Below are 60,793 nucleotides of genomic sequence, written 5' to 3'. Positions count from 1 at the left end.
AATATAGTGCCCCGTTACCTCTGACCTGGCTGGTCTCCATGCCAAGAGAAGAAGAAGAAGAGTTTGGATTGATATCCTGCTATATCACTACCCTAAGGAGTCTCAAAGCGGCTAACAATCTCCTTTCCCTCCCTCCCCCACAACAAACACTCTGTGAGGTGAGTGGGGCTGAGAGACTTCAAAGAAGTGTGACTAGCCCAAGGTTACCCAGCAGCTGCATGTGGAGGAGCGGAGACGCGGACCCGGTTCCCCAGATTATGAGTCTACCGCTCTTAACCATTACACCACACTGGCTCTCAAGAAGGTCAAGAAGGCAGCAATGGCTCTGAGGAGGTGAATGGGCTTAGGGAGCCTGGGTTATGGCAACCTCTGGCACTAGCCATGTTTCTACTGAGAGACCAGGCTGGGCTACTCTATACTGAATGGTTATTCTTTGCTCCCTGTACTGGGCCAGTGCTGGATAAAGCTTCTTGTTCCTCCTCACCAAATGAGATCTCTGGCCTTCTGTCAAAGGTGGGGGAACTACAACTCCCATCATCCCTGTTGTGACACTAGACCTGGATGGAGTGATGGGAGTCAGAGTCTAACAACAGGCTCCTCACTGCTGTTTTATATGCATCGTTCAGACATTACTTACCGTATTTTTCACCCTATAGGACGCACTTTTCCCCCTCCAAAAATGAAGGGGAAATGTGTGTGCGTCCTATGGCGCAAATGCAGGCTTTTGCTGAAGCCTGGAGAGCTAGAGGGGTCGGTGCGCACCCACCCCTCTCGCTCTCCAGGCTTCAGGAAGCTATCTGCAAGCCTTGGGAGCCCGGCGCGACTTCCCGCCGGGCTCCCAAGGCTTGCGGACAGCAGCCTGCAGCCCGAAACCCGGGGAGCGGAGTGGAGTGCACCCTGGGCTTCAGGCAGCTATCCGCAAGCCTGGAGAGCCCGGCGCGACTTCCCGCTGGGCTCCCAAGGCTTGCGGATAGCAGCCTGTTCTGGGGGCTGGGGTCGGGGGAAGCTTGGGCTTCCCCCGCCCCAGCCCCGCGCCTGGGGGGGAAATAATTTTTTTTCTTTATTCCCCCCCCAAAAAAACCTACCGGTAGGTGCGCCCTATGGGCCAGTGCGCCCTATAGGGCGAAAAATATGGGTACGTTGATTCTGTTTCCTAGGGCAGCTAAGACCATATTTTGTCTCCCTCTGGAATTTTAGGTGGGACAGAAATATTTCAACAAACAAACAAATGTGCAGATAAAACATCAGTTCTGAGAGCTGAATAGCACATTCAGCTCTTCTTCTCTGATTTAGGACAGATTTAGGACAGTGATGATTGTTGTCTCCGTTGTTTTTGGACAAAGCTGTGGCAAGAAATTGGATTTCCTAGGTGTTTTCCATCCATTGTACTAATCCCATCCAATTATCACCTTCATCTTCTTTTTCTCTGCCAAGGAATTCATATGGAATACTCCCTCCTTTCGTCACTCTAGTTCAGGGGACTGTAGCTCATTAGGAGATTCTAAGTTTCAATTTTTAATTTAAAAATAAAATAAAAATTAGATCCGTTTTATCCTTCACAGAGCAAACCTCTCAACAAGCTTGGTTTTTACAATGAATCTATGCTACTTTCAGCTACCTCTGTGGTGCAAAAAAAAGGTGCAGCATAATCATAATAAAGTCTTCCTGTGGTCTACTCGGATTTTGTTTGGGGAGGGGTTGTTTTTTATAGTATAACCCCAACACTCTCTAACAGGGATCCTACTGCCCTGCGTAAAAGTGCAAGCCTGAAGTCCACTGGGGTCTCCCCATCAGGTGAGCTAAATAGCCATAAATTGGACAAGTTCAAAATGATTTTGAAATGGTATTAATCTACAAACACAGACAAAGAAAAGAAAAATCAACACTTGCAAAGCTACTTGTTTTTATGTGAAATGGTCTCTTAGCTTGCAAGCAAGAGTGATGTCTGATTGCCTCAAGAATTCCACTCGGGGTGGAATTCAACACTGCACTATTACAAACATTCTGTCGGAGAAAGCATTTCAGCTTCCCAGAAACAATTCATCCTGTGCACTTGTTTTAAGAATTCTCCCCCCACCCTCGAGACAATTTGAGAGGGCCCATGAATGGGAAGAGATTAGGAAAAGCACCTTTGTGCAACGCTTCCACTGACATGGTTCTTTGGGGGAATCCCACCGTCTGGGTCTGGTTTCTCTTCCCGCTTCTATGATCTCTTCCAGCCTTTCTCAACCTTGGGTCTCCAGATGTTGTTGAACTACTGCAGAAATCCCCCCCATGTCACTTCTGCCTTTGAAATCCCGTAATGTCAGGGAAAATCTGGACGTATGGCAGCCCTGCATAATTCTCTAGGGGAAGCCATGTGCTTAAAATGTATGGGGTTGCATTCTGTTAGCACAAGGATTACTGCCAGTGCAAAGGAACTTCACTCCCTCCCCTCTCCTCCCCAGTGCACTACCTAAATCTGTCCTAGGTGTTTCCCCAACCTTCCAGAGAAGATTTGGGGAGGGTACTAGACGGGGGGGGGGGAGAGGGGTAAAGTCTGCCTCGTTTCTTAAATGAATGTGCCTGCAACAAGACTCACTGCATGCAGTATGAGATTTAAGCTGATGTCCAGATCCTTCTTTCTAGTTCTCAGTCTTTAATTTAGCATGGAACAGTATAAATGAGGAACTGACGTTTTCATGCCTTTGTACACCAAAATAAGATCTAAGGCAGAGACAAGCTGAAATACGGTTTTCTATTTTTTCCTTTGTACGGTAGACTAGTTTCTACTTGCGCACACCGCACTCTGACCCCATCTGCGTTATTCGTGTAAAGTAGCGCCATAGCACTTTAAGCAGTCGTGGCTTTCACCCAGAGAATCCTGGGAACTGTAGTCCGTTAAAGATGCTGAGCATTGTTAGGAGACCTCCTCTTCCTATCACAAAGTTACAATCCCCATTCAAACTCTATTCTAGGGGATGCTAGGAATTACAGCTCTCTGGTGGGGAAAGGGGGTCTCCTAACCTCCACCATCACTCTTAATCTACAGTTCCCAGGATTATTATTATTTGGGGGGGGGGGTTCTTTAGTGGCATCCAGCTTTAAACGCATAGCGCTGATGGGGTCTCTGTGCTCCATCCAGAGAAGCAAAGAGGCATTGTCAAAGTTGAAAGAGCGAGCAAAAAACAAATATCTAAAAGGGTATGAAACGGCGCTGGTGAGGAGGGGTGTAGCCTGGGCAGGGTTGTAGGTTGGGGAAAGCTCCGGGCCCGCCTGAGACTCTCTATCCCTGAAGTACGTCTTGCACCTTAGTTCCAAGCGGCCATAAACCTGAAACCCAGCTTGCGAAGTGCGCTGAAGCACGAGAAACCGGCGCCGCTCTCAAGGCAGGAAACCCGGCGGGCGCGACCCTCGTGGCTTCCACGGTCCCGGGTCGGCTCTCCTCCCCTGGGGGCGGAGTGGGAAGGCGGGGCTTGCGGACGCGCAAACACAAGTCGGGGCGAGGCGGGCACCGCGAGTTCCGGGCCGGGAGCGGGGCAGCAGAGCGCGGCGCCTGAGTCATGGAGAGCGGCGACGGCGGCGGCGGCGCCTACGGAGCTGCCAAGGCGGGCGGCACCTTCGACCCGTGGCGCTTCTTGCAGCAGCCGCAGGTCATCGCGCGCATTCTGAGTGCGGTGAGTGGCGTCGGGCCGGGGCTCCCGGAACGCAGCGCGGAAGTTGGGCTCTGAACTTTTGCAGAGGCCGCCCGGCTCCTTCCTGACCCCGGGCAAGTCGGCGCGCGCGCGCCCCCACCAGGGGCGCCGACTTATAAAAAATATTGGGGGGGCCCATACCGGGGTCCTGCCGCTGGTTCGCTCGGGTAGCCGGGAGAACGCAGTTCGAGGTGGCGGTGTTGGGGAGAGACCCTCGCTCAGGGCGCCACTAGACTTGGCGGCCGGCGGCCTATCTGGGGGGTTTTGGAGCGTATTTCGGCGGAGCGATTGGGGAGGAGGGGGCTTGTTGCCGGATTCTTCAGCTGGGCCGGAGATCCGCTGCTGGGGGGTCCCTGGGCCGAGTTGTGAGCACGGCCTGCTGAAGGGAGATCCAGCCGATTGCGTGACGAGGACGGCCGGGGCTCTCCGGCTAGGGCGCGCGGCTGGCTGGCTGGCGAGGGAGCAGGTGGGGAGGAGGCGGGGGTCCTCACTCTCTTAGGAAACGCACCCGCGCGCCCGATTGCCACGAAGTCCGAAGGGTGCGTGTGTGGAATTAAAGAGCAAAAACGAGATACGGGCAGGGCAGGCAAAGAGTTTTCTGCAAGAGGATGGAGGGCAGGTTGAAGAGAAAATCACTCAGGATGAGACAGTCAAATCAGCCATGATAAAATGGGCTCAGGATATTGGGTATAACATCATGTTTGAGGACTGGGAAAGGTTATGGACCACCGGAATGAAATTCACAGCATGTAATGCCTTGAAGGAAAATATTATGAAAATGATTTATAGGTGGTACATGACCCCAGTCAAGCTTGCAAAAATATATCACCTGTCTGATAATAAATGTTGGAAATGTAAGGAGGCTGAAGGGACATTCTTTCACCTCTGGTGGACTTGTCCAAAAGTGAAGGCCTTCTGGGAAATGATCTATAATGAGTTAAAAAAGGTATTTAAGTATACCTTTCCCAAGAAACCAGAGGCCTTCCTCTTGGGCATTGTTGGCCAGAAAGTGTTAAAGAAGGATAGAACTTTCTTTATGTATGCAACTACAGCAGCAAGAATACTTATCGCAAAATATTGGAAGACACAAGATTTGCCCACACTGGAAGAGTGGCAGACGCAATTGATGGACTACATGGAACTGGCTGAAATGACTGGCAGAATCCGAGATTTGGGAGAAGAAACAACGGAAGAGGACTGGAAAAAATTTAAGGACTATTTACAAAAACAATATAAGTTGTATGAATGTTAAAAATTTACACGATTCGGAAACTATAGCTTCAGCAATTAGATTTGGGAAACAGGAAATTATATTTTAAGTAAGAAAAGGTCAAAATCTAAGGTAATACTATGTTTAATTTAAGATATAAGTAACTGATGAAAAGTATGTTAAATTTAGAGGTATAGTATTTGAAAAGTACAAAATAAGGTACGAATCAAGGTAATAATTTGCTGATATCTTTATTATAAAGAATGCAGGGTAAGGGAGATGCGAGGAAGTCCAGTTAGTTATATAAAAAATGTGTTGAATGGTTGGTTTTCTTTTCTTCTTTTTCTTTTCTTCTTTTTCTTGTTCTTTTACTTTTTTCTTCGGTGTATGTTTCTAACTTTGTATTTGAAAACTTAATAAAATATTTATAAAAAAAGAAGAAGAGAAAATCCTTTCGCTTTTCTGGGGCTCAGGGAAGTCTCAGAGCCGGAGGTTGGGGAAGGGACCCCCTTTGCTCTGCCCTCTTCTCCCGTCTTAGATTTGCATGGGGGTCCCCGCCCGAGCTTGCCTGGCCACCGGGCCACACAAGGGCCGCGCTCTACGCGGCACACCTTGCTAGCCGCGCAGCTGTCCTCCGCGGCTGCGGAGCGGCCCTGCGCCGGTGCCCAGCCCCTCTGGGCGCCCGTTGCGCTGCCAATGACAAGCGGGCGACGTCGCGGGCGGGGAAGGCGTCGCTTTCTTTCCCGATCCTGCATCCTCCCAGTCTTCCAGCCCTTTTTTGGGTTGGAAGCTCGTCTCGTTCGCCCTTCTCCTTTCTTCACCCTGCGCGCAATTTTCCTCCCTCGTCTCCCTCCCCATTTCTCCTTCCTTCCTGACTGACGGGCTTGGGCTCGGGCTCGGGCTCGGGCTCCGGGTCGGGCTCGGGCTCCGGGTCGGGCTCAGGCTCAGGCTCGGGCTCGGGCAGCCACAGCGTCGGCGGTGTTGGCGATCGGCGGCGCGGGGGGATGGCCCTCCCGGGGGAGCCGGCGCTGCTCAATGGGGTTGCCAAGGAGACAGGCCGGCCGCCCCCCTCCCCCGGCCCGGCGCCCCCCGCCGCACCGGTGCCCGTTATGGAGCTGGTGCGCGCCGGGCGCCCTATAAAAGCCGCGGACGCGCCCACCGCCGCCCGAGATTATTGGGGGGGCTGAGCCCCCCCAAACGAATTTTTGAGGGGGCTCGGGCCCCCTCAAGCCCCATGGAGTCGGCGCCTATGGCCCCCACGCTGCGCTTGGCCGCGAAAGAGGGCGAGCTAGTGGCCCAGGTGAGGGTGGTGTAGCTGAGGCGTGGCCGTTAGGCACCTGGGCCGTGTCTCCTGCCACCGACAGCAGCGCCCTAGGAGGGGAAGTAGTTGAGGCGGAGCAATGCAGTGTCGTGCAGCGCCGTCGGGAATGGAGACACCTGCTGGAGGCCCCGGGCGTCGGCTAGGAGGAGTCTCTCCTTGTTGTTCCGCTTCTGAAGAAGACGCGTGGCCAAGTCCTCTGGAAATTATCCACTTCGGGCCAGTGGCGGGCCCCTCCGCTCTCGGCCCCCGAGGCCGCATACAGACGGCAGGTGCGCCCTGGCGGCGCGTCTCCCGCGCTGTGCCCCGTCTCTCTCGGCCGGTGGGGAGCCTCGCGCGTGGGAACCGGGCAGGGGCCGCTTCTGGTTGTTGGCTCGCCTTCGGCCGCTGCCTCGCTCCCATTCACTTACTTAGGATTGGGCAACTCCGCCGAATAAAGTCCATCGCTTTGTTATTGCGGGTTGTTTGAGGAGAAGCAGCCTGGTCATATGGCTGTCAGCTGATAGGCCTTGAGCCGAGCTAGGCTGCTGCCTTCCTTGCCTTTTGACGGGCTGGCTCAAGGCTTCTGGGTCTGTAACACAAAGAGGAACGCCCTTCCCTATGGGCAGCGTTTGTAGATGGAGAGAAACTCTTCAGATATATGGAGTATTTGCTTGGCAGTAAGGAATAGCGAAACTGCTTAGGAAGCAGCAGGCTCCCGAGTTTTGCTAGACCCAGTAAGACAGATCCTTTCATGGCTGGTTCCTCCAAAAGAGCCTTTCCCAAGCTTGGGTCTTCAGCTGTTTTGGACTACAGTTCCCATCATTCCTGACCACTAGTCCTGATAACTGGTGATGGGAGTTGTAGTCCAAAACCAGCTGGAGACCCAAGTTTGGGAAGCTCTGCTCCAAACATTCTGAGGGAGAGTTATGCTTCTAGTCTTCTGGTTTTCAGTGAGGGTTCTAGCAGCATCTTCCAGAGGTGATGTGAAATTCTGTCAATAATGGCACTCCTTAAGGACAATCTAAAAGTATTATCAGGTACTTATAATGGGAGGGGGCAGACACGGAGGGTTGGAGTTATGTAGGAAATCATGTCATGTTAGCAGAGGTTAACATGCCTGAGTCCTGCCTTCCTCATTTGAAAGACATTTTCTTGAGAGGTGAGCAAGTGCACTTCAAGTGTGCTTGATTTTTGACCTGTGGCTGAGAGCAGCTTGTTACTGGTGAGGAGAAAATGACAGCTTTAAAATTAGTTGGGGAGGTGGAGAGATCTGTCTGAACCCTGAAGCGGCTTTGTCTGAAAAGTCAAGAGGGAAGGCTCCTCAGCCATTTGTATGGTTCTCTTTCTGGGATGCACTGATCTCCAGTGCCAGGGATCTCAAACAAAACTCCTTACCTTAGCTGGCATGATGTCTAGCACCCAGCTATAATTATTGCTCCTCTTTTCCTTAGGGTGAGGCTTGAACTATTGAGGCCTCTGCTGCTCCATACTTTGTTCAGAATGAATGCAATGCATTTCTCAGCTGTGCACAAAGATGCAGGTTGGGACCTTGCAAGGGTAATGTTTTGCATAGAGGTGGGATTTCGGGATTTAGTGGTCCCAAGGTATGATGTTAAAAGCACATGAGGCCACCATCTTGCTGAAGCTAAGCAGGTCTGGTCAGTAACTGGATGGGTGACCACCTCAGAACATGTACACTTGTGGGTTCCATGATGGCAGAGAGATGGGATATAAATGAAATCATGGTTGATTTGTGCCTTAACGGAAGCACCTCACTACTCTGGAAGATGGTGGGTAGCATTGTACTTTTTTGTTGTTGCAGATTTTTGCACTCATTGTTTTCTCCTGCATCATTGGGGAAGGCTACACCAACCATTCTTCATCCGACAAGCTGTACTGCATCTTCAACCACAGTGAGGATGCTTGTCGTTACGGCATTGGCATCGGAGTGATTGCCTTCCTGGCTTGTGTATTCTTCTTGATGGTGGATATCTACTTCCCACAGATTAGCAATGCCACTGATCGCAAGTACCTCGTTATGGCCGACCTGGGCTTCTCAGGTATTTCTTCTTGGGAGGTGTGACATGAAACAAGTCCTTGTGGGGAGGGAGGGCAAGGCTCCGTACATGTTCTCTTCCTCCTCTCTCTTTTCCCCACCCCCTTTGCAGAGCTGGACAATGCCTTCCCTTGTTTTGCTCTCAGTATGTGAGTCTGGAAGAGCTCAGCTCCCCTGGCATGCTGCCTGCGAGGGCTTGTTTTGTCTGAATGAAAGTGTCTTCCAGGAGAGACTGCCTGTGTTCCTAAAAACACTGGGATGCTGTATTATTGGTAAAGATTAGTGCTGGGCAAGGAGGAGACACCATTGAATGGGTGCCCCTTTGTTCCCTGACATAAACGCCACATGCCTTAAGACCTTGAAAAAAATGTCACACGTTTCTTTAAGGGGGCTTCTAGATAGCATTTGTTCTACTTTGAGAAACAGGAGATTCTGGACTCCCATTCCAAGCCTTGGCCTAGATTAACTAATACTGTAATCAAAACTTGGCCCACACATCCTTCTGAGACGGTTGCAGAATATGCCCATTTTGTTCAGTGTAAGGTCTCCTCCAGACTGTCAATACTTTGTGGGAGGGATTCAAGTGCATACCAGAAATTCAAAGCACTTTAAATCTGCAAATCTAAAGTGCTTCGCTGCCCTAGAACAATAAATCCATTAAACAAATTATGTAGTTTGGAAAGCAATGGGGAAAAGTGTGATGCATTGAAAAGGGTGAGATAAACAAATGACTAACAGGAAGACGTGGAACATGCCACAGGCAAATCAGGATAAATGCTCATAGTTACATAACTGCCCCCCAAAATTATAAATGAATGCTCAGTAACGATCAGACAAAAAGCCGGGAAGCTTTTGTGCAAGCAAGCTGGAAAGAATGCTCATTAAACAAGTTGTCTGGAGGATTCGTAGAATTTCCTGATAACCAGAGCACAAGTGGCAGGTATTTTATCATATAGCTGTAGCCCCAGTTGATAGCAGGAGCAGAATGATAGTGCTCTGTACTTCAGGCTTCCCCAGCCTGGTGCCCTCCAGATATTGCCAACTATCTCCGACCACGGGCCATTCTGGCTGCGGTTAGTGGGTGGTGTCCCAGCACACCTGGAGGACAACAGGCCGGGGTAAATTGTTCTCCTGTAACATCAGCTGAAGGGTGCCTGTGCTTCTGTTAAATTTGAAGAGACTGGCAGAATAACCAGCAGGTAAGCAAAAAGAAATAGAGACCTACAGTTGTATCCAATGCTGTGCAAACAGAATGGGGCATTCCCCTCCTTCTGCAGCATGCCCCAAAATCAGCCCGGGGGTCCCCAAGCCTCAGGAGCTGGGAGTATCGCCTGCCTAGAAGTCTGTTTTGGCACTGAAGCTGTGACATCAGATACAGCCCTTAGAACAGGGCTTATTGTAGGCCTTCATATTCTGTTAATAAGTCACCCAGTCCCTTCCACTCTTGCTAAATATATTTCTTTCTCTTTGTGCAGCTCTCTGGGCCTTTCTGTGGTTTATTGGGTTCTGTGTGCTGACAAACCAGTGGTCATCAACACCACCCAAAGATGTAGTGATTGGCGCCGACTCTGCCCGTGCTTCAATTGCCTTCAGCTTTTTCTCCATCTTCTCATGGGTGAGTGAGGGTTTCTCTCTGGCCCAAGGAAGTCCAAGGCTGAAGTCAGGCAGGCTGCCAGCCCTGAACTGGGGATTGGCTATGAAACTGATAAGTAGTTTGCCAAAGCCTGTTAAACTGAGCTCAAAACAAGTAACCAGCTCAGATCTCTCTGGCATTGCCTCATAAGGTGGCCTTAGAATTTCCCTGGCCTTCCCATCCGAAACAAAGCAATGCTACTAAACTACCGTATTTTTCGCTCTATAAGACGCACTTTTTGCCTCCTAAAAAGTAAGGGGAAATGTGTGTGCGTCTTATAGAGCAAATGCAGGCTGCACAGCTATCCCTGAAGCCAGAAGAGCACCGATCCCTCTTGCTCTCCTGGTTTCAGAAATAGCCACGCAAAGCCTCTTGAGCGCAGCGTGAGCGCTCCTGCCTCTTCGCTCAAGAGGCTTTGCGTTGCTTTCTTGTTTCCCTCCTCTAAAAACTAGGTGCGTCTTATGGTCAGGTGCGTCTTATAGAGCGAAAAATACCTTGGAGGGATGGCTGCATAAATGGCTGTTGCATGTGACCAACTCTTCACAGACCTATCCTCGTCCTTGCCGGCCAGAGCTAATAGCTTGTTTCTGTCCACAGGGGCTCCTGATCACCTTTGCACTTCAGCGCTACCGCATGGGGGTGCAAGATTTTGACCACAGCTACGTTGACCCAGCTCCAGGTCCTGTGCCCCCCTACTCAAGCTACCCCAATGTTGGTCATGAGAGCTACCAGCAGCCACCCTTCACTCCTCGCACTGGAGAGGACTCTGAAGGCTACCAGCCTCCCCCTGTGTACTGATTGCTACTAGCACTGTTTAAAGCAGCTCATGGGGAATAGCCACCTAAGTGCAATTGATTCACTTGCTTGGTTGGGGAAAGGCATCTACTGTGAAGAGTAAGAATGCCACAGCTTAACTTGTGTGTATGTGTGTGTGCATTGGGTTCTGGGGTATCCTTGCTGTTTTTACCCTTGCAGAAAATACTTCGCTCCCCCCTCAGGGGTGTGAGAGGCTTTCTTTCTGGCCTGTGTGACGTGCAAGGCATAATAGTTGCCCCCCCAAAAAATACGCAGAGGATATTCAGCTAACTCTATAACAGGAGCTAGAGATTTCATCCAGCAGTTAAGGCAAGCGCCCTGTTACATTGCTTCCTACTGCAGTTATCGTAGTGGGACCCTTGCTGCTGGCCAAAGTACTTTGTGCCTTTTGTGCAGATGCTGTTACATCCTTGACTCATACCAGCCACTGAGTGGGGTGGGGGGGTTAGTTCCCATGGCTCCTATGGTGCTGCCTTTCTAGATAGGATAGTGCGGATGCAGTGCTTTCCTTACAGCTTTTCACTTGCTGCTGGATGGACATGATGCCAAAGCTTAGGCCTAAAGGCCCCCTCATTTCTTTTCTTTTTTAAAAAAATAACAATTTGTATATAAAGTGCTGGACTGAGCAATGTTGAATTTTTCCTGTGTGCCTTGTCTTGTTTCCCTCCCTCAATTCAATCCTAGTTCAAGATGGGAGGGGACCAGCTCCCTACCTGCACAGATATACTAATAGTGAAGAAACATAGTTGGGTACTACTGTTTGCTTCTTGGGGTAGGAAGCCCGCTTGCACAAAACTTATAAGCTGCCACACTTTCCTGGGTACCCAACAAGCCTTTCTGGGAAAGCTCTACCTTCTTAGGTTGGTTTCCCAACTGTACCTGTTGTGTGGGGCGTAACAGGAGACAACTCACCTACATGGGAAGCTATCTGAGGATTTGGGAAGTGTTCTAAATCTGTATCATGGCAGAAATAAACCTCGTCACTCCCATCACTTGGAATGCGAGATTTTATTATACATCCCATGGCTTCAGGGGAGATGTTTATGTGTGAACCCAGCTATGTGACCGAGGGCTAGCTGTGGGAAAATAATTATGCTGGCTGTAGCAAAGCAGTGGTGTAAGGTCTTGGCACCTACAGAAACAAGTACCATAAGCCTTATCTCAGCTCCTTTTTTTAGGCCGCACTTTTCACCTCCTGCTGTTCTGGGTTTTGGCCAACCAAGCACTCTAAACAGCTGATGCTGTTTCTCCCAGTGCAGCTCTTAACATGAAAGGGTGCCTGTACTATCGGGAGAAGGAGTATGGGCAATTTCAGTGGTGGTCCTACAACAAAAGTTTCCAAGCAAGAAGCAGGTCATCTTCAACACTTCTGCTGGGGAGGGGACTGAGAGCTGGATGTCTCCTACAATCTAAGTGGGTAGCCTTTAAAAACAAAATAGACACCTTGCTCTGAAGCCTAGTGAAATGATGGCGGAAATCAATAAAAAAGGTCAAAGAAGACATTCAGCACTGAGTTATTTATTAAAATAGCCAGATGAATAAAACATTTTTCTCTTAATTGATCACTATGGGAGAAGACGGCAAATATTCATGGGGAACAGAAGTGGCAGCAGAGCAGTCTTAGGGCATGTTTTAAGTGCAAAACTGATGGTTTGCTGAATCAAATGCAGAAATAGCTACTACCATTCATCATGCAGAAGACAGTAAGATCGAACTGCCAGAAGTTATACGACAGGTACATGCCCCAAGTTTCATATATAATGAACATGATTGACGCTCTCGGCCATCCTGAATAAATTAGGAAAGTAAAGGCCTGACACAGGACACAAAATCTTAAAGCCAAGACTACAAAGAACATAAGAATTGCTTATTGTCCACTTCTGGAGACACATATCTATCAAACCCTTCTACAGAAAAGCAGAGGCCTCATAACTTACGCAGGATTAGTAATAATTTTGTTAGTTTGGAAGCCTCACAGAACTATGCTATATACCCAACACGTAGCTAGATGTTAGATCAGAGAGATACACATAGAGTTGAGGAAATGATGTTTTGCTCAGGCAGTTAGTCTAGAGTTGAACATTATGTTCCATATTCCATGTTCAAGAATGGTGAAAGACTGGGAAAGAGACTAGCCCTTCCAAAGTAAACTGTTTAACAAGGACACTGGTGTTTGCTGAAATAAGAGACAATGGCTTTAAGGTATAAATAATATTCTAGTTTGACTAGGAAACAGGTTCTGCTAGTGAACATAGAGGAAACTCCCAGTTCTATGAGACAGTAGGAAGTCTTTCCCCATAAATGTGAAGCCACTAAGAGGTGAGCTTTCGGTTTTTAGCACACCTAAATTATTAGCCTTTTGCAACACGCCCCAGCCTCATTTCCTCCTTCAAAAGCAGTTCACTCTTTCTAGTGCTTTCACTAGTATTGTCCTTTGATCCACACACCTTTTTAACGGTATAGGGTTGGAATGAAGAACAGCACATCAATTAACCCCACAGAAGAAAAGGGCTGTCACTTTCCTAGTTCAGTGTGATGGGCTCCACTGCATGATTTGACGAGCAGCCAAAGCCTTTCGGGAACCAGCGATATCTAGCTGCTTATTTCCTCCCGGCAGATTCTCTTTGTCGTCGGTAGCCTGCTGCCGCTTCTTGAAGTAGCAGACACGGCAGACTGAATGGTACTTGTCTGCTCCTCCTATCACTTCCACCTAAAGAAGGAGAGAAGTGTTAATTACTCAACAGGTAAAAAGCACTTTTCTGCTGTCAGACTGATAGCAGGCACATCTCTGCCTCACAGATGGAAAGGAACCTTTCTGAGAAGGAAAGTACAGTGGACTCTTACCTCCTTCTCTGTTCCCAGCCGCTTTGTGTAAGAGGCTTCACGGTAACACTCCATGCAGACGGCATTTAGTTTCACCACACTCTCTGCTAAAGGGACCAGCTGCAAGATGTTGCCAAAGGCCTGCAGTGAAACAACCAGATGCAACGTTGGGTTGCGACACAGACCAGCCGGAAGAGAAAATTAAGAATTTAGAGAGGTTTACCTTTCTCTGGAAGGTTGCATCAAGGGCTGCCACAATGACAGTCTTCCCCGCATTGGCCATTGCCTCACAGAACTCTACAATGTCTGGAAACTAGACAGGAACAGAGGGGAAAAGTTATGTTCCTCCACAGTGGACAAGTCGTATCTCTTAGAAATTCATAGGACTACATGTGACACAACCAGTTCTTTGGTTGTGAGGAGACGGTGACATTCTTAAGAGTATTTGCATGGTACTCTTACAGTGAAAGCCTATGGGGTGGGGAGAATAGCCATTATGGTGTGGTCTCTTGCGGTTGCTGAACTACAGTTGCCATCAGCTTCAGCCAACATAGCCAATGGTCAGAATGACAGAAGCTGTAGCCCACCCTCATTGGCTAACTCCGGCCCACACATACCCATTCAGAAATAAGCATTCATTAGGACTTGCTCCCAGGGTAATAGTATAGGACTGTACCTTAACCCACTTATGTGTAAAGCGAAATTAAGGGAGCCAACAGGTCTCACGTTCTCTAACTGAATACTTTAAGGTATTCCCTGATGGGAACCCTAACAGCTACTGCTAGAAAGGTCTCAATTATGGGAGGAAAGGATGATGGCTTGGTGATAGATCACATGCTCTCTCTCTCTTTTTTTGCAGAAGGCCCCAAGATCAATACAGTGGCACCTTGGGTTAAGTACTTAATTCGTTCCGGAGGTCCGTACTTAATCTGAAACTGTTCTTAACCTGAAACACCACTTCGGGTTAAGAACTTAATTCGTTCTGGAGGTGTTCTTAAGCTGAGGTACCACTTTAGCTAATGGGGCCTGCTGCTGCTGCCGCGCCGCCGGAGCACGATTTCTGTTCTCATCCTGAAGCAAAGTTCTTAACCCAAGGTAATATTTCTAGGTTAGCGGAGTCTGTAACCTGAAGCGTATGTAACCCGAGGTACCACTATACGTGGCAAGCCTGCTGCTACCACCATCACATCACCTGAATTTCCAAAAAGTCGTTACAGGGGTGGGCCAGCTGTAGTGTGGGCTTCTCATGGTCCAAGACGGGCAATTATTGCCCAATAAGCTTTTAAATGAAAATTGTTCCTTGCTCATCCATCTCTACATACTCAACATGGGTGAGCTGAGATCAGTCTTGTATATATGAGTTTCTTTGTTTTCGTTAAAACTCCCAAGGTCTACTAATGCATTTTACATGTACAAAGCAAGAGTACATCCTCGGGGTCTCTTAACAGCTATTAGACAGCTAATTTGTGTAACAATCTGAAACACAATCTGAGAAGCTGCTGAATTGCAACTCATTACCAAACTTAAAACCATGGAGAGACCTGGTTTGAACAAAGACATTGGATTCTTATCTCATTATACATGACTAAGCCATTCTTCACCTTCTCATCCCTTGCCTTTTCCTGTAAGACCTATTGCAGTCGTCGTCAACAGGCTCATCTCAGCTATCTGCCAATCTCCCATTCCCACCACCCTTCTGAGTAATACCCCTCCCCACCTTCTCACTATATAGAAGGATCTGGCAACTTCTGTTTCAGTGTATCTGAAGAAGTGTGCATGCACACGAAAGCTCATACCAAGAACTAACTCAGTTGGTCTTTAAGGTGCTACTGGAAGGAATTTTTTTATTTTGACTATGGCAGACCAACACGGCTACCTATCTGAATCTGAAACACGTACTTGTTCTTAGGGAGACAAGTAACACTATATCAGATCAATCTCCACCTACTCCTGCATTCTTGACAAGAATACCAGCAGCCACAGTGCAGTCCACACCAAGAACTGACCAGTGGATTGCTCATTTACGTTTTCACCCCTGCTCTACACCCCTTTAAATTAATGTCTCTCCTAACCTTTCAGCAATACATTGTCCAAGTTCAGCTAACACTGCCAACACGGTCAAGAAAATAACTTCCAGAGAACCCACTAGCAGCAACCTGTGTGTGTTCTAGATAAAGATGTACTCCAATTACTGTAGGAATGTTGTTAGAATTGAACTACATTCTATTTAGCAATGATACATAAGAGCCTGCTGGATCTAGTCCAACATCCTATTTTCACAGCGGCCAACCAGATGCTTGCTGGAAACCCACAAAGAGGACATCAGCACAACAGCACTCTAGACACCTGTGATTCCCAGTATTTGGTATTCATAGCAACCCCTTCCACGTTCCTTTATACAGTGGTACCTCAGGTTAAGTACTTAATTCGTTCCGGAGGTCCGTTCTTAACTTGAAACTGTTCTTAACCTGAAGCACCACTTTACCTAATGGGGCCTCCTGCTGCTGCTGCGCCGCTGGAGCACGATTTCTGTTCTCATCCTGAAGCAAAGTTCTTAACCTGAGGTACTATTTCTGGGTTAGCGGAGTCTGTAACCTGAAGCGTATGTAACCCGAGGTGCCACTGTACTGTTCTGTGTAAAAGAGGACTGCAATCCTACATCTACTCAGAAGTCCCAAGGAGCTCAATGGGGCTTATTCTAGGGGCATAAAATGGCAGCCCAAGTCCCCATAGAGCTGTGAAACAGACTTATGCAGTAGTGCTTGACTGCTGACCCAAGACAGATTTATTTTATTTATATATTATTTTATAAACAAGTATGCCAAGATTTCTCATGTCATGTATCACAAAAATAGCATAATGTGGAAAAAATATCTACAACATATGTTTCATTATTCAGAGAAGATAAAAGAACTTACAAACTGGCCTTCATCAATGCCAATCACAGCAGCGTTAAGGGCCTCTTGATGCACATCTTTGAGACAACAAGCTGAATAGGCTTCCATGGTATTCCTACATAGAAACAGAAATATTTGAGATAATTGGATTGCTTTGGTTATAAGCCTACTCCATGGCAAAGAGTTCATTTTCCAGTGGCACTTGCAGAATGCTCTCGAATCTAAATAGCAGCTACGTGAGAGAAGACTTAGACAGGGAAGATGCTTGAATCCCCAGACTGAATCCCCTGAGGTCATATATTATAAAAGCATTACAGTGCCAACAGTTTAAGATAACAGTTTGTGAAAAATGGTGTGCCTGCTTGAAATTTCCCAAGCATATACACTGTATAGATTGGCCCTGACATTTTAGCAATTTACCTGTCATGTGTGGAGACGCCATTGACGCAGTAGCGTGTTTCCTTGGAATACTTGATCAGCAGACATTTGTACTGTGCAATTTGGAACCGGCGGACGCGGCGCATGAGTTCAGTGCTGCAAAACAAGAATGGAGATGTCCAGTGGCAAGCATAACCCAGGAAAGCCTAACGTGTTTCTGGTCAGAGAGAAACAAGCTCTTTTACTAGAAGGGCACATGTGGCTCTATTGTGAGTCAAAAAAGCTGCAGCTGCTACATGAGGAAAATTACAAAAGCACAAGACTGACTGCTTTAGTCACTTCATTACTAAAGATAACACCTACAATCGTGCAAAACACATTTCCCTCCCAGCTCTGGCGGAGACAATGCATTTTAAGAAATTGGTTTTTGTTCTAGAGAAGGCAGCACTATAAGTTTAGAGGTGAAGAGTAAAGAAATGGCAATTGCCTCTATTCAGTCCATAGGATCTACTCCTTGCCCTACAGTCTTGATTGGCTAGGGCATGGCAAGGTTTCATTCGATTTGTCTGCCAAATGGCACGACCCATTATTTGCTCTGGTAAGAGCAAATGATGGCCAGAGCCTATTTTATAGAAAGCAAACATTTTTGGGCAAGCAAGGTGCAAATCCAGCATAGGAGACAGTGCCACTTTTGCACTCATTGAAGGATCTGCAGCCCATTAGCCCATGCCTTGATATATTTTCACCTCTAGTTTACTGACTGAGGGAGGAAGCAGTAGCGTAGTGGCGATCAAGCAGGTAGAACTCCAGCAATTTGTGCCTCTTGTAGTATACATGTCACATACAGATCAGCCACGCCAGTTAACAAAACTGGTGTGCTAGGCCCAACATCTAGATTACCAGTACATATAATAGCAGCACTTATTTCAAATCTGCAGTGTACACACCTTTTCCCGGAGAACATGGGTCCAAAGATGACCTATAGAGGTTGGAGGGGAAAATGGATTTAGGAATGTTTTCTTCTTAAAGCTAAGTACCAAATATACAGGTTGCAAGTTAAATGGCTGCAGTCAGAAACACGTTGTTGAACTAGATTGAGCTCCTTTTAAGCCAGCAATCCCTACAGGAGCCCGTCCGTTATCAGAGGCAGCAGTTCTCTAAATGCCACATCCTAGAAATCCCAAGAGGGGAGATGGCGGTTGTGCCCATGCCCTTCCCATCTGCATCGTGAGAACAGGATGGCGGGCTAGAGAGGCCCTTTGGTCAGATCCAGCTGTGCCCTTCCAGCGGCCTCACGCAGCCTTTACTCCCATTCGGAGCCGGAGAGGCGAATATCGCTTTCGCACCCCCCGTTCCGCAATCGAGGTTGCTACCCCAAACCTCTCCCTCGCTCTCCTCTCCAGTACCCCGCAAAGCCAAGGGCCCCGAAAACATCACTTATAAAGGCGAACCTCCAGCCTCAGAACTATCAGCCGCTCCCCTTAATAAACCCCTCCAGCTCAAAGCCCTGTCGCATACAATGACACCAACTTCTACGTGCCTGGATCTGGCCGCGGGCCTTGAGGGGCGACCCCGGCTGCACTCCCGGCATCATCAGGCAGTTCATGGCTCCGATTCCAAGTCCTTGCCCGGGCAGATCCACCTAACGCCGGCCTTTCTTTCCCTTCGCGCGCCCGGCTCCGGCAGTTTTTATACCCGGGGCAAGCACTGTCCAATCAGAACAGATCGCGCCGTTCCACAGACCAGCAAAAGAAACCCCCTCCGCCCCTTGGCCAATCAGAGTCAAGGCGGGAAAAAACTTTCTTGAAAGTGTTTGGCAAGGGCGGAGTAGGCGCTTAAGCTATTTCCCGGCATGCTCTGCGAAAGTGAGGATTTTTTTTTTTTTAAGGGGCAGGGGAGGCACTTGTGTCCGGTCTCCTGTCATAGTTCCTCTTTCCTGACGTTCCCCCCCCCTGTTTGGCAGTCGGAGAGCAGCGCCTAAAATCAGTTCTCCAGCTTTGCTTGTGCAAAGGTTGCCATGTTTTCCTTTCATCATTTCTCATTAACCGAGGAACCCGCGCGTATTCGCTCAAGGTTGTGTAATTGTGTTTTAAAATGGGTGTGTGTGGGTTTCAGCCACAGCTTCTTTGTCCCAGAACTTGTGGCCTGCAGCAGCACCGAGCAGAGACTCATCCAGTCCATTGCCAGAGTTGCAATAGTCTGGGTTGCAAGCAAAAGCGAAGATTGGCACCATTTATTGTGCTATTGCTATTGAGCTTTAACATGCGGCAAGGCTCTTTTGTTTTGTTTAGCGCTGTTCAGTCTTGAAATGGAGTCTAGATGCAGATATTACAGTACAGCAACATGTCCAGTCCCTTCAACCTTTCCTCATAGGACATTTATTTGTGTTCAGGTGCTCAGAAAGTAATATACAGGTGTGTCCTGTAGGCAAATATTCCAGGTGATGCAAACTGCTGAATGTGAAATATCTGAATCAGCACATTCCTTTCCTGTTAAAATAAAAGTGTGTATTAGTCTAGAGCAGGGTAAGCCCAGCATCTGGCCTGAGGGCCACATGTGGCCCTTAATGCCTTTTTTTGGTAGCCCTTGGTACCATTTGACACATACACACACCCCTCTCTTGCTGCCTTCCCAAAGCCGATGAAGCTTGATGGCTCTGACAGGGTCCCAGAGTCCTCCCTACTTCTTCCCAAAGCCAATAAGTGCTTTCCCAGCTTTGGGGAGGTGGGGACCCTGCCAGAGCCTCATGCCTCCTTCCCAAAGCTTGGTGCCTCTCTTAACCAGTTTTGGGAAGGCAGTGCGAGGACTGGGCAGGGGCATTACATTTTGGCCTCGCTCCCCACCCCACCTCCGCCCCGTGCAACAAGGCAGTGTGCAGCCTGTGGGTTCTGGTATGAAAAGTTGGACCACCCTGGTCTAGAGAGTCATTCTTCCTCAATAACTCAATTTCTTTCTACTTGTTACTCAGACACCTCCACTTACCCATCAGGGACATACAGTGGTACCTTGGGTTAAGAACTTAATTCGTTCCGGAGGTCCGTTCTTAACCTGAAACTGTTTTTAACCTGAAGCACCACTTTAGCTAATGGGCCTCCTGCTGCTGCCGCGCCACTGCTGCGCGATTTCTGTTTTCGTCCCAAAGCAAAGTTCTTAAACCAAGGTACTATTTCTGGGTTAGCGGAGTCTGTAACATGAAGCGTCTGTAACCCGAGGTACACTGTACATACTTGATCTTCATTGATAATTTCACTCCAGGACATCTCTTTTAGCCACATCATACATGTATGATATATCTACTTTTCTTTGGTCTTTCTCTAAAATTTCCTTCACACAGCCTCCCTTATACAAATAGAAAATTGACTTCCAATGATATATTTTTTTAGATACTGGGGGATGTGTTTCTTTTTTGAAAATAATCTATCAATTTACAACTGACACTGAATACTGCAGGAAAGTAGCAAAATTGATCACATCACCATGTTCTAGCTCTTTCTTATTTCTTGTATAGGCTGCAGTAGAGTGTTAAACGTGTTAAGACTAGATCCCCCCCCCAAAAAAAAATTCAACCCACACACTATCTACCGGTTGCTGATTATCCAGCAGCTGCCATAGTACGATAGTACTGCATGCTAACTAATTTTCTTTTTCACATTTCACCCCCTTTTTCCCAGATGTGATTAAACAGCTGTCCCATTTGAATCATAAAATGAGAAAACAGCACCTAACAGGGATTTGCAATGTGAAAGCTATTATAATTACTGATGTGTTCGTTTATTAGGGAAAAAATTGGAGTGTTTCACAGTGAGGCTTGGCATATTTCTTGGTATATTTGCATAATAAGCTCACTAGCACAACATTGTTGTTAATCTTATCAAATATAACCTTCTGGCCTGTTGGGAATCTTCTTGGTAGCAAGGATAATTGCTCCTCTCGTAAGGTTTATTTAAGGGGTGTCCTGCCTGTCGCTTTCTTAAATTTATTCTCAGATGAGATTCCCCACACCCCTGCTCACAGTGAACTAGCTCATTTCACAGCATAACAATCTTGAAAGCTTTGCCGAGTGAAAAATGTTATAATGAGTTGATTATATTGTGACTGGAACACATCAGCAGAGGTGGGAAGGGTCAGATGAGGGATTTTAGCTAAGATCTGAAGAAGGAAGGAATAAGAACAAGAGTGATGAATAGTGGCAGCAAAACAGCCGAGAATTGGGGGGCCCAGGATAGGAGAGGTTTTATGCCATAGTTTCACAGAACCAAAGCCCCATCAAACTGCCTTAGCTATTTGTGGGGAAATTTAATCAGACGCTTTGTTCTTTTAAATACCTGGATTTAGTAGGTTAGGGACAGGGAATCTGTGGCCCTCTGGATGTAACCAGACGACAATCACATAACCCTCATCAGTGCCATGGTAGCTGGGGCTGAAAGAAGTCGCAGACCAGCAACATTGGAAGGGGGGCAGATTTCTCATCCCTGTATCAGGTAGGTAGACATCCAATACTAATAGTTCATTCATTCCTGAGTGCTTGTCTTGATGCAGCCAAAACTGCACCATCCACAACACAAGAGGAAGGTATTGGCAGGCTTGGAGGAAGACACGTTTGCAGAAGTACCGAAAAGGGTGGATGGACACCAAAACCAACCCAGTGAGGATTGAAAATGCTTGGTGGGTATGGAATGCTAACTGATGGGAGGAGAAATGTAGGAAAGCTTGCGGGGATGGAATGGCGTATCCTGGGAGAAGGGGTGGCTGAGTGGAACACCATGCAGTGTTATGTACTGAGTTGAATAGGATCCAAAAGGCAGCCGTCTGATTGGTCCTAGAACAATAGGGTCCAGAATGCAGCAGTTTGATTGGTCCACAGGAGCCACCCAATCCAGCTCCAGGTGGAAGTGAATCCGCAACCAGATTGGCCTACAGGAGAATCCCAGAATTAGCCAATCACGTGGGACCCATTGTGTAAATAATGTATATAAAGCAGACATTCTGGGGGAACTTTCATTCCTCTTCACCACTATGAGCTGAATAAAGAGCATGAAATCCACTCTTGACTCCAAGTATATCATGCAGCAACGTTTTGTTGCAGGCCCCACCTTGTATACTTGTATATGTCTAGGAGTGGTCAGTGTGATGCAGCAGCACTGTAGATCAGCCCTCTTGACACAGGCCGGGTAGGGTGGCAGTGAAGTTGGGGCTGCCGGGACCCCACCATTCAGGCACTTCCGCTGGTATGTCTGCACAAACCTGACCTCACCACCACAACCCCCATTTGCAGGAGCAAAATTCACTCCATTTTCAAAGGAGCCGCATTATGCAAATATGTGTGAGGAAGTACTTTCTGAGACTCACTCTGCATTTTTACAACAGCAGGAGAAAAGTGCATTTGAATCCGAGGAGAAGGGAGGGATTGCGGAGTTGTTTCGCAGCACACCGCCGTTATAACCAAAAAGAGGCAGTGAGAAACTATGGAAACAGGAGCTATTCAGGAGGTATGTTCCTTTCTAAGTGGGTTATGCTGCTTAAATCATATCTGAGGTCGCTTTGATCTTACATACTTTGGCAGCCAGGACACAGATCCAAAAATAGTATCCTCGAACTGAGCTGAGAGTCTGCATCAATGGTTGTTGTTTTTTAAATGCATTGGAAAGTACAAGAATTGCTACATTGGGTAAATCTTTTTCTGAGTATAATAATAATAATAAATTATTATATCCCACCCATCTGGCTGGGTTTCCCTGGTGTGAGCAAGATTTAAAGATCACTTCTCAAAAATAGTTTGTTTGTTTTTGGCCAGGATGGGGGGAATTACCTGGCTACGAAAATAGCTTCCCCTGAATTTGTGCACGGATTTGAGCTTGTGTCTTGTAACTGGATGATATCAGTTGCCTTGGGATAGCTGTTCTGGAGTCAGTGCTGAGAGTGAATATGACTGACCTCCACCTAAATCCCAGCACGGATTTGTTTATTTGCAGAGAGCATAGTTCCCTATGTCAGGGTTTTCTGTCCCCCCACCCCGCCCCAGCTCATGGAGCAACCAGTGGCCAAGGAGGAACACCTGATCTGCTCTACACTTTGTACCCAGAGGCTGAATTTGGTCACATGGCTGGCTCTTCTAACTAGTTGCTCTGCAGCACAGAAAACTTGGATGTAAGAAGATACAGCATAGGCCACATCTGAGCCGGTGACATGGGAAAGTGGCAGGAAATGACCAAGGAGGTAAAGGAGGGGGTGGAAAAAATGGTATTACTTCTGTGTGTGAGAGATTTTGAAAGATCTTGTTTTGTGTGAGTTTGGTGGTTACAGCCAGGAAAAGATTTGAGACGTCCTCTAGAGAAAAAGAACTTCTAGAACAGGCATAGGCAAACTCAGCCCTCCAGATATTTTGGGACTACAACTCCCATCATCCCTGACCACTGGTCCTATTAGCTAGGGATGATGGGAGTTGTAGTCCCAAAACATCTGGAGGGCGAGTTTGCCTATGCCTGTTCTAGAAACTGTGTTACACTGATGCTGACAAAGTCTCCTTTAAGATGAAGGTGGCAAACCCCTGGCCCCTCCAGATGTGGATGGGTACTCATCGTCTCTGACTGTTGGCTATGCTGGCCGGAGCTGATGAGAGTCAAACAACACCCAGAATACTAATCATTAGTCACCCTTGCATAGAGGACTAGCAGATATATTGCTTTTGTGCATCAGATATGTGGAAACGGAAATGATATACACAAGGGAAAATGTGGGAGGAAGAACTGTTGGGCAACGTTCGAAAGATAAACATACATTATCCTGAAAGCAGAGATACAGTATGTCTAAATCGAGCAGCTGCATTTCTCAGGGTGGTCTCAGCAATACCCAAATCTTTGCAGGGTTGTGTTCAATATGCACAACATCAATGGGAACTTTTACCCCTAAGGTTTCTTCCTAGCTGTGCAGGGTGGGGTTGGTTCATTTGGTAAGTTCTCCCCAGGGACGCGGACTTATAAAAAATATTGGGGGGCCCCGGGAAAGCTCATGAATAATAAATAAGCTCATGAATATGCAAATAAAGTGGCGCCGCCTCCTCGTGAGCGAATAGGGGAGAGCGTGCTGCGCCTATTAATCAGCTCCGAAGGAAATTGGGTGGAGCTTTTGCTCGGGAGGGAGGGCAGGAGGCATGCAGCCCGACCCTGTGCATTTTGGGCTGGGGGAGCGGCGGCGATGGCGCTCTGCTGGAGGGGCGCCGGAGATTATTGGGGGGGCGGAGCCCCCCCAAACGAATTTTTGAGGGGGCTCGGGCCCCCTCAAGCCCCATGGAGTCGGCGCCTATGGTTCTCCCCTGTCCCCATCCACTGCCTTCCTGACATGGATCCCTGCTCCATGAGAGCCAGTGTGGTGTAGTGGTTAAGTGATCTGGTGAACTGGGTTCGGTTCTCCGCTCCTCCACATGCAGCTGCTGGGTGACCTTGGGCTGGTCACACTTCTTTGAAGTCTCTCAGCCCCACTCACTTCACAGAGTGTTTGTTGTGGGGGAGGAAGGAAAAGGAGAATGTTAGCTGCTTTGAGACTCCTTTGGGTAGTGATAAAGCGGGATATCAAATCCAAACTCTTCTTCCTTTTTTTTTAAAAAAATATTTTTTTATTGGAAATTTTATTTACAACATAACACAACCCCCCCAACACAGAAATCCACCCCCTTCAGACACAAACATAACAAACAACAAGCATAATTTACAACAATACAAACAACCAAATAAAAGACTTCCTTTATCCTGTTTCTGGCATCCTTATTTACTTCTTATAAGCTGTTTCCTTTATGAATAATCATTAAGATTTTCCTAATTATAACTTAAATATCCACAAAGTCTCCTGCAGACATTGATGGAAACAAGTCCAGGTATGAATTTTAGGGTACTGTTTTGTGAAGCATTCTCTGCATTTTCCCCATGCTTTTTGAAATTCTTGTCTAGTTTGATCTCTAATTGCCTCTGTTAATCTAGCCAGTTCAATATACTCTAACAGTTTGTCTTGCCATTCCATTTTTGTTAGCACAATTTCTTTTTTCCAGTTTTTAGCAATTAGGATCCTTGCCGCTCCTGTAGCACAGAGGAATATTTTCTGATCTTCTCTTGCTATACCTGCGTCCGTTATCCCTAGTTGAGAAGCTTCTGTATTTTTTATAAAGTTATACTTAAACATTTTTTTAAGATTGTCATATACTATGTTCCAGAAGCTTTGGATTTTTTCACAGGTCCATCAAACATGTATAAGTGTCCCCTCTGTTTTACCACACCTCCAACACAGATTTGTTTTTGTCTTATACATTTTAGCTATTTTGGTAGGTGTTAAGTACCATCTATAAAACATCTTGATTAGATTTTCCCTCATTACTTCACAGGCTGTAAATTTCCTGTTCTTTCTCCATAATTCTTCCCATGCTGTTAAGTTAATGGTTTTCCCAATATCTAAAGCCCACTTGATCATTACCTCCTTGACCTGTTCGTCTTTGACCTCCCACTCCAATAATGTATCATACATTTTTGATATTACCTTAGTTTTGTTTTGTAATAACACTTTTTCTAATAATGAAGGTTCGTTTGAGAAACCTTCTTCTTCTTCCATGCCGTGCCTGTTATTAAGTAAGAAATGCATAGCTGCATGCTACTTACTTAGCAATGCTTCGTTTGGCACCCAGTCTGCCTGTGTTTCTACTCAGCGCCCTAGTCACCTTACTCTGAGTGAAAAGAAGGCCACTGTGGCTGTGCAAGGTGCCTTGCTTCCTCTCTCTGCAGGAGCTGGAGAAGCAGTACTCCCCTAGCAGGTGGTCTCCCCGGCTGGATGCAGATGCTGTGATTGAGGCTCACGTACAGGCAATGAGCGAAGGTAAAGGGTCCCTGGGCAGTCCACTACCTGGCAATAAGTGGGATGGGAGCGGGCAGATCACCAAGGGGCCACTAACTTCCAAGAGATCTCCCAGGGCCTGATGGTTGTTGGCATTCTTGCAAAGAGCCCTAGAGTTGGTGGACCTGGTTCTGATCCAGCAAGAAGGGCATGTTTATCCTTAAGCAAGACTGCAGACCCAGGGTCACTGAACATGAATCAGTTATGCTTTAGCAGTTAAGCAACCCTGAGGATGCACTCTGGCCACAGAAGTTCTAGTGGGCCAGCTCACCTCCAGTGCAAGAGAGGGCAAAATCTCACAGGAGGTTCTGAAGAGGGATTGGAAAGAAGGCACTCCTTTGGAACTTGCAAGGAAGGTTTCTTCCCCTTGGGACTGTATTGCTGTTGTTTAGTCGTTTCGTCGTGTCCGACTCTTCGTGACCCCATGGACCAGAGCACGCCAGGCACTCCTGTCTTCCACTGCCTCCCACAGTTTGGTCAAACTCATGCTGGTAGCTTCGAGAACACTGTCCAACCATCTCGTCCTCTGTCATCCCCTTCTCCATCTGCCTTCAATCTTTCCCAACATCAGGGTCTTTTCCAGGGAGTCTTCTCTTCTCATGAGGTGGCCAAAGTATTGGAGTCTCAGCTTCAGGATCTGTCCTTCCAGTGAACACTCAGGGATGATTTCCTTAAGAATGGGACTGTATAGAGGTGGCAAAGCCTACCTCAGTTTTCCAGAAGGTTAGAAGGATGCCATGAAGTTTTGAACGAGGACAGGCACCAACAATCTGAAAACACCTCTGGAGTGTGGTAGGGCAGCCCAGATGTGGCCAGGCAAGCTGTGGACTCCCATCTCTCTGTACCTTCCTCTGCTCTGCAGGTACCCGCCGTGCCCAGATTGGCGCCCAGACTCTGCTGAATGTGCCCTACGGGTTGGGCGAGGGAGAGAAGCTTGATGTGTATCTTCCTAAGGAACACACTGAAAGTAAGAGTACAGGAGCAGCATGGGAATGATCGGGAAGCTGGGATGTTGGTGAAGTGCTGGTTGTGGCGAAGAGCCAACGTCAGAAAGCGAGGGGTGGTACATTAGTGGGAGTTTGTGCTAAGTGATGGTCTTTGCTGCCTGGTTCTTTCTCCCGTTTGCCTTTTCAGCCTTCCCCCTGGTCCTCTATATCCATGGCGGCTACTGGCAATTCCTGAGGTGAGTTGTGCTGGAGGTTGCCTAGGCCCTGGTTCTTTGACTGCAGGGCCCCAGTGGGATGATGTCCCACCTAGCAGAACCATTTGGGACTGCTGTTCTCTTTCTCCTCCTCTAGCAAAGATGCTTCAGGCTTTGCTGCGGGGCCCCTAGCGACCCACGGCGTCGCCTTGGCTGCAGTTGGCTACGATGTGGCTCCCAAAGGTACGCAACTGTGGTGTAAACCGTTTTCCTGTTCTGCTCTCCTTGGCATCTCATGTCTAACCTGGATATTGTGGTTTGTGCTTAGGCCAGCTGGAGGTAATGGTGAGGCAAGTCCGACGCAGCGTGGCCTTCGCAGTTCAGCAGTACACAGGGATCAGGTAGGAGGTGCAGACAGGGTGAAAACACAGAGCACCTTGGGGAAAAGAGACCATGGGGCCTGTCATACCCTGCTAAAGCCCTACAGGGTTGATGGAGGCCCTGGATAGCTTTTGAATTTTGACAACTGGCAATTCTACTCCATCCGACACCATTGGAACCTCTCAACTGCTCATTTCAACTGCGTCTCATTTGCCTTTAGCGGTGTTTATCTGCTTGGACACTCAGCAGGGGCCCACCTGGCAGCCATGGTGCTCTCTACAGATTGGGCAGAATTTGGTGTTGTGCCAAACATCAAAGGTACTGTCTGGGAGACACTGATCCCGTTCCCGCCCCCAGCTCTTTTTACATCCTAGCATCCCCTCTTTCCCTTGCCCGAACTTCACAACCCAACTTGCACCAAGCTGGAACCTCAGTAAGACATGGACTCTTTTTCCTTCCCAGGAGCCTTTTTGGTGAGTGGCCTCTATGACTTGGAACCCATCATGGACACCTATGTCAATGATGTTTTGCACATGAGCCGGTGAGAGATGCATCTTTGAAAAGGAATTCTCAACCCATGTAGGGCAGAAAAACTGCAGCGAATCCCTTGGGAGCCCCCTACCCACCAACATGTGGCCTAATCTTGTTAACAGGCCACGGCAGGTTAGCAGCATCTGTGTCGCCCAGCACAGCAGCCCCTCAGCTTCCAGCACAATGCAGTTCATGAAGGATCATGTGAAACAGTTTAAGGTAAAGGTAAAGGTAACCCTGACCGTTAGGTCCGGTCGTGGACGACTCTGGGGTTGCGCGGTCATCTCGCTCTATAGGCCGAGGGAGCCAGTGTTTGTCCGCAGACAGTTTTTCCGGGTCATGTGGCCAGCATGACTAAGCCTCTTCTGGCAAACCAGAGCAGCGCACAGAAATGCTGTTTACCTTCCCGCAGGAGCAGTACCTATTTATCTACTTGCACTTTGACGTTCTTTCAAACAGCTAGGTGGGCAGAAGCTGGGACCAAACAACGGGAGCTCACCCCGTCGTGGGGATTTGAACTGCCGACCTTCTGATTGGCAAGCCCTAGGCTCTGTGGTTTAGACCACAGCGCCACCTGTGTTGCCCAGCAGAGCAGTCCCTCAGCTTCCAGCACAATGCAGTTCATGAAGGATCATGTGAAACAGTTTAGCAGTCACCTATTAAGTTGAATATCTTTGACTTAGAACTTGACAGCATGCTGGTTGAGCAAACATAGGGATATGGTAATTTCTTTGAGACACACAGTCACACTTGTAGATCACCCTTCCTACTGTAGTCTGACTTTAAAAAAAGTAAAAAGTAAAGGACCCCCCCCAGACAGTTAAGTCCAATCAAAGGTGACTATGGGGTGCAGCGGTCATCTTGCTTTCATGATGAGGGAGCCGCCCTTTGTCCACAGACAGCTTTCTGGGTCATGTAACCAGCATGACTAAACTGCTTCTGGTGCAACGGAACACCATGACAGAAACCAGAGCGCATGGAAATGCCTTCCCGCCACAGGGGTTCCTATTTATCTACTTGCACTGGCATGCTTTCGAACTTCTAGATTGGCAGGAGCTAGGACAGAACAACGGGAGCTCAGCCCCTCGCAGGGATTCAATCTGCCAACCTTCTGATCTGCAAGCCCAGGCGGCTTGGTGGTTTAAACCACAGCACCACCCGCATCCTGGTATAAATGCATAAAAGCAGAGTTATTTATTGTTTGTTATACATTGCGGTTTCCTAAATATCGGACTCTTTATCATTATTCATACAACCCCACACTGCTTAATTTCGCCATACCATATGATCGCATGTATGTTTGTTTTACCCCCCCACGATAGGGAGCCATGGTCATGCTGGCTGGGATGCTGGAATTAAGAGTCCAACGATATTTGGAGGGCTAAATATTCCCCTCATGCACACACACATGCATTGCCTCCTCTGCACTGTGTATCAAATAGATGGCATGGCTAATTATTATGACCATTATTTATTAAATTTGTATAACGCCCTTCATCCAAAGATCACAGGGCTTTTCAATTTGTGTACACAAATACTGTTCCCCAAGCACCCATCATATGCATGCACACCAGGCCTTTCCAAATTGACACTACTTGCTTCCCCATGTATTTGAGGGGTAAAGGTAAAGGGACCCCTGACCATTAGGTCCAGTCGCAGACGACTCTGGAGTTGCGGCGCTTATCTCGCTTTACTGGCCGAGGGAGCCAGCGTACAGCTTCCGGGTCATGTGGCCAGCATGACTAAGCCGCTTCTGGCAAACCAGAGCAGTGCATGGAAATGCCGTTTAACTTCCCGCTGGAGTGGTGCCTATTTATCTACTTGCACTTTGACGTGCTTTCAAAATGCTAGGTTGGCAGGAGCAGGGACCGAGCAATGGGGGCTCACCCCATCGCGGGGATTCGAACCGCCGACCTTCTGATCAGCAAGCCCTAGGGTCAGTGGTTTAACCCACAGTGCCACCCACGTGCTTTCAAAATTCTGCTCTGCCTAGAAATGGCTGCCTTCTTGGCTTATCAGCAAGCCAGCCCACTCTGCCTCTCTTTCATCTCTGTATGGTTTGTGTCTCTTTCCTCAGGGAGGTGGCCTTACAGAATAGCCCTTTGAGGTGTGTGCCTAAGTTGGAGGGCAGGAGAAATTGCCAGGTACTCATCACTGTGGCACAACATGATTCTCCCGAGTTCCACAGACAGTCCCAGGAGTACTTTGAGGTGCGTTGGCTGATGTTCGCCATGTTGAGTTTCTCTTTAATATTTGGTGGAATATAAGTGGTTTTTAAAAATAAACAATAGAGATGCATCCATGGAATCAAATGATGTGCATCCACACTCCTACCCGTGTATTTAAAGAGCCACATGTGCATGTGTGAAAGGTGAACACTACCTAAGACAGGTGAGGGGAATCATCCTCCCATCATCCCTGGCCTTTCATCATGGCTGATGGAAGCTGTAGTTCAGCAACATCTGGAAGGCCAGGGGTTCCCAATACCTGGCCTAAAACATTTACTTAATATTTGCTTCATACTTCTGGTCTCCCATCTCCCGTTGCTCTTCATTATGAATCAATGAGACCACCAACCCCATTCCTCCCAAGTCTCTGCCATCTGTCAGAGTAATGCATCTCTTAGGGTAAAGGCACTTGCAATTACTGTGGTGAGGACAGTTTTGTTAAAATCCCTATTGCTTGCCCATAGGCTTTGCGTGCAGCTGGCTGGAGTGCCTCTTTGCTGGACATTGGAGACACAGATCATTTTGATGTCATTGAGAAGCTCTCCCAGGAAGACTATTTTCTCACCCAGGTAAAGGTAAAGGGGCCCCTGACCATTAGGTCCAGTCGTGGCCGACTCTGGGGTTGCAGTGCTCATCTCGCTTTACTAGCCGAGGGAGCTGGCGTATAGCTTTCGGGTCATGTGGCCAGCATGGCTAAGCCACTTCTGGCGAACCAGAGCAGCGCATGGAAACGCTGTTTACCTTCCTGCCTGAGTGGTATCTATTTATCTACTTGCACTTTGACGTGCTTTTGGACTGCTAGGTTGGAAGGAGCAGGGACCGAGCAACAGGCGCTGGTACAGGGGTGCAAATGAGCTGCAATAAAATGATGGTGGCTGTCAGTATATTTGTCACTTGCCATGTGTTAGGAGTAATGCTTCAGGGAGAGCATGACATGCGCTGCATCTCCAGAATGCTGCATCAAGGAGGACTGCTAATTGTAGCTGAAACAAACAGGACTTCTGCATATATCCTTATAACTGAATGTATAAGCTTTGCCATTGTCATGTAATGTCCAAATCTAGTGTGAAGTCAAAAATGGAATGGATGATAAAGCCTCTGTCATGCAAATATCCAACAGCATGGGAGCCACTTGTAGTGTGATTTCACATTACTATGGAGCTTAGTGTGAAAATATTCCAACAATGTGGCTGAGACTGATCACATGGGTCTTCAACATTAGTTGTGGCACTGATCAGGTGGGGGAAATCCCTGAATTTAGACACACCCATGCATCTGGAATATTCACACACTTACCCCAGCAATGTGGAATATACATGTGTCTCTGAAACACAAAGGAGCTAAATACTATGGAATTTGGGAAGTGTGTGGGATGTAGCTCCTTCTTAGGCCAACTTTATAATCACAACACACTCCCGATGATGAGTGAGAAGCTTCAGTGTTGAACCAATTTGTTATGCAAGGGAAACATATTCTTTCTTGATGTTCCAGGTGATTTTGAAAATGATTTCAAGAGGCTGATAGGTTGACACAAGATGGAACTCTCAGCCTGGAGTCCCCATCCACAGCCATGAGTGGCCATCGCTGACCTTGCAAACCCACCCATCCCAATCCTCCACTCTCTCTGCTGTGCTCTTTTATTTCACCCTGGGAATGGACTTCCTGCCAACTGCAATTTTATCCAGTTAAGAAAGAACTTCAGAAGACATAAATCTATTGAAACCAGAACTTTGAAACATATTATTCCTTGTTGCTTTGGAGGCAATTGACTCTTCAAGAGAGCACACAGTTCCTTTCGCATGGACTGCCTGACACAGAGACAGTTCCTGTCCACTCCTGCGATAAACTCTGTTCCTTCCAGCGTGCTGAGAACATTAAAGTAACACCAACGCATAAATTACATCTACATTGTGGCAGTTTATCACCTTCCCCTTGGAGATAGTCTGAATCAGTGAGCACAGGCATGGCATAATTGCTGCATAAATCACCACGTCTCTTTATTCCGCAAAGGGCCTGAGCTGAAGATGGGCATCTTTCACTAACAGCAGTAACTAAACTTTTATTCAACCTTCTAAATCCATACGAAACTGCCTTATACAGTCAGAGCAGTGGCACTCTGTGCTTGTGCTATGGGGGCCCATGTCTCTACTCCCACGGGCTCAATGCAGTCTTTGAATCAGGGACCCTGCAAGCAGGAAGCTGCTGATTTAGAGCATAGCCAGACTGGAACAGTTCTAAAAGAAAATTGTGGGAATCATGGCAACAACGGCTATAACAACTGTGCTGCGACAGCCGGTTAGTTATGCTCTTGCCTTGGAATGGGCCAAAGTTAAGAAATACATCTCAAGACCTTGCGTAAGTAACGTCAATTGTAATGATTATTGTGCCACGACTTGGGGGATGTCAACAGTTGGAGATCAGATGAGTGTTTAATTACCGTATTTTTCGCTCTATAACACGCACCTGACCATAACACGCACATAGTTTTTAGAGGAGGAAAATCCGTAGGCATGCCACTCATAGGCATTCCCTCCACAACACGCACAGACATTTCCCCTTACTTTCTAGGAGGAAAAAAGTGAGTGTTATGGTGCAAAAAATACGGTACTTTCTCTGCCCCTTTTGCATTCAGGTGTTGAGTGCTGCACAGAGTTATGATAACTAAATCCTAAGAAGAGGCCAAGGGCCAGTCTAGCCCAGCATCCTGGTTCACACACTCACTAGCCAGGTGCCTGTAGGAAACCAACAAGTGAGACCCAAACATGAGCACTCTTCCTCCTTGCAGTTCAAAATGCTTTCCTTTCAGCCTGGGCATGCTCCAAGACTCCTGGATTCCAGGCACTGAACCAAGTCTGACCTAATGAAGTATTTAGCCCAGCTTCTTATAATGGCTTTATGCTAACAGAAGCACTTCTGCAAGGCATTTTCATCAATCCCCCCCCATCAACTGCACCCCTCTGTGCCATATGTGCTGTATTGTTCCAGAAGATCCACCAGCAGTAGAGGTACTGGGTGCAAGGAGGATCAGATGCTACCCTGCTTGTGAAAGCACTTCCACTAGTTACTACCAGCTGGTGCAAAGCCACCATTGGATACAACACTTGGCTTTTTATTTTTAGAGAGTGTTCTTATACTCTGCAAAAAATCTCCCCCAGATCGGCCCCATTTAGCAATACAGAGTAGCAGAACATAATGTTTAATTTGGCGGAATTAAACTGTGGTTTGCATATGTCAGTACGCCTCACTTCAAAGCACATCTGAAAACCGGAAGTTCTGCGTGGGAGGGTAGATGCAAGTTAAAGCTGATTTTCACAATTCCGATAGCCGGAGCAGGGTACGGGGAGAATCTGAAGTTCCAGTCCTATATACACTTGCCTAGGAATAAACCCCATTTAATTTAATGTGGCATACAAGTACACTGTTAAACTGCACACCGTTCTATACATATTTGAGGGGGAGCTCTGTTGAAATCAGGCTTCGTTTGTTCATTTCTTTTAAATGGCTGACCTTTATTCCGAGACATTGAAACACATGATTAAGCATGTGTTTGTTTAATATATTTATATCTTGCTTTTCCTTATAGCAGTGGAAGGTGGTTCATAACAAACTATAGTATACTATCAAAAGCTACTGTGATCCAAGTGGAGCAGCAAGCCAAGAGATAATAAAACCAAGAAAGAGAGCAACTAAGCCAAGTGCCTGTAATAAAAAAAGCACTGCAGCCATAAACTACATGCTCACCAGAGATCAATCTTCGTGGAATATAATGGGGCTTAAACATGCAGATCAGTCCCTTTAATTTTCTGGCGAAGTTCGCCTCTCTTCCTCTAGCAAAACATGTACTATGAATAGAAAGTGAAACGTTGGTTTGCATTCTAGTGGTGGTGGGGCATTCCCTGATGTTAACAAAATACCTTCTCTTTGCAACTGCTGTATATCAAAAAAACTAACCCTAAATGCTCGATTTCAGCTCCTCGGCGGACTTCTTACACCCAGCAGCAGCAGCCCAACTATCTTTTTCTCTTTCAAACACCCAGCCTCGTTCTGTTCCAACAGCCACTGAACAAAATTTTGGGGATTTTTTTTTTTTTGGGGGGGTGCATTACGACGAGAAAAAGCCCACCAACCTCTGTCTGTTTACTCAGGAGCAAGTCCCAAGTGTGTCCTCCTTAATAGGAAGTTAGGATCGCGGCCTATTTTAGTGAAACGATTTTACACGTGCCTTTAGCTTCTTTCTCCATCACGCGAGAAGCGAGGTTTCTAAATCCATATTATTATTATTTTGTTTTGTTTCTTCTGCCTCTAACTTTCGGAAATACAGCCTTATTTGCCTGTTCCAGCAAGAACAACGGAGACCTCATAGAGGCATTTTAAAGAATTCGTCCTGTCTTGTGTTTCTGGTCTTTAAAACGTGCGCAGTTTTGCCTCTTATCTCCTCTAACTGCATTTTATAAAGAGGGAGAACTACAACTCCCGGCATGCTCAGCGAATAGCAGCCGATTTCCCGTCATCCTTTGCTCGGCCGTTGTTCTGACCGCGGTGTTTTGAACGTGGCAGGAATGGAGGGGGAAGCTGCTTCTGCGGGTCCCCAAGTTCGGCCGGGATTCGAGGAGTTTCTGAAGGAGCACCGAGTCGCCACTTTCGACCAGTGGCCCTTTGCCTCCGACTGCTCATGCACTCCAGACCGGGTGAGGGACCCATTTCTCCCAGCCAGCTTGCCTCCTCATCTACTTCCTGCATTCCATGCATAATTTTACACACTTCTATCATGTCTCCTCTTGGTTGCCTTTTCTCTACTAAACTAAAAAAACCCAAAGTGACCTTCCCTATCAGGGAGGTTGCTCCACCCTCTTGATCATTTTGGTTTCCCTTTTCTGGACCGTTTCCAGCTGTTCAATATCATTTTTAAGGTGAGACCATCAGAACTGTAAACAGTATTCCAAGTGTGGTTGCACCTTCAATTTGGAAAGCAGTATTTTGATACAGACATTTTTATTTTTAATTCAATTTGATTTATTTTCCTAATGATCCCTAGCTTGGCATTTGTCTTTCCACAGCTATCACACACTGGGTCAACACCTTCATCAGATTATTCTCTATAGCCCAAGGTCTTGTTCCTGGTCAGTCACTACCACTCTGGACCCCGTGAAATACACATAATTTTTGTCCCTAATGTGCTGCTCTTTACACTTGCTTAAACTGAATTTGCGTTTCCCACTTTGCTGCTTATTCATCCAGTTTGGGGAGACCCTTTTGGAGTACAGTGGTACCTCGGGTTTCAAACACCTCGGGTTATAAACACTTTGACTTACAGACTCCGCTAACCCGTAAGTAGTACCTCGGGTTAAGAACTCTACCTCAGGGTGAGAACAGAAATCGCACAGCGGCAACAGGAAGCCCCATTAGTTAAAGTGGTACCTCGGGTTAAAAACGGTTTTAGGTTAAGAACGGACCTCCAGAATGAATTTAAGTATGTAACCAGAGGTACCACTGGACTTCACAATCCCTTTTAGTTTTAACTACCCTGAGCAATTTAGTATCAGCGCAAACTTGCCTACCTCACTGCTCACCCTAACTCTTTGGATGTGTGATTGTTGAATGTACACTTGTTGAACAACTTTCCTCCCCTCTCTCTTCCCAGATGGCAGAAGCTGGATTTGTTCACTGTCCTAGTGACAATGCACCTGACGTGGCCCAGTGCTTCATATGTTTTAAGGAGCTGGAGGGATGGGAGCCGGATGATGACCCTATGTAAGTATTTTGTTGTTGGATCTGCTGACTTGCAGTGCCTCCAAATAAGTGCTCGGGATAGGCATATCTGCCTTTTTACCAAGACAGAACATAATGTTTCACAGATGCTACAGGGATGAAGGAAGCAAATCTGCAAGCTTAATATAGGGTACAAGTAATTTAGATGGTTTGTCCACATCTTCCATCTTTCATTTCCTTTGTCAAAAGCCCAATATGGCTACTTTAGACCCAGGGAGACCACTTGTCATAGGCAGATTACATTTATCTAGTTTATTTGATCTTTGAACATCTGGCTACATTTAAGCAGGTGGTTAGATTATGCAGTACAGTGGTACCTCGCAAGACGAAAAACGCGCAAGACGAAAAACGCGCAAGACGAAAGAGTTTTCCGTTTTTTGAGTCGTTCCGCAAGATGAATTTCCCTATGGGCTTGCTTCGCAAGACGAAACGTCTTGCGAGTTCTTGCGAGTTTGTTTCCTTTTTCTTAAAGCCGCTAAGCCGTTAATAGCCGCTAATAGCCATGCTTCGCAAGACGAAAAAAACGCAAGACGAAGAGACTCGCGGAACGGATTAATTTCGTCTTGTGAGGCACCACTGTATAGTGTGGACTGCATTTGCAAAGAGTGAATATTAAATCTGCTCCATGTTCCTGATGCCACACTGCACAACACTAATCAGACCAAATTCCCCTGGCTGCTCTGCAAGCCAGTAATGCTAATAAGGGCTCTCTATTGACTAGCCTCAAAGGCAGGTGTGTCTGAAAACTGCCTGCATAGCTGAGTCTGGTGTTTCCTTGGAATGAGATCAGTGGAGTCATGGTTTTATTTACACATTTATTTAAAAACCTAAGCATAGGGTGGAGGGTCTCAAAGCATTAATACCCCAAAAGATCTTGCTTCCCCATTCTGTTACCAGGAAACCCCCAACTTCCAGTACAGCACACAGCTAAATGTGTCTCTCATCGGCTTTGCAGCGTCTCCCAGTTCTTTTGCTGGCTCACATAGCAGTTCTCTCCAGTGCAGCCCCACCTTCCTGGCCATGTAAGTCGTTTCTCACTTAGATGCCACTATTAAAACCCAGCTCCTTCCTCTGAAGTGCATATCAAGGCACTAAAAATAGCTATCTGAGCTTCATCTGCAAATGAATTTGCTTGATCACTTTCCCAACCTCCCCCAAAATTTATAAGATTATCTACTTCCAAATATAAAATGTCTGCCCTGCGCATACAAAAAACAAACAGCAGCATAACACCTTGCCCTTAGGTAAAGGGACAGGGACAGGTTAAAACAGTGAGAAAGTTCTGTGTCCATATTGGCAGCAAGTGGTTTGCTTTGAAGCAGGCCTAACCTAGAGACTTAGAACAAGCATCCTATACTGGACCAGTGGTGGGGTAGTAAATTTCTACTGATTTCCCGCCCCCCCCCCCTTTGGAAAAGGTTCTGTTTCATTAGTAACAATGAATGGATGCCAGTAGCAACTAAATATTAGGGAAGCTTGACACTTTCAATGTTTCTGCCTTTGTTTACAAGTAAAAGAAGCATGCTAGATTAGATTACTCTCTAGGGCACGAGAAAATTTTCCTACACAAATTGCCCTAATTTTCACAGAAAAATTGAACAATTCAAAAATTTGGTGGAAAGTCTAGGGAGCAAGGAGGGATGTCATCTATTCTACTTTAATTCAGGAGATCAGATATGTTATTTCAGAAGTTATTACAAGACCAGCTGGTGCTGTGCAATCCACTGCTGAATGTAAAGCTGGCACATGACATCAAGCGGTCTTAAACTGAGCAGTGTAAACATTTAACGTCTTCAAGAGAAAGGCAGTTTCAGTAGCTGAATTTAGGGGTGAGCAAACTTTTTCAGCAGGGGGCTGGTCCACTGTCCCTGAGATCTTGTGGGGGGCCGGACTATATTTTGAAGAAAAAAAAATGAACGAATTCCTATGCCCCACAAATGACCCAGAGATGCATTTTAAATAAAAGGGCACATTCTACTCATGTCAAAACACGCTGATTCCCGGACCGTCCGCGGACCAGATTTAGAAGGTGATTGGGCCGGATCCAACCCTCGGGCCTTAGTTTGCCTACCCATGAGTTAAAGCCTCTAAATCCGTGTAAATGTTGGGCTCGTATATGCTACCTTTATCCCTGTAAGATTTGTGAAAAGTTTTAAATCTCTTAGTAGCTCTTCACTCTGAACCCTAGAGAGGTCTGCCTTATCCTTTAAGAACCATTGTGCTAATATAGTTTGTCCTTCTTTCTAGGGAAGAGCACCGGAAACACTCTCCCAACTGTGCATTTCTGGCTCTCCAGAAAGATATTAAGGACCTGACACTGCAAGAGTTTATGAGACTTTGCAAAGAGAGAATGAAGGCCTTGGTCGTAAGTATGGTTTGCAGGGAGCTGTGAATGTACTCAAGCTTTTCCTGCTCTCCTGTTCTCCCTACAACAGTGTTTGCCAAAATTGTGTCTCTAGCAGTTTTTGGACTACAACTTCCACCATCCCTAGCTATCAGGACCAGAGGTCAGGGAATATGGGGATTGTAGTCCAAAAACAGCTGGGGACTCAAGTTTGGGAAAGCTTGCCCTAGTTTCAAAATGGTCATTTAGTGCCCCACCCTCCTCCACACCAGATCATACATAGTCTCTTGCCCATAGAACCGCCTTGATTTGAAGATAGTGTTCTTCACTGGTTTGGCTGCAACTGTGAGATCAGTTTGGCTTTCCCTGCTGTTGTATGGTTTTCCTGCTTGCTTCTCAAAGTGAATAGCCACTGCCCACCCCTACCTGCAGCAAAGCCCTCCTCTTGTATTCCACCTTACAGCTCAAACACTTTCCTTTTCATTAGTTATAACAGGACTTCCTTTCTGTTTTTCTCCTAGAGAAAGGAAATTAACCAGAAAATTAACGACTTGGAAAAACGTGCTGAGAAGACACGTAATGCAATTGAATTGTTGCGTATGTAATGTTCCCAGTGTACTATCTCCATTGAATACAATGAGGCTTAAACATGCCAATCAGTCCCTTTTATTTTCTGGCGAAGTAAACATTTGCCTCTCTTCCTCTAGCAAAACATGTAATATGAATAGAAAGTGAAACGCTGGTTTGCAGTCTGCCAGTGGAGGGGAGGGGAGGCATTCCCCGATGTTTACAAAATACCTTCTCTTTGCAACTGCTGTATATGAACAAAACAAACTGACCCTAAATGCTCAATTTCAGCTCCTCGGCGGACTTCTTACACCCAGCAGCAGCAGCCCAACTATCTTTTTCTCTTCAAACACCCACCCTTGTTCTGTTCCAACAGCCACTGAACAAAATTTCTGGGGTGTTTTTCTATGGGGGGGTGCATTACAACGAGAAAAAGCCCATCAACCTCTGTCTGTTTACTCATAAGCAAGTCCCAAGTGTGTCTTCCCTAATATGGTTAGGATCACGGTACTATGCTGTGGTAGCTCCTGAGGCAGGGCTGTTTGGAACTTAGACAAGACCCAAAGGCCTCTTGACTGCGTTCCTGCATTCACACCTGTGGCTCTGGTCAAGTTGCACTTAAGGGCTGAATGAAGATATCTGCAGCTCTCCACTGATTTCTGTGGGTTATCCTGCACATTAGGACAATAATGCCAAATATATAGATTCACTAAGGTAGTCTAATTTAACTGGAATGTCATAGTAATGTTAATGTCATATTAAAAAGCTCAGTGAAAACATCATTACTGTGAATTATTAGGATGAGGCGGGGGCAGGGAGTACCAAATATATGGTATGCAAATCTGGTAGTTCTAACTCAAAATGGTCATGACATAGAAGGTGCCTAAAAAGGATGTGCAGTACAGTCCTACTGGTGGTTTTTTTTTATTCATTTGCACTTATTCCCCCATAGGCACAAGAATGAATTACACAAAAAATGCTGTGATTATAATCTTATGTTATATATATAAAATTACAAAATCCATAACAATTTTAATACAGAAAAATAAAGTCTGTGTTTTCAAGAAATGAAGTGTGATGTGCACTTCTCCTTTGCCATGCACACCTTGTTCTGTTTTTACTTGTAACATGATTTTTATGCACAAACATAACTGAAAAAAGAGAATGATTTGCACTTAAATTGGAATCTTCACACTAATGGATCCAATACATTTGCAGATGTTTTCATTGGGGCCACCAGGACTAATGATTTTCTTTTTTCTTCATTTTTAAAAAACTTACAGTGCTATCATTGCATATTACAAGTATTGCATACATATGAATTTGTCCAGCATTACTATAGTCCTTCAAAAGTCTCCTGAAATCGAAAAAATATATTTTTTTTAAAGAGTAAACAGTTTTGAGGTGTTTTGGTTCGCATCTTACCTTACCTCCTTCCTCTGATGCCCTCACATCTCTGCCTCCCAAAGGCTCGCACAGCTGTTTGTTGCCCTGGCTACAAGCTCCCCAAGTGAATGGTTCCTTGGGAGCTGGCCATGGGGTGCTTCCCAGGCCCCTGTGGGGCAGCGTGAGGGGGCACCTCTCTTTGGGACAGGGAGTGCAGCTCAGAGACCAGAGGCAGCGGCTGCCCAGAAGACTCCCAAGGAAAAGAGAGAAGGCTGAGGGAACACCACAAGGAGGTTGTTCAAAAAGGGGTGAGAGGCTGCTGGCTCTGCAGGCAAGGGTGACATAACTGGGCTTCGGAGCCCCACAGGGGTGCTGCAGAAAGAACGCAGTTGGTCAAGGGAGCTGTGGACCCAAAAAGGTTGAAAACCTGTGGGCTAAGGAGTAAACCCTACACAAATCCGGAGTGTATTCCCTAGGACGGTTGTATGGTGCCTTGCATGTCTCCTTCCAGCAACCCCGGCAGCCAAGCTGGTGCCAAATGTATTGCTCTGTTTTCCTTTGGACTACATCAGAGACGCTGAGGGGGGGAGGTCTTGTCTGGACAGCCCAGGACTTCCATACGCACTGCCCAGGCTTGCGATTGTCTCTAGAGAGAGACAGGTGCCAACAACACTTTAACTGACAGCTCTACAATTAACAATTTAAAATAAAAAAACGTTAGTGAACATAAAGCTTACCACTAGGTCACTTAACGATATCCAACGTCTTCACATTCTGTGTTAACTCCAAAGCTGATGGTATTGTCGCTTACTAATCCCACCCGCTGTACAAAAAAACCCCTTATACTCATCAAAAGCTCTTTCCCCAGCTGTCTCTTATTATTTTGATTTACTATCAGAGCTCTGTCTAGGCGTTGTTTGTTTTCAACGCCCAGCTTAGCTCTTAAATGAGAGTCTGTGTTGGTTGCAGGTTCTCATTTATGTTAGCCATGAAGCTCGCCAGTCACTCTCAGCCTGCCCTCACAGGCTTGTTGTGAGTGCCTAGGAATGGAGGGGGAAGGCCTTCTCTGGTGCCCTGGCAGAAGGGCAGGCAAAAAACCAAAGGAGTAACAAGCAGCACCTCTTTAAGCACGGTGGCTTGCCTCTTTCATTCTGAAATCCACTCCAGTTGGGGGCTCCTGAGGCGGGGGTGGGGGGTGGGGACGACCATAGGAATAGGGCCATTAGCCCATCTAGACCAGTATTGCCTACACTGACTAGCAGCTGCTCTCCCATCCTCTCATAGCCAGTGACTCAACCTGGGGGCCTTTTGCAAGGAAAGCAGCGCTCTCCCATGCAGCTAGGAGATGTAGTAGACCGGCTCTTTTGAGAAGCAAGGCTGAGGGACGTGGCTGGTCTCTGCAGGGGAAGGAAAGGAAGAGACCTCGGGGTCTTCCAGGCATCCGTCCAAGAAGGAGCGCCTGCTTCTGGTTTAAACCTCGCTCACCAGAGGAGCTGCAAGTCCAGCCGGGGCCGCGCGCGCGCTTTCCTGAGCGGGAAAGCAAACGCGGGGGAAAGTCTCCTGAGCGGCGCCCTCCCTCCCTGCTCTCAGAATGGCGGGATGATGAGAGGCGCCCTCTAAGGGACAAGAGGCCCGGGGGATCCACCTCCCACTGAACTAAGCCTGGGGGGGGGGGGCACGACTTAATTGGAAAGAAGATCGCAGCTTCCTCGAAGGCAGCCTTTGACCTTGAAGCTTGCTGCTGGCAGGGTGGCTTTTTGCGGCCGCTCCAATTTGGGGCGCAAGTACCCTTGTGGCTTCGCCCCCAACCCCCGCGAAGATGCGGCTTGGGGGGCGCGCGCGCGTTTCCACCTGACTCTGTCCCTCGCCCCCTCCCCGGAGCGTTGCAGTGAGAAAGGGAGAGTCTCCCGCTCGGCTGCCGCTGTTTCTCTCCACGTGTCCGCCGCCAGAGGCAGCAGCGTCGGCGGCGGGCGGCCGCGCCTGTGCGAGCAAGTCTGGCGGCGGGATGGTGGCGAGGTGCTGCGGCTGCCGCCGGGCCCTGGCGGTGGTGCCTCCCGGCGCGCTGTGCCTGGGCGCGGCGCTCAGCGGGCTCTTCAGCTTCGCCTTCTTGGCCGCGGCCCTGGGCACCGATTACTGGTACCTGGTGAGCGTGGACTCGGCCAACAGCAGCGCTCGGGACGCCGAGCAGCTGAGTTCCCACTCCGGACTCTGGCGCCTCTGCGAAGGTAGGGATGCGCCGCGCGCGCCTTCTTTTCTCGGGTTCGCGACGGGAGCAGCCCGCGCTTCCCTTGCCACTGGGATCCGGAGAGGAGGGTGCTTTTTCTAGGATCCAAAGTGGATCGCGTCGGGGGTCGAGCGCCCCCCACCCCACAAAAATAAAAACCTATACACGAGCTTAGGCTTGGATCTGCCAGTTTCAGTAGTCGTGAAAAAACTTTCTGCTAACGGAGGAATCGCCGTCGGGTTACAAAATGGATCGCTTGGTGGTGAGTAGTTGTGGCAGCCGGCATTCCTCTGCCCTACTCAAGTCTCTGCGTCCTGGAGACGTCTTGATTCTGCTTCACCCGTTTGTTTAGGAAGATAGGACGCTGCATTTCTAGTCCGCCTAGGTCAGTATTGCCAACACTGGCCGGCAGCAGCTCTCGAGGTTTTCTCACGGAGTTCTCTCACCGTCGTCCCTGGAGATGCCGTGGATTGATCCTGGGACCATCTGCATGCAAAGCAGGTGCTCTGGCTGCCCTTTCCCCAAGCCCCTGCTCTCCTACGCACCTGGGCTACCCCGACGCTCACCTGCAACTAGTACTGTACTCCCTGGTTTGTGTATACATTTGGGGGTGGGGAGAAGGGATCCCGGTGCCTTATAATCGCAGTATCCTGGTATAAGGTTAAGGCGAGCTGGAATTGTTCCATCCCCCTTTTGCTGGCAATCGAAGAATTTCAGCCATCCCGGTGGTGCTTTAACGTTCACGGATTTTCACGCATTTATAACTTTCTGTGCTGGGGCCGAGGGGTGAGGGTGGGGGGAAGAGATTAAAGAAAGAAAGAACTGGATTGCAGCCAAGAATCCGCCCTCCTGGAGAGAAAGGAGGGCTGGGGTGTCAGAGAGGAGGAAAGGGGAGGGGGAAGCAGAGGCAGCGCTTTCTTCAGCTCTCTGTTCAGAAGAGAGACCCGATTGAACTTCCATCAAATATATGAAATGTCAGAGGGACGCATCGAATGTTCGCTTTCACGCTCTGGCGCCCATCAGGAGTTCTGACACCCCTGGGTGTTGATGCCCCTCTGGGCTCATGTGGATGTGCCCCCTGCTAAATAAATCACAGCCGGGGGCGGGCGGAGTAGAGCCTGCTGCTGTCATCTGAGCTGTGCTCTCGGAGGTCGCTCCCACGCCACCTGTTTATCGAGCAGCCATCCTGATTTTTTTTGCGGGAGTCCTTGAATCAAGCCGTTGTTATTCCACATTTTCCAGTGCATGGACGTAGCCGGGGGGGGCAGCTGCTCTCCCCCAAATCAAGTAAATAAATAAAAATACTTAACTAACTGACCAACTGCATCGCTGATAACTGGGTTCTTGCCCCCCCATAGAGCCAATCCCCCCAATAAATTCTGGCTACTCCCATGTTCCAGTGTGTCCTACTCCCCCACCCCACACTTTCCTTGCCGCAAAAGGTCAGTTTTGTGGGAACTATAGTTCGTTAATGGGGCTGGGAATTGTAGCTTTGTAGGGGGAAAGTAAAGTTTCTGGGATTCTTGCGAAGGTGTGTGTGTGCCATGTGCTTTAAATGTATGGTGTTGATTTGCCCTTAAATTGCACAGGCTGAATTGGTTGGAATGTGATTTGAATCCGACCCACAAATAGCAACAGTCCAGAAGTACATTTACAACCATACAGCTGAGGCTGGAATTTTCCTCTCTGTCAAGTTCAATTCCTGTCATTCTCAAGCTGTTTGGTTCTGGGATTTTGGAACCTTTTGGGAATCCTCTGCTGTGCGTGAACACCAGTTTGTCCTATTGGGAGGAAAGGAAAGGTTCAAAGTCCTCCAGGCCTATAGAGCGAGGGCTCCCAAACAATGGTCAGTGAGATTCATTCGGGTGGTCCATTCATACTGGTCTTTGACTGCTTCTTTATTGCCTCTTTTTCTTATACTGTAGGCATTTTATTGTATTGCAGCCTGAACTTGTAGACATAGAAGAAGCAATGTTTTTTTAAAAAAAAACAATTAAAATTAAAAACCATACAGCACAACACATTGCAATTACTTAAACAGGCAGAAAAATAATTACCAGTATGTGCTGTGCAAAGACCATCAGAAGTTTTCAAGTTGCTAGTTCCACCCCACACCTGAAGAGTGCACTTCCTAGCCCCAGTTCTTACTCCTCCATTGCAAAAAAAGTGATAATTCAGGTACCTTGGATGGATACAAATCAGAGAGGGGAATGAAGGAGCTGCTGTGGCAATGTCATAGGGAGAAATGAGTGTGAGGCAGGTCGGCCAGCTGCTTTGATTTGCTCACCTAGTGGAGACTGGTCCTTTAGGTCAAATGGGGCCCTGCCCCACCAACTTCCCCCAGACAGCACCACACCTGCCTTGGCTTTTTTACTTACAGGCAGTCCAGGGGATGGTACTGACTTTCAGCTTCCTCCTCCTCCTCCGTCTACATTGTCCTTGGAGAACTCAGCAGGAAAGAGGATGGGGCAAAAACTAGAATTACCGTATTTTTTGCTCCATAGGACGCACCTTTTCCCTCCTAAAAAGTAAGGGGAAATGTGTGTGTGTCTTATGGAGTGAATGCAGGCAGGAGGCTCTGCTCTGCGCTCCCTTTAAAGAGCCGCACGGAGCGTGTGTGCAGCTTTTGGGGGCTTTTCCCTGAGAAGGGAGAAGGGACTGACGGGCTGCCCTCTGTCCCTTCCCACACCTGGAAAAGTCAGCAAGAGCTGCTGCCAGGCTCTGCTCAACGCTCCCTTGTAAGGGCTCCCTTTCATCCCTCATCCTGCTTTGCTGGGAAGCCAGCAGAACAAGAGGTGCTGCGCAGCTATCGCTCTTGCTCTGCTGGCTTCAGCAAGAGCTGCACAGCTTGCTCTGCTGGCTTCTCAGCGAAGCGGGAGGACGAATGGAAGGGTTTAAAGCAAGAAAAGCGAGAGCCGCTTACATGCTCTGCGCAGAATATTTTTTTCCTTGCTTTCCCCCTCTAAAAACTAGGTGCGTCTTATGGTCAGGTGCGTCTTATGGAGCGAAAAATACGGTGGTTGATTTTGTCATTGGCTCAGGCTTCATCTACTGTTGATCTCGCTGCCTACCACCCCACCCGTGTCAATGGGCACCAGCCACCACTGTGCTCTCCCACCACCCCATCTTATTGACAAGAAAGGCTCTGGGCTTAATAAGAGGAGTCCCATGGTAATCAACCTCAACCCAGTTAGCTCCACCTCTCTTGTCTGTTCAAGGTCCCAGATATATTATGTGTTGGAGATGTAAAGATTCCTGTCTAGGTTAGCACTGCTGAAGGTGGGAGGCAGCATTTTGGAATGGCAAACTCTGTGGCTGGATCTCTGATCATCCTTTGATGCTGTTCCTCTCCTTGTCACTTCCCCCCAGGGCAGAACGCCTGCACGCCTCTAATAGACCCGTTCGGCACAGAGAGTTGGCAAGTTCCCGCATCGCTCCAGCATCTTATATGTGAGTAGGCAGCCTAATGTGGGCTCAGCCTTTTGAATGGTGGTGGGAATCTCTGTATAGCAAGATGGAGTTTGGAAGTGTGTTCTCGGGGTGGGGGTGGCGTGATGAAGTTGGGTAATTTTGGACCCTGGACTTTGTGGCTATAGGGGGGATCCTTTTAGATGGCTGTGTGTGTGTGTGTTACCACATTGACTGATGTAGGAATGGCCACCAAATTGGTCAGCTTTAAAGAGGATTAGACAAACCCATGGACGATAAGGCTATTAATGGTCATTAGATATGATGGCAATGCTCTGTCCACTCTGTTGAAAGCCATATGCCTCTGAAAACCCAGCTGCTGGGAATCCCAAGTGGTAAGTGCCCTGCTGCACTTGTGGCCTTCTCATAAGTATCTGCTTATCCTGTGAGAATAGGATACTTGGACTAGAAGACCTTTTTGCCCGATCCAACAGGGTTCAGTCATGAAGCACAAAATCAACCTTTATATTCTCTGTTCCCATCACTATTCCATGCTCTACAACTGCTCCATGTTAGAGCAAAGCAAACAAATTAAAAAGGAATGCAAACATTCTCCAACTCCAATTTAAGAAAATACACTCTGAGCATATACAGCTTCACATTTTAAACTCACTTGGGTCATAGGACCGTCTTGACTACAGGGATGATACAGAGCTTGCATTTGCTGAACACATTTAAGTGGGAATAAATCCCATTTTGTGGTAGAAATGGATTGCATGTTTTTTTAAAGAAAAAAATAATAGAATTAGTATCTGTAACCCTGTACATGCCTGGAGCGCTCACCCCTGGCTATAAAATGTTTTTAATGATGATAAAAAGTAGCAGCAGCAACAAGAAAGGATGGTGTGGTGGCCAGGATGAGCCCCAGGTGCTGGTGCTGGGCCTGTTTGCTGCCATCATCTGCCACACTTAAGAGTGGTCATTTGGGGGCACCTCGAGTTGCACCACTGGTGTTGAGTCTCAGAGTGTGTTGACTGTGCCACCTTAGTGGTCAGTGAAGCTGGTCCCCCCTCCCCTTCGTCTTTACCCTAGGCAAAAGTGTCCACACCTTGGCCATAGACCAATCAGGCCGAGTTTAAGGACTTTAATCTGTGTGAAGCTGGTTTGAGAAACAGCTGCATCCAACAGTGGTATTTTATAACAGGATGAATGCCTGTTTTAGATAATGTGTGAATATGGATTAAATACCCAGCACTGGAAAAGCAGTAGGTGCACAGTAAGCGGGAGTGTGAGCCCAGCCTTTATCGCTGGAGGCCATTCTGTAAATCAGATTATGGTTGAAGACGAGCACTGTTTTGGAGGTGCGAGCAGGGCGATTTGTTTCTTGAAATAAAATGTCACAGGGAGGAAACAGAAAGGTGGGGGGCTCTCCATCAGAGGCTTTTAAAAAGCAGAAGCTGGATGACCACCTATCGGGGATGCTGTAGCAATAGGGTCCCTGGATTGCCCAGCGGTTGGACCCAGTGACCTCTAGGGTCATCTGTAAAGCTGCATTCACCTATTCTCTAATACACCATCCTGCTTTCCCCCTCCATTGGATGTCCCCCTCTTCTGTCTCTCTGCCAGCCATGCATCGAGCCTTTGTGGTCCTGCTGCCTCTCAGCCTCGTCCTGATCGTCTTTGGCTGGATCTGTGGGGTCATCGGTTCCTTGGTCCAGAGCTCCCGTCTTTTGCTCTTCACAGGCTGCTATTTTCTGCTGGGTGGTGAGTGAAGCTAGGTCTTTGGAGCGGGAGAAACCAGGTTTTCTTTCTTTATCAGTCTCTCTCCCCCCCCCCCCCGCAACATGGCAAAATGTCATTAAACACTTGCTCTCAGGGAATACTTAGCAGATTCTGTCTTAGTGCCATCAGGTCAGCTGCCCCTTGGTGAGACCAAGGTGCAAACGAGTGTGCTGTGGTCTTGGTGCCACGGGAACCACATATTGTCTCATCATCGACTCCTGACCTGTCCTCACTGCCTTTCCCCTTCCTTGAAGGCAGAAAAAGCAGGACTCTTGACTGCTCACAACAAGGGGAGGAGCCTACCCAGAATCCTTTGCAGAAGGGATGGGGGGACCTGATGTTAAGAGCTCAGTCTACACTCGAGTAGGACCCTGGCAGAGGCACATGCCCGACTGGCATGTTCTCTCCCTCCTGGTTGATCGTTCGGGAGCTTCAAAAGCTTTCTTCAGCCTGAACATCACAGCGACCGATGCCAATAGACACTTAGGCACACTTAGGGATCCGCAGTCTTCGCAGCTTGAGTAACAGACCTCAGCAACTCAGCATTTTGGCTAATCTACTTTATTTACATATAAACACACACGGAGCACTGCAACATGGCTCCCTCTCTCTCTAGCATCAGACAGCAAAGAGAAAAAGAACAAAGGACAATAGTCCCACTTCACGGAACACAGTAATACAAACATCCTGTCTCCGTCACTTCCTACTCTGTGGAGTCAAAACCTATACCGTCATGTGATGGACAACAATCCCATGACTGCAATCACGGAGCAGGAATTCTAACACCTGTTGGTTTCCAACTCTTGCCAGCCCCCAGCCACTAAGATGGGAACTGAAGTCCAAGCACACCTGGAGGGCCACAGGTCCTTCATCTCTGCTTTGCAAGCGCCGGGGATTAGCACTTGATCCAAGCTGACTTACACTGGGACAAGGAAAGTTCTTTGGCTGGTGGAACCGCTCTCCTTGCAGGCCCCATGTGGGCATGGGAGGTCTGACAGTCAAGTAGATACAAAAGCTAATCTCTACTTGCTATCCTTCATGCCACTTGTCCGAGAACTGACTGCAGACTGGATTCCTGATGATGTTTTATTGTTAACACAGCTCTGTCTTACAAGACATGTGGAGGTTGGGGAACCCTAGCTCAGTGGTAGGACAAATGAGGGTGTCCCAGATGCAGCCACTGGCCTCTCCCATTAAAAGGGTCAGGTGATGTGAAAGCAGCAGAGGTTTAGCATCAAGAGTTATCCTTTTCCTAGAGGGCCCTTCTCTGTAGTGGGGCCCGCCCTGTGGAACACCCTCCCACCAGATGTCAAGGAAATAAACAACTATCTGATTTTTAGAAGACATCTGAAGGCAACCCTGTTTGGGGAAGTTTTTAATGTTTGATGTTTTATTGTGTTTTTAATATTCTGTTGGGAGCCGCCCAGAGTGGCTGGGGAAGCCAGGCCAGGTGGATGGTGTGTAAATAATAAACATTATAATTATTAGGGCTACCTTCCCAGGTTAATGAGCCAAATCTGCATATAGATTCAATTGCACCCCACTAAAAAAAACATGAGAATACTGTATCATTCAATATTATTCGGAGCATCCATCATGTGAATAAATCCAGCTATTTTAATTGTGATGATGATTCGCAACAATAATATTTACCCTACTGCCTCTGACTAATAATAATAATAATAATAATAATAATAATAATAATAATTTATTATTTATACCCCGCCCATCTGGCTGGGTTTCCCCAGCCACTCTGGGCGGCTTCCAACAAAACACTAAAATACAATAACCTATTAAACATTAAAAGCTTCCCTAAACAGGGCTGCCTTCAGATGTCTTCTAAAAGCTTGGTAGTTATTTTTCTCTTTGACATCTGGTGGGAGGGCATTCCACAGGGCGGGTGCCACTACCAAGAAGGCCCTCTGCCTGGTTCCCTGTAACTTGGCTTCTCGCAGGGAGGGAACCGCCAGAAGGCCCTCGGTGCTGGACCTCAGTGTCCGGGCCGAGCGATGGAGGTGGAGACGCTCCTTCAGGTATACTGGACCAAGGCCGTTTAGGGCTTTAAAGGTCAGCACCAACACTTTGAATTGTGCTCAGAAACTTACTGGGATGCTCCTTTGAGTTATCATGGTTAGGAGCAGCATGGCATGAGCCCTGATCGGGGGCAGTGTCTGCTACAGGACTGGCACTGACCCGTCCCCTTTCCCCTTCCCCCCAGCACTGCTGACCCTGTCAGGAACCAGCACCTACATCTGCTACTCCAGCGCAGCCTTCGCCGAGACAGTGCGCATGTTTGACCAGCAGCGCTTCGAGCACGTCCGCATCGCCTTTGGCTGGTCCCTGGCCCTTGCCTGGCTCTCTTTTGGCACCGAGGGGCTGGCCAGCATCCTGCTTCTCCTGGCCGCTCAGGGGCTCCGCCTGAAGCCGGATGCCTGTGCGGTGTTCATCTGATGCATTGTCAGGGCTGTGACATAACCCTACTCTGCTTGATTGGCCTTCTTGGGGTGAAAATTCCACTGCTGCCAATCCCCCTCTTGTCGTGCAGCCACAACACGTAACCTGCATGGACCGCAAGGTGTTCCGAAGATCTGCTTGTGGGTGTGCCAGGCTGAGGGATGCATGTGGAAGGGGCGAGGGACCCCCATCGATAAGGTGCAGCGGTTGCCATCCTTACATGCTGGGTTCATTACTCAACTCTTGGTGTGTAAGCAGAGCTGAGGAAGAGAAACAGCTAGGGCCTTGTTCCTCACCCAAGGGTAGGAGGCCTGTGTGACCCATCCAGATGTTTCTGGACTCCAGTTTCCATCAGCCCCAGCCAGCATGGCAAATGGGCCTGGGGTGATGGGAGCGTAGTCCAGCAACATCTGGACTAGCTCCCCATCCCTGTCCTAACTCAACACCTGAAGGATCCATGGCTCCTTCTCCCTGTTTCTTGGTATGCATAGCTGATGCTCCTTCCCTTCCAAGCATGCCCATCTGCTGGTCCTCCTTGATGCATCTGGGGCCTCCTCCGGTAGGAAGAGGTGCCATTTTTTTAGTCAAAGGATTTCTACCCTTCTCCTACAGCTGGAAAAATGCTCCCAGAGCAGCTTACAGAAATCAGTCGTAAGGCAGCCCTTGCCCTCAGGGTTATAATCAAAAAGATAAAAGGTAAAAGGGAATGGGAGGGAGGAGGAAAAATAAAAAAGCAAGCTCAGGCTCCTTTTCTTAAAGCTACAGGTCGTAGCTGGCAGGTATCCCTTAGCCTGAACAGAACAGGAGCAGAGCATCCCTGGGAAACAAAGCTCCCTCTCCATTCCCTCAGGATGCAGGAAGGCTGTGGGGTGGGTGTGTGGAAGCCATGTTGGGACCGTTTCCTGCAAGGCCATGAAGTGATGCAGCTCCTTTGGTCTGGCAACAGAATCTGTTGGCTGCCAGAGCCGCTCCTGGAAACGGGCAGGCTCTCCCACTGCTGTTCCCCCATAGCAGGTGGCTTGCGAAGCTGAAGCCTGCTTCTCTCCTCTGTAGAGCCATATAGGGCTGGAGCCATGTGGACCATGTCTTTAGCTAGGCCAGGGCTGACCAATCACAGGCTTGACTTCTCGGCACGCCCTGGCTTGTTTCAGACTGACATCCTGCGTGCCAACTTGGCTTCTGGCCCGCCAGACTGGCTTCAGTGTACACCGGCGCTTTGCTGCTCCCACCTGCCCAGGACAAAGCGCCACTTGCCCTCAGCCAGCTGCGTGTCTCGGAGGGAGACGTCGCAGTGCCAGACGGCGCGCAGGCGACGCTCGCCCCACGGGAAAAGCTTCACGCTGACAGCTTGGCCTGTGGCGGCCACCTCCTCCTCACTCACCGCCTCCATCAGCTCACACAGCTTGGCTGGGGTCAGCCCGGGAGCCGAGATAGTTGCCATGACGATGTTGGTCTCCACGGTGGCGGGGTTTACGGAGCAGAGAGGTGAGCCCAGGGCAAAGGCACCTGTAAAGTGAAAACACTTTGAGGTTTAAAATGGCGAGCGGGGATAAGTTATCGAACCACAGGATAAATGGGTGGGTGGATAGGGAATTGAGAGAGATCCTCACCCACTAACAGGGAGGGCTGGCCTGCTGAAATCTGAACTGAAAGCTGACCCCAGCATAGGAGGAGCTGGAGAAATCTACCCTCAGAGCCTTGGCTCAAGGGGGCACCCTGTGTCAGCGAAGGGGTGGTGAGCCTCGATCGCCCAGGTTAAAGGTAAAGGTAAAGGTAAAGGTACTCCTGACCATTAGGCCTGGCGGTGGATGACTCTGGGGTTGCAGCGCTCATCTCGCTCTATAGGCCGAGGGAGCCGGCGTTTGTCCGGAGACATGTGGCCAGCATGACTAAGCTGCTTCTGGCGAACCAGAGCAGCACACGGAAACGCCGTTTACCTTCCCGCCGGAGTGGTACCTATTTATCTACTTGCACCTTGACGTGCTTTCGAATTGCTAGGTTGGCAGGAACAGGGACCGAGCAACGGGAGCTCACCCCGTTGCGGGGATTTGAACCACCGACCTTCTGATCGGCAACTCCTAGGCTCTGTGGTTTAATCCACAGCGCCACCCGCGTCCCCCCAGCAGAGGTTAGGCATTATCAATCCCTCCTTCAGCCTCACAGAACAGGCACCTTGGGCGAAGTGTCTGGCATTGTGATGATCCCTCTTCAGCGTCTCCTCCACACGGCTCAATCCAACCAGGCCAGCGGCTGCCAGGACCCCTGCCTGGCGCATCCCACCCCCAAGGAGCTTCCGCACGCACCAGGCTTCGGCGATCAGCTCTCCGCTTCCAGCCAGAAGTGCCCCGGCTGGTGCTCCCACACCCTGTGTCATTGAAAAGAGAAAAGATGGGGTTAGCCAGTGTGGAGGCTATGGAGAATCCCAAACCTCTCGGCCCCCCATCTGGGGACTCTGCGTGGAGAAGCTCTTGCACAGCCCCTTCCACTAGCCTCTATCTAGCTTTGTTTGAATCCTGCTGATTTCTGCTGCAAATCCAAGGACGGATCGCAGAGGTTTTAAACACGTTGCCAGGGAAGGATTGCAGTTCTGCTTTGCAGGTGGATGGTCTCAGGCTCAGTCCCCAGGTAAGGCTGGGAGGGGCCCCTTTTTGGAATCTTGGGGAGCCGCTGCCAGTCCGTGTAGGCAATACTAAGCTGGATGGAGCAGCGGTCTGGCTCAGCTTCCTAAGTCCCCACGGTTAGGTGAGCCTCGCAGGTACTGCGCTTGCACTCTTCCCCGAAATCCACCCTGTTCAGAGCCACAGCAGAAACCTACCTTCGAGAGGCACAGGGAGATGGAGTTGCAGTGCTGCGAGATATGAGCCGGCGGCACTCCCAAGGCCACGGCGGCGTTAAGCACCCTGGCGCCATCCATGTGAATCCGCAGCCCGTATCGCTGGGCTACCTGGTGCACCTGTGTAGAGAATGGAGCTCAGCCAACAACTTAAAGCGGGCTTCCTCAACCTCGGTCCTCCAGGTGTTTTTTGGCCTACAACCCCCATCATCCCTAGCTAGCAGGACCAGTGGTCAGGGATGATGGGAATTGTAGTCTCAAAGCATCTGGAAGCCTGACTTTAAGGCTTGCGACAGGCAGAGGGGAAGACGTCCCAGAGCTGGTGGCCTTTCTTAGGGGCATTGCAGGTTCCACTTTATGTGCAGCTCTAGGGGCCTCATGAGATCAGGGCCCCTGCTCTGCAAGAAAACTAAAAGACAATCTGGGGTTACTGTTGGTATCAGGCAGCCCAGCCAAGGGGTGCTAAGTTGGGGGTCTTCTTTTATCATCATCACTTCCTCTAATAACAAACTTGGGTGGTGCGGTGCCTGGCAGTTGCAAAGAGCTTTTTTAAAGCAAGGAGCCCCCCCACCCCCGCTAAAATAGGGTCGATACATATCTAGAGATACCCTCCCTAAGTATAGAGGTATGACCAAAACCTCCCAAAATGGCCTGACAAGGACCTATGAATTTCCAGGGCTTTACCAAATGTAGATGTGCCAACTTAAGGGTGACAGTAGGAGTGGGAGAAGGAAACGAGATAAGGGTGGGGAAGCCAACCGTAAGCATCCTGGAAGTGTGGATTAAGGTGAAAAGTGGGGGTGGGGGGAAAACCCTCCACCCTCCACTACACATGCATGCATTTTGGGTGGAGTCGAGATACGCTGCAACATTTTTTTTTAAAAAAAGTTTTATTTATTGTATAAATAAACACAACTATTAAAAATATTGATAAATAAATACAAACGCTGAAAGTACTTGAATGAATAAAATGTTATTACTGCTACCACAGCAGCTATTGCTCACAATACCCACCACAACGAAAAGACTATTGAATTTTCTGAAAGAGTCAAAAAGCCTGAAGCCTTCCTTCTGGGAATGATCGGAGAGGAGATTAAGAAAGAAGATTATGTAATGTTTCAATATGCAACTGTAGCTGCCAGGATTCTATTAGCACAAAATTGGAAAACCCCAAATATCCCGACTGTTAAAGATTGGCAAATTAAATTATTTGAGTATATGGATTTAGCAAAAATGACGCAGAACATTAGACAGCAAAAAGGTAGAAAGTTTATTGACGAATGGTCTAAATTTATAACATATACAGAAACAAATTCTAGAGATATAAAAATCACAGTAGGCGTGATATAATTCTTGCGATGCGCAGATGTTATATAATGAAAAACTGCAGTTTGGATTTAATATTCACATAACCCAAGACCGAGATGGAGGGAAGTCAACTGCTATTTGTTGTAATGTTTGTTTTTTGGTTGGTTAAGGTATTTCTGATATGGTTGATGTTTTCTTTTGTCTTTGGTATGTGTTTGTTATTTTTCCTTTCTTTTTGTTGTTGTTTGGTAATACAAAATGAATAAAAAGATAAAAAAAAAAGAATTTTCTGAAAGAGTCAGAGAATCGTAGGGTTGTAAGGGACACTGAAGAGCGTCTCGTCTCCAGCCCCCTGCAATGCAGGAATACGCAGCTGTCCTATACGGGGACTGAACCTGCAACCTTGGCATCATCAGCACCATGCTCTAACCTGCTGAGCTATCCAGGCTCTCCCAGTCTGTTGGGTTGAGTCTGGATGAATGACTCATGGTACTCACCTCTTGCAGGTACTTAAGGGGCAGCACCCTTCCCCCGGCCGAGCTGTGCGTGTTCTCGAGGCAAATGAGCTCAGGGCGGGGGTGGTACTGGCTCTGGTGGACCCGCTGGATCTTCTGCTCCAGTTCATCCAGATTGATGGTCCCGTTGGGCAGGTCCTGTAATGCCTCTGAATGGACTCCCGCCACCTGGGTGAGAACAAAGTGGGTGGGTGGCCTCAGGCGAAGCCTGTACATGGTAAATGCCTCATGCCGATAAAAGATTTAACATCAACTCCGATGCTGTTTATGGCGAATGTGAATATATGGTACCCAGTTTGGTTGAAAACCAAGTTCTTTATGGAAAGGCACAAGCACATATGAAACCTCCGAATGAGCCACAGCCCCTGGCTGTTTGTGATAGTGAAGCCATCTGGTCTTGTAGTGTTGTAAACAAAAGTCTGCCCTTTCCCCTTATGGGGTATCCAAGAGCCCATATAGAGTCCTTACATAGGTTCCTTATTGGTAGGAGAAAATAACAGAGGCCAACCAGAGAATATTGGGATGCACAGCAGCTAGTAAGCTTGATCTTTATTGATCTGTTGCAACAGGGTGCTCCCCTCACACGCAGGAAAGGAGGAGGAACCCAGAACAAAAGTGTGCCTGCCCTTATATAGACATTTTTATATTCCCTGCCCTGGAGCTCAAGACCACCCCTCCATACATCATACATGCATCACAGAAAAGGTGGTCTACAGCAGAAATCTGAGTGCATTGTTTATCTCATCTGACAGGTTACCTGTTAATGCTCACTTGATTGGATACCCTGGGGAGCCTGGCCAGTCTTTTGTAATGATAAATACTTAGTTCCTGAGCCAGGTCACAGGCTCACCCTATTCAAACACAGACATACCCTTAAGACAGGATTTGTGAAGGAAAAGTCAATGGGGAGGCTTTTCCATTTTCCTTTGACCTTGCAGACAAAACATTTGGTCAGTTTAGGAATCAAAAATGGTTTCAGGTCGGTCTTCCTGTGCTGATCTATGTACATGCTTGGCTGGTACATTTATAAACATATATTATATATCTAAGACTTTAAAATTCTTATCACAGTAGGGAACAGACACTTCAGAACCTTTGAGAAGGTTCTTTGGTCAAGAAAAATCCTGATGCTTCCTAATCAAGCAAAACGAAAGCTGCAATTATATCCCCATTGAACAAGGCGGGGCTTAATTCAGAGCAAACAAGCCTAGCCTTGCACTGTAAGGCAGAGAGGTTGTGTTTGGGCTGCCTAGGTGGGCAGGAGACTTATGGGGGGAGCTGATAGGAGGCAGAGGCAAGTGCTGCCAATAGGTGTTTTGGAAAGTTAGGAGGACTGAAGCTTGGGATTATTTAAATGGATTAATACACAGAAGTAGTAGTTTTGGAGGTGCAAGCAACCTCAACCCAAAATGTTGCTTTGCAATTTTTGTGTTGTGCTCATATCTAAAGGCAGAAGTCATAGCATGTTAGTCTTGCGTCTAGGTTCTAAAATGCATTAAATATATTTAAGTCCTGCTGCGGTCATTGGGACCACTGATTCAGGATCTGAGTGCCAGAGACACACAGCAATCCGTGCTAAGCATATGGAAGAACAGAAAATGGGGCAACCTGCTGATAATGCAGAAAGTGTTAGAATCCACAAGGCAGCTTCCTGTAAATACTGATTCATGCAAGGACCGCAAATAGCTTTCTACTCACAAGGGGAAAATCCCTTGGTTGGATCAATTGAATTCAAAACCCATGCACTGGCATTGCAGCAATGGAAGCCTTGCAAAGTATAACAAAGGGACAAATCACTAAAGCATCTGTTGGTGGGGGGCGAGGCATGAGGAGTCAATAAATATCCCATACCTAGAAGGAATCAACATCACCTAGCTTAATCTCCTGTGCCCAGGGTTCCAGCTCCTTCTAAATTACCAGCAGAGAAAATCCAGGGCTCTAAGAATAAGACACCGGGTGCTTATAATCTCCAATTCTCAACAGTGGATCAGTGAGTTCGTTTCAAAAGCTTAGTGGAAAAGACTGTTCTGAGAAGGTATTTGCAGGCATAACATGCAAGCATTCTGGGGGGTCAGCTAAAAAAAAACAAAACATCATAGGAGGTAGCAAGGCAAATCATTAGAACGAAAGGGGAAGACAATTTCCTATTTGGTCCTTTAGTAATGGAACAATCTTCACACAATGTTCTTTTGAGCTGAGCACAGAGACACTTGTGCATGAAGTCGGGAACTGTTACTATCCAAGGAGAGGAGGGTGCAGCTTGTGCTAAAGGCCACTAGAGGGAAGCACATCACCAGGCTTCTCACTCCTCTGGCCAAGGTTTGAGTAAAGCCTTGGACAGCTGCATCCCAGTGGCCCCTTTGTGAGACTGTGACCACATTTGCCTTGGCAGCTGTAAGTACATGACCTTTGCCATTTATCTGGTTCCTCGTTTTTGAGATGGAATATGGGTAGAAAGAGGCACAGTGGGCTTAGGTGATGGCCGGTGCTTCAGGGTCCCCTCCCAGCATCACTTACCTGTGCAATCCCTCCGTGCTCAAACACATGGATGTGGGATTCCCTCCCAAGCATGAGCTGCGCCCCTCGCTGGCGACAGTGGCACATGACTATGGCAAGAGAGGACAAGGGTGAGAACTGGGGGGGTCTATAGTGGGGACAGGGGAAACAATGAACTAAGAGTCAGATGGCAAGAGAAAATGAGGATGAATCTGTCATAGTTATCCTCTCCACAAATATATAATGTAGAGTTTTACTTTCTTGGGCTCCATGATCACTGCAGATGGTGACAGCAGTCACGAAATTAAAAGACGCCTGCTGGAGTGGTACCTATTTATCTACTTGCACTTCGTGCTTTTGAACTGCTAGGTGGGCAGGAGCTGGGATTCGTCGCAGGGATTCGAACCGCTGACCTTCTGATCGGCAAGTCCTAGGCTCTGTGGTTTAATTACATAATAATAAAACAGAGGGCATTAAAGTTATAGGCAGAGCACATATGTATTTATATGCCTGGTGTAAATAAGGGCTCTGATCCAGTGGAGGCATCTGCCAATGGGAGAAGAGGGTATCACCACGGCACCGCTCCCACCCAATCAACTCCAAAGAGTTGGGGGACCTCCCAGAACAGGATGGAAGGTGGTACGAGGGGCTGCAAGGGAAATCAGCTCCGATTGCTTCTTATAAGACTTACCAGCAATGAGGTTCGCCATGGTGGCTGTGGGAACAAACAGAGCCCCTTCCATTCCAAGGAGATCAGCCACTACTCTCTGCAGTTCTGAAGAGGGAAATAAGAACACAAGGACAAGAAGAAGCCACCCTCAAGTTTCAGATAGTGCATAGGGTGTGTGGGTGTGATGTCAGAAGTTCACAACTGTGAGCCTGTTCACAGAATCAGGATATTTGAATTTTAACACCTCCTACTCCAGGTTGCTGAAGCCTCTCTTGGCTTTTAAAATATATATATATAATGATCAGCATCACGTTTTGGCAATGGGTTTATTTTACATAAAGGTAAAGGTAAAGGTACCCCTGCCCGTACAGGCCAGTCGTGACCGACTCTGGGGTTGCGTGCTCATCTCACTCTATAGGCCGGGAGCCAGCGCTGTCCGCAGACACTTCCGGGTCACGTGGACAGCGTGACGAAGCTGCTCTGGCGAGCCGGCACCAGCGCAGCACACGGAAACTCCGTTTACCTTCCCACAAGCGGTCTCTATTTATCTACTTGCACCCGGGGGTGCTTTCGAACTGCTAGGTTGGCAGGTGCTGGGACCGAGCAATGGGAGCGCACCCCACCGCGGGGATTCAAACCGCCGACCATGTGATCGGCAAGTCCTAGGCGCTGAGGTTTTACCCACAGCGCCACCCGCGTCCCATTATTTTACATACATCCCCCAAATATTTCAGCCAGTAACATAAGCAAAACGTAAGTGGACTGAATATTATTCCCATGAACAAGCACCTTTCAGACAAGTTTGGGGCAATTTCCAGAGGGGTAGTCTCTTAAAAACAACAGCAAAATGACTTGTGACACTTCAAAGGCTAACGATTTTATTATGGCACAAGCATTTGCAGACTAGGTATGTTAAAATCACCCATGGAGCTTAGATTAATTCTTCTTGGAGACAGACACCCAGCAGCCAACACTGGCCCTTAAAGCCACAGGAAACTATATATTATATGACAATAAACAAAATCCAGGTGTAGAGCCTGTCTTTCCATAAAATATTCAGGGCGGCCCTTTCCATCTGCTCCCCTCCAAATGCAACGTTTTTCCTGGAAGGTATTGTATTTTTATGTTGTGAATCGCCTTGTGATCTTTGGATGAAGGGCAGTATAAAGGTACAGTGTAAAGGTAAAGGGACCCCTGACCATTAGGTCCAGTTGTGACCGACTCTGGTGTTGTGGCGCTCATCTTGCTTTATTGGCCGAGGGAGCTGGCGTACAGCTTCCAGGTCATGTGACCAGCATGACTAAGCCGCTTCTGGCGAACTAGAGCAGCGCACGGAAACGCCGTTTACCTTCCCGCCGGAGCGGTACCTATTTATCTACTTGCACGTTGATGTGCTTTCAAACTGCTAGGTTGGCACGAGAAGGGACTGAGCAACAGGAGCTCATCCCGTTGCGGGGATTCGAACCGCCAACCTTCTGATTGGCAAGTCCTATGCTCTGTGGTTTAAGCCACAGCGCCACCCGCGTCCCATGAAGGGCAGTATGCCAATTTAATAAGAAGAACAAATAACAAAAATAAATATCTGACGTTCACAGTGCCATTGCTTTCACAGCTGGGTCTTGAAAACGAGCAGCCTTGCTCCAAAGCATTAGGCACAGTTGCACCCTAGCCTGTGGCAGCATGGAACCCTTTGCAGAGCCTTACCGCCCCAGGCATGCCCCTTTTCACCCAGACTCACCATTGACCGTGGGGTCCTCCCCGTAGTCATCATCCCCCACCTCTGCCTGGGCCATGGCTTGCCTCATCTCGGGGCTCGGCTGAGTCACAGTGTCACTGCGCAGATCCACCACGTGGCACTCAGTCCCTGCTGGGCGACTGGCATGGTAACTATGCTTGCCCACTCTTGAAGCAGGGACAAGGGAAGAAGACGGCTGCTTGGTGTACCACCAAGGTAGACTGGCACAATGTTGCCCAGTGACTGACTGGCTGTATGTCCTTAACAGGATCTTCATAAGCCAAGGTGACCTGAGGCTGGCACTAAGCGACTGGCGAGTAGAGCTTGGGTGGGCTAAGCTGCTGCAAAAGGCCTTACACGGGCCCTTTTGACTCAGAAAGGTGTCAACACCCTGGAACCAACAGCGTGGGAGGGCTAGGCAAGCACCAAGTCCCTGGCACGGTCTGAGTTGATGCATGCAGGCTTTAGATATCCGGCAGCGGTAACCGTGCCCAGAGGGCACCAGGGTGGTGCCCACGCCCCACCGCCTGCGAGAAAACCGAGACAGAATAGCCCCAGGCTGCCTGCACAAGCCAACGGGCTGGCAGGAGTCGCTGCTGAACCCAGGGCAACCAGCCTTGCAGCTGCTCGGTGCACAGGCTTCCCCGCTGTGGCTGGTGGCAGGCGGAGTGGCGGGAGCCCAGCAGGAGCAGATGCGGGCATGGAGCTCCTTGCCGAGGAGGGCACGACCTCCGCGCCTGGCCATTTCTCCCCCGGTCTGCAGCGCCGGCACCAGCGACATCGCCGCTTCTTCCGCCCAGCACAAACTGGGCAGAGTCCAAAGCTGCACGCTCTTCTCCTAAGGAGCCAGACTACAACTCCCAGCATGCTTCGGGCGCTGGGATTTCGCTCTGCCCTGTTCCCACAGAGTTTTGGGAGTTGTAGTCCCTGTGCAGAATACAGCAAGTGCGCCGGGATCTTTCTCTGCCCCGTTCGCGCGGCGTTTGGGGAGTTATAGTGCCGGTGGGAGTTATAGTCCGGTTTAGAAATGGCATGGTAGCGTGTGCGGGATGGGGGAGGAGAGAAACTGCATTTGTGAGAAGCTATAGGACGGACAGTTCCAGTTGAGGTGGGGGGAAAGGGTGGTCTTGCTCCTCTCCCGCCCACCAGCCAACCCAACCCTTTCCTCCCCTCGACGACGCCATCAGGAAAGTGGCAGCGAGCGGGCACCCTTCTCTCCCTCTCCCCCACATAGAATCCTAATTTTAATTAATTTTTATTATTTTCCCCAAAATAGAAATTAAACAAAGAACATCAAAGAACAACACATAACACTGTAAACACACTTATATACATGTTTTCCAAAATGAAAACTAATAAA

The 60,793-nt window shown here is 48.1% G+C and overlaps 6 protein-coding genes across 11 annotated transcripts; 4 read left to right on the top strand and 2 right to left on the bottom strand.

Annotated features, from left to right (window-relative positions):
• Positions 1–3,297: 3,297 nt before the first annotated feature.
• SYNGR2 (synaptogyrin 2) lies at positions 3,298–10,926 on the top strand. Its single transcript, XM_083487005.1, has 4 exons — positions 3,298–3,656; positions 8,007–8,244; positions 9,716–9,855; positions 10,471–10,926. Exons 1-4 carry the CDS (start codon positions 3,543–3,545, stop codon positions 10,669–10,671), a joined length of 693 nt encoding a protein of 230 aa, XP_083343131.1. The 5' UTR covers positions 3,298–3,542; the 3' UTR covers positions 10,672–10,926.
• A 355-nt stretch (positions 10,927–11,281) lies between these two features.
• TK1 (thymidine kinase 1) lies at positions 11,282–18,621 on the bottom strand. 2 transcript variants are annotated; one of them, XM_083487003.1, is made up of 7 exons: positions 18,328–18,621; positions 17,735–17,766; positions 16,830–16,943; positions 16,431–16,524; positions 13,736–13,825; positions 13,534–13,653; positions 11,282–13,399 (listed from the first exon to the last, which is right to left on the bottom strand). In XM_083487003.1, the coding sequence occupies exons 1-7, from the start codon at positions 18,391–18,393 to the stop codon at positions 13,217–13,219; spliced, it is 699 nt and encodes a 232-aa protein (XP_083343129.1). In that variant the 5' UTR covers positions 18,394–18,621; the 3' UTR covers positions 11,282–13,216. The 2 variants fall into 2 exon arrangements, with proteins under 2 accessions (XP_083343129.1, XP_083343130.1); XM_083487004.1 differs by having other exon boundaries at positions 18,306–18,441.
• A 3,869-nt stretch (positions 18,622–22,490) lies between these two features.
• Positions 22,491–31,839, top strand: AFMID (arylformamidase). Of its 4 annotated transcripts, none has more exons than XM_083486999.1 (11): positions 22,491–23,003; positions 25,553–25,643; positions 26,524–26,628; positions 26,796–26,844; positions 26,960–27,045; positions 27,131–27,203; positions 27,404–27,501; positions 27,646–27,724; positions 29,792–29,924; positions 30,407–30,511; positions 31,434–31,839. In XM_083486999.1, the coding sequence occupies exons 1-11, from the start codon at positions 22,974–22,976 to the stop codon at positions 31,461–31,463; spliced, it is 879 nt and encodes a 292-aa protein (XP_083343125.1). In that variant the 5' UTR covers positions 22,491–22,973; the 3' UTR covers positions 31,464–31,839. The 4 variants fall into 4 exon arrangements, with proteins under 4 accessions (XP_083343125.1, XP_083343127.1, XP_083343128.1 ...); XM_083487000.1 differs by having other exon boundaries at positions 22,841–23,003; positions 25,477–25,643; XM_083487001.1 differs by lacking the exon at positions 29,792–29,924 and having other exon boundaries at positions 22,809–23,003.
• Positions 31,840–34,456: 2,617 nt separating this feature from the next.
• On the top strand, positions 34,457–39,690 carry BIRC5 (baculoviral IAP repeat containing 5). The gene is made up of 4 exons (XM_083487011.1): positions 34,457–34,630; positions 35,584–35,693; positions 37,959–38,076; positions 38,577–39,690. The coding sequence occupies exons 1-4, from the start codon at positions 34,502–34,504 to the stop codon at positions 38,658–38,660; spliced, it is 441 nt and encodes a 146-aa protein (XP_083343137.1). The 5' UTR covers positions 34,457–34,501; the 3' UTR covers positions 38,661–39,690.
• Positions 39,691–41,881: 2,191 nt separating this feature from the next.
• TMEM235 (transmembrane protein 235) lies at positions 41,882–53,665 on the top strand (the record flags this gene model as incomplete). 2 transcript variants are annotated; one of them, XM_083487006.1, is made up of 5 exons in its annotated part: positions 41,882–41,967; positions 41,998–42,233; positions 45,602–45,682; positions 47,267–47,404; positions 49,641–53,665. In XM_083487006.1, exons 2-5 carry the CDS (start codon positions 42,014–42,016, stop codon positions 49,871–49,873), a joined length of 672 nt encoding a protein of 223 aa, XP_083343132.1. In that variant the 5' UTR covers positions 41,882–41,967; positions 41,998–42,013. The 2 variants fall into 2 exon arrangements, with proteins under 2 accessions (XP_083343132.1, XP_083343133.1); XM_083487007.1 differs by having other exon boundaries at positions 41,889–41,967; positions 42,002–42,233; positions 49,641–49,873.
• Positions 47,968–60,508, bottom strand: LOC310699325 (uncharacterized protein). Its single transcript, XM_083486988.1, has 7 exons — positions 59,437–60,508; positions 57,720–57,803; positions 57,050–57,138; positions 54,515–54,700; positions 52,692–52,829; positions 52,049–52,241; positions 47,968–51,382 (listed from the first exon to the last, which is right to left on the bottom strand). Exons 1-7 carry the CDS (start codon positions 60,212–60,214, stop codon positions 51,075–51,077), a joined length of 1,776 nt encoding a protein of 591 aa, XP_083343114.1. The 5' UTR covers positions 60,215–60,508; the 3' UTR covers positions 47,968–51,074.
• Positions 60,509–60,793: the final 285 nt, after the last annotated feature.

The sequence above is a fragment of the Podarcis liolepis genome (genome assembly GCF_965112155.1).
Source record: "Podarcis liolepis genome assembly, chromosome: 2".
NCBI classification, from domain to species: domain Eukaryota; kingdom Metazoa; phylum Chordata; class Lepidosauria; order Squamata; family Lacertidae; genus Podarcis; species Podarcis liolepis.
Note: the sequence above shows the minus strand (reverse complement) of the source record. Positions and strands in the feature narration are given on the sequence as shown.

Coding starts and splice junctions, on each gene's coding strand:
- SYNGR2 (XM_083487005.1), top strand. CDS start 3,543: ATGGAGAGCGGCGACGGCGGCGGCGGCGCCTACGGAGCTGCCAAGGCG. Junction 3,657..8,006: donor TCGCGCGCATTCTGAGTGCG/GTGAGTGGCGTC, acceptor TTGTTGTTGCAG/ATTTTTGCACTCATTGTTTT. Junction 8,245..9,715: donor GGCCGACCTGGGCTTCTCAG/GTATTTCTTCTT, acceptor CTCTTTGTGCAG/CTCTCTGGGCCTTTCTGTGG.
- TK1 (XM_083487003.1), bottom strand. CDS start 18,393: ATGAACTGCCTGATGATGCCGGGAGTGCAGCCGGGGTCGCCCCTCAAG. Junction 17,767..18,327: donor AGGCCCGCGGCCAGATCCAG/GCACGTAGAAGT, acceptor CAACCTCTATAG/GTCATCTTTGGACCCATGTT. Junction 13,654..13,735: donor ATGCAACCTTCCAGAGAAAG/GTAAACCTCTCT, acceptor GTTTCACTGCAG/GCCTTTGGCAACATCTTGCA.
- AFMID (XM_083486999.1), top strand. CDS start 22,974: ATGGGAAAGTGGCAGGAAATGACCAAGGAG. Junction 25,644..26,523: donor CGTACAGGCAATGAGCGAAG/GTAAAGGGTCCC, acceptor TCTGCTCTGCAG/GTACCCGCCGTGCCCAGATT. Junction 27,502..27,645: donor TGTTGTGCCAAACATCAAAG/GTACTGTCTGGG, acceptor TTTCCTTCCCAG/GAGCCTTTTTGGTGAGTGGC.
- BIRC5 (XM_083487011.1), top strand. CDS start 34,502: ATGGAGGGGGAAGCTGCTTCTGCGGGTCCCCAAGTTCGGCCGGGATTC. Junction 34,631..35,583: donor GCTCATGCACTCCAGACCGG/GTGAGGGACCCA, acceptor CTCTCTTCCCAG/ATGGCAGAAGCTGGATTTGT. Junction 38,077..38,576: donor AGAGAATGAAGGCCTTGGTC/GTAAGTATGGTT, acceptor TTTTTCTCCTAG/AGAAAGGAAATTAACCAGAA.
- LOC310699325 (XM_083486988.1), bottom strand. CDS start 60,214: ATGTCGCTGGTGCCGGCGCTGCAGACCGGGGGAGAAATGGCCAGGCGC. Junction 57,139..57,719: donor CATGGCGAACCTCATTGCTG/GTAAGTCTTATA, acceptor CTCTTGCCATAG/TCATGTGCCACTGTCGCCAG. Junction 51,383..52,048: donor TGCCAGACACTTCGCCCAAG/GTGCCTGTTCTG, acceptor TTCACTTTACAG/GTGCCTTTGCCCTGGGCTCA.